The 72,089-nt window shown below is 40.9% G+C and overlaps 2 protein-coding genes across 2 annotated transcripts; one reads left to right on the top strand and one right to left on the bottom strand.

Moving 5' to 3' along the window:
* Positions 1 to 12,636: 12,636 nt before the first annotated feature.
* Positions 12,637 to 19,748, bottom strand: SMIM20 (small integral membrane protein 20). Its single transcript, XM_080631265.1, has 3 exons — positions 19,610 to 19,748; positions 16,765 to 16,821; positions 12,637 to 15,484 (listed from the first exon to the last, which is right to left on the bottom strand). The coding sequence occupies exons 1-3, from the start codon at positions 19,716 to 19,718 to the stop codon at positions 15,447 to 15,449; spliced, it is 204 nt and encodes a 67-aa protein (XP_080487391.1). The 5' UTR covers positions 19,719 to 19,748; the 3' UTR covers positions 12,637 to 15,446.
* A 4,323-nt stretch (positions 19,749 to 24,071) lies between these two features.
* Positions 24,072 to 57,246, top strand: SEL1L3 (SEL1L family member 3; the record flags this gene model as incomplete). The annotated part of the gene is made up of 23 exons (XM_080632106.1): positions 24,072 to 24,357; positions 25,837 to 25,963; positions 28,500 to 28,621; positions 29,984 to 30,099; positions 33,546 to 33,601; positions 34,624 to 34,756; positions 35,353 to 35,485; positions 36,240 to 36,386; positions 36,800 to 37,011; positions 39,135 to 39,314; positions 40,370 to 40,489; positions 41,299 to 41,439; positions 42,481 to 42,543; positions 44,753 to 44,929; positions 46,535 to 46,662; positions 47,295 to 47,378; positions 49,910 to 50,000; positions 50,101 to 50,185; positions 52,052 to 52,161; positions 53,564 to 53,691; positions 55,482 to 55,584; positions 55,679 to 55,751; positions 57,080 to 57,246. The coding sequence occupies exons 1-23, from the start codon at positions 24,087 to 24,089 to the stop codon at positions 57,244 to 57,246; spliced, it is 2,967 nt and encodes a 988-aa protein (XP_080488232.1). The 5' UTR covers positions 24,072 to 24,086.
* Between the last annotated feature and the right edge of the window lie 14,843 nt (positions 57,247 to 72,089).

Here is a 72,089-nt window from a genome sequence, read left to right as displayed (position 1 = left end):
GAAAACTAAGAGAAAAATCACTGGCTCTTGAGGGAAGGTCAGAAGTAGAGTATGAAAGTCACGGCATTGAGAGCTAGTAACACTGCTCAGCTTATTAGGATAACATCTTTTCAGGAACAGGGAAGGATATGAAGAAAACAAATAGGAAGACCATGAGGACAAGGGTGAACTCAGAGGATGCTGGATGGTGGACACGCAGAGTGAACAAAATGCAAATGCTGACTGAAAATGCACTGAGGAATTTAAATTTCATTCAAAACATAGTAAGCCGATGAAAACATTCAAAGGCAAAGGTAGATGTGGCAGAAGCCAAAGGAATTTTTGCTGTAGGACTGTCAATAGACTGAATGAAAAGTCATGAGAGCAGGATTGCAGCAGGCTGTAGGAATTTGGCTGTGAGAAGCTCAGTCTGAGTCAAACTGCTCACCTTGGAGGAGGTGGTGTTGCAGATGAGGTCCAAGGGCATTAACAAGGCTGCGAAAGAGGGAGAAACTGGGGCACTCTTTGAATGACATGAGGAAAAGGTAACACAAATTGCTCCTCCAAAGTATGGAATAGGTTAAGGTAGTGCCTATATTCTGTATACTGCACTTTAGGAGAAGGTGAGACAGAATCTAACCAGTTTAGACATCTGTGGAGTCTCGTTACTTTTGCTGTCTGCAAAGGACTTGCTGTCAGTTCACATCAGCTTAAACCTTGTCCCCCTCTACTCAGTATTACCCATCTTGGTTTTAACCACATAATGGCTTCAAGCAAAAGCACAAAGTCATGCTAATCCGGCAGGAATTCCTCCATGCTTCCTCCCACCCAGTGAAGTTTTGGATATCACAAACAGATAATGACAGATGGTGGCACATAAAGCCCTGTGCTAAACTAGTTAAAGCCCAGAAGCTGAGGCTCTCCCTATATATCTCAGAAGGTAGGATCACATTTCCACCTTTTGAAAGTTTGAGGAGGAAGAGTGGGGTTTGTTGGGTTGTTTTGTTGTTGCTTTGTTTTAATAATCTTTAGCCAAGCTGTTTTATTTTATATTAACAAGTGTTTGCCTCACCTATCCAATTTAATATAGACACAGTTTTCTTCATCCTTACACCCAACTATCTCGAAAAGCTTGCCCCACGCTAATATAATCAGGATAGATACATCATTACCTTTTCTTCAAGGCTGAACAGTGGGAGCTGCTTCAAAAAGGGCAAGACAGACCCAACTAGCCAATGATATTTCATCTACAGGACAAGCAGAAGGTCCCTACTGTCACTGGGGGCTGCAGCTGCAGAGGCTCCTACCTTACATAAGGACATCTTCACTGGTGTTTTTTGCTCAGTGTAAGGTGGCAAATGGCTCTTGTACCTGCACCATATTGCCTGCAAGAACACAACCAGCTCCAGGACTCACACTACCAAGCCGAGTTCCGAGGAATGAGGACAAAGCAGAGCACAGTCATGGAACATGTAGAAGAACATGCAGAGGTGTGATTGTGTCTAAAGGGTAACTACGTTCCTATGTGTTCAAGAAAAAGCTTTTACTCTTTATAACAGGCAGTATGCAGGGACTGACTTACTTTGAGAGTCAGCTTCTCTTTGAATAAGTATGTCACATAAAGTGTGAACAGGAAGCCTGAAACGTGGGCAGAAAGCAACTGTGGCCAGCAACTATGGTCACTCATGTGGTCTGTACAAGTCTGATGCATTGATAAATATATAAAAGTGACAACAGCTTTTGGAGGAGAGAACTGGAGAAGATGACCCAAAGGCAGGTAAGGTGATCTTGTTATTAGTACCCTCTACAGGCACATGGAAGACTACCAGAAACTAAAACTTGGATCATTTGCATCCCTTGAGTGTTGTAAACACCTAACTATTGGCTAGTTTTGGGGAGGGAACAGTCATTCCCACATCTTCACACAGCAAAACCTTCAAAAGATTTGTTTCCATTCCTGTGTAAAGAAAGGAACATAATTTTAAATCTCAGAATTTCAAGGAATAGAACAATTGTTTACGACACATGTTTGTAAAGAAAATAGTCCAATTGCGTCAAAGTACGGGATTTACCCTTACAGTACAAAGGTAAAGAGCCTTCAAACCAGACTGTTGAGCTGAGAGCCAACGAGGGCTACAGTTTAACCTTGCATTCAGAAAAATCTTGACCGTAACTATAAGGAGGCTCACTTTCCCCATCTACTGGTCAATGGGAAGATTGGACTACACTACAATTAAAAGCATTACCGCCGAAGCCCTGATTCAGTCGAATTCTCAAGTTTTCATTTCTAACTTTAAACAGATGTGTAAGTGCCATTGACAGTAGCATTTCAGTAAGCACATAAGTGCTTTGCCGAACTGGGGCCTGACGCTGATTGTTTAGCATGGCAGGAACAGGGTTATGACTTCTTTACGACCAAAGAGAAAAACACATTATTTTCAAGGACAATACTGGGACAGCCTGTTCAGCAACACTGTCTTGTTAACCATGAAAAATTAAATAAATATGCCTGCTTTTGTTCTGAAGTGGGCTAAGGTCATTAATACTATAAAATAGCAGCCTGCAGAACCCTTGCCACAAAGCAGCCATATGTACTGCAGCTCAGTAAGGTCATCATAAGGTTACCATGGCTTCTTAGGGATTTTTTTTAATAAGCATTTGTTTACTAAATAGAAAGTCAGATTCCCTATAGGCCTGTTGACCTTATATTTTCCATCACTGCATGCAGTGTATCCATCCTTCCAAAGTGGGTCTGTTCCTTAAAGGAGCAGGCTGAGTCTAGAGTAAAGATGTGAAGTTTGGGTTCACTTGAAGAGACATTTTACCCTACCCCAGGCAGGATGACTTGTTATATTTCTCACTTTGAGCACATGCCTCACTGTCATCCATTTTCATCAAGGGCAGCACCTGTGTTCGTACTGTAACATCTGTCTGCTCCACGGCCTCCCATGGTGGGTGCAGGTCTGATCAGATGTGCCTAGAGACAACCTGCAGCCAACAGAAAGGCCACAAAAAGCCTGGCAGCAAGCTGCCCACCGAGTAATCCAATATACCTGCAAGCTGATTCACCATGCAATCTGACACCTAGCCATGGTCTCTCCATGTGACCCCCAAGCCTATGACAGTTTGTGTAGGCACATACTCAATATGCAAGTAACTGCATTTCCCACAGGAGACACAAGTTTCCCGCTCAAAGGACTGCTGAGTCTTGAAAAGTCTAAGCAGAGACTGGACAGGTCTACCAAGGCCCAGGCATGAAAGTTCAGAGAGGAGTTGCTGTCACATCACAACAGAGATTGATGAATCATCACTCTCAACAAGGAGAACCCAACGCTGTCTTCAGGAAGCACAGGTGGCAAAGCACAAGTGTGATCATCTATCTTAATGAGCTACAACTCTAGTTACTCAGCAAAGTCTGTGAGAATAATCCAGCCACTGCAGAGAAGAGACTGCAGAGGAGAAACAACAGCATCACCGCTGAGGTTATTTCATCTCAGGTGATAAATCTGAGAAGCAACTGTAACTATGTTTAAACAGCAGGCAAGGAAAGAAATCATTGTCAGTAGGTCTAGACCTCCTGGTATACCAAGTGATGTGTTGTACATAAAGCACATCACTACTCTGAAGATCATCACAAAAGATTTGCTTAGCCTCCTCCCAGAAGTGTATTTTGGACCAAGCTATTTGTCCTGAGAGTATATTTAAATGTTTATGAAATCACTAGAGTCAAAGACTCCATAATGGACAAACAATGGACAGTAGCGTCTTGGAGCAAATGCTTGTGCAGCCTCATAACTACAGCGTAAACTAGGATCCAGCATTTCTAGCTGACACCCCTAGAGAGGTCACAAAACCAGCCAAGAGATTTCTCAGATGAAGCATGTGACAGCTAGTACCTCAGGTACCCCGCGACTGGGATAGAAGAAACACTGTCGGCGTCCTGAAGTGTCCGCAAGAAAAGACCCCAAGGGCCACCTCCCCAAGTTCTCCCAGCATCATAAGCCTGCTGGGAGATTCCCTGCAAGCACACCAGCACCTGGCATACACCACTAGGCAGCAGGGAAGCAAACAGCTGACAGCTAAGGTGTCACCCAGAACAGTGCAGAGATGTCAAAGCCAGGCTGTCCCCAGAACAGTTTGCAGTGTAAGCTGGATTCCTCAAGGGCAAGTATGCTGGGAGTCCTGTAGCTAAGCATAGGCTTCCTCAGTAATTCATCAGCTGCATGGGACCAGTAGCACAACCTAGGAGTATTTCAGTTCTCCAGCCTATAAAACACTGAGTGATGGAGGGGGGACAGCATTTACACCGAGAATACAGGTGCCAACTGTGCTGGGCTTGTGAATTCGTGCACAACAGCCCACACGTGAAGAGACACCTGGAGAAACACCCCTCACAACAGCTCAGGCTTCCTCCCTCCTGTGGGGATGCATGGTGCTTAGCCACCCAAGCAGCCACCCCCAGAACAAATGCTTCTAACCCATTGTGCTGGGGGGACCCACTGAGACCAGCTGATCAGGTGGAAGCTGCTGGAAAAGGAGCCATAACAGGTAGTTGTGAAAGAGGCGACCCTGCTGAAGACAGACGCTCAAAGGATGCCAGCCCTGTTTTACCAACCACTGAGTAGGACCGCTCTCAAAAGCGGCTTCCACAGACAGGAGTCAGACTTCATTAATCCTTTAGTCCCTCATGGCAGACACCTTTGACAGGCCAAGTTCCGGCTTGTCAGGATGGGAAAATTCACTCTTCCCTATACAAGGCCAAATTTAGGCATCTGACTTACACCACAGGCCCAAAACTTATTATATCAATCCGAGCTGATAAATAATCCAGAAACTGGCAAAAGCAAATGTTTGGCGAGAGCTCTGAATATAAACCAGACTTTAACTAAAAGCTATGACCATGACTGCAGATAAACCATTAGTCTTTGTTTCACTGTTGCCATCAGTGTACATGAGACAATCCTCCATATCCTCAGTCTCTGCTCCATTATCAGTGTTCAAAAACAATCTCCAATTGTTGGCACCCGACAGACTGAGGACCATTTTTCTTTCTGTGTAAAACAAGGTGAATCAAACATCCCTGTCCCCAGTTGTGAATAATTCTATAATTAACTATGTTAGTTATTTACAATACCTTTGAGGAGGAATATCTATCACTATTCCTCTCCAAAAGAATTTGTTTTCTTGGTTATATAACAGAACTGAATGCAATTTTTCTTCCCCTTAACCTTTTTCCTGGGAACAGTATGCATTCTTCAGCTGCAATCACTCAGGCTACTGTTTGAGATCTTCAGTTTTAAATAATAATGCATAAGAAGAATACAAAGACAGGGCTCCCCAGAGACCAAACCATGTATTTTATATCAAAAGGCAATTTGATTTCACTGGAAAATCAGCATCACAGAAAATACTAAACCAGAAGTTTCATTCTACATTCAGACACTTAGGAGTGGGCGATTATCCAGTTATTAGACTCTGATTTGCGGAGTGTTCTGGGATACAGGAGTAACTATTATCTTTAGTCACAGATATCCTAAAATTCAAAACAACAGAAATAGGCAAAGCAACTAGTATATCACTTCTTGCACCACCACATGCAGTAAGAATATTGTTAAACATGCCACTCACCAGGAAACAAACATCAGAAGGAGCTGGAAATCCCTGCTTTGCCACCACTCAGTTTTGACGCTGTCACTTTCCACCTCCTTGCAGAGTCCGGCAGTGCCTTTTCAAGCACCACCTGCGTCAGGGCACACTGTAGTGTCCCACAGGATCAGCCAGCTCACTCTGACAAAAGAACTAGGGTCAGGTGCTGGAATCGGCCCAAGGGCCAAGTCCCAGCTGGCAAATCTAAAATGACTTCCAGCCGGAGGGAAATGAGAGAGGAGTGTTTGGAAAGAGCTTGCGTAGAACACTTCCAAACAGTAGTAGCCCTCCTTTAGAGGAACACGAATACTGCCTAGGCTGAAGATCAGTAGATGATTGGACTGTTCGAGGTGTTTTGGAGGAATGGTCTTCTTGTTCTGGACTGGGGTAAGCTGCTGGGAAGCAGCCTCCATTCTTTTGCTGGTGAGCAAAAGGAGTTTGCACAAACATGACTGTGGCTCTTGCTTTGCTGGGTGAAGAGAGGTGTGATTATCACTCGTGCCCCACTGCATGCCTACCTCCCAGGTGCCAAAAACCTCTTGCCAGTGAGGCTTCAAAAGGGAGCATGGCTGGCCAGTTTGCCCAGAAATAGCTCCTCACCTTTCCTGGCATCTTTTCAAAATCCTGTTCTATCCATACTCTCACCAGGTAGTAACTGCTGGTTACCACTCCCTCATCTATGGTGGGAAAAGCAAATATAGCTTTTTAGCTTTTCTTTGCACTATGGACATATAATGAGAGTGTTCCTTGGACAGGTCCCTACTCAGGTAGACTGAGACTTCACCATGACCCTCTATTTCCCTAAAACTACTGTAGGCTGAATGGAGCCTCCTGGCCAGACAGACAGATCCAGTCAGCGGCACGTAGATCTCTGCATTTGTCTCCTCAAGACTGCACAGAATCTTATCTGGCATCCATTGATTATGCCATCTTACACACAGCAAAGGGACAAAGGTGAACTCTTTAATCACTGGAAAGATGTTTTTTCTCCAGAGCAGAGCTGTTAAGTCTGGAGACAATCAACATCATAGTCCCTGGTACAGTCTGACAAGCTTTGCACCAAAATGCACAATCATTTTGCAGTGTTCCCAGAGGTGATGATGTCCTGTGCTGACTTATCCTAGCTTGAGGGACTAGCTACAAGACAGCACATAATCCAAAAACAGAAATCCTTACCAACTTGATCAGATTCTGGAATTAGCCCCACTTTCAGAAGCGAATTGGACCAGATGACCTACAACAGTAATTTCCAGTCTAGAGTTTGTGATTTTGATACCACTGCTTTTGAGATAGCACATTTGTGAAGGAACAATACAAAGACTGCTTCTGCCTCACATCTGGGACTGGGGATTCAATTAGTTAACATTTTCCTGGCAAAGATTCTTTGTGACCCTTGTGATCAACAAAATACAAACACAGTGGAAACACACTGACGAGATCTCTAACATTCAGAGCAGACTTGAGGCATTAAGCTTTCACTTTCTTTAGAGCAACGGTATTCCTGCCCAAGGAATGTCTCAGGTCCTCTCCTACATGTAATTCCTCTTCAAAAACTCCCTGTCACTTACTACAATAGCAAATATATGGAGCACCATTGTACTAAATATAGTAATTCCACAGATGCCCAGCTTCTGCAAATTTAAGTGGATGTGGCTCTTCCTTCATGACTTTAAGAGTACCACTGTGAGGTATTCCAAGATGATACGAGAAGGTAAATCCATTAGAATTATAAGGAAGACTTGCAACATAACAGCTGGCATTCAACTCAGAAATACTCATATGAAGCTGACTATAAAGAATACACACTTAGAATACGCAGAAAATTTTTAAGGACTCTCCCCTGCCATGTTTCTGAGAGAGAAGTTTAACAGTAACAGGAGCCAACACATTAACTAACACAGCAGTACAGAGGGTACAACTTCCATTCCCATCCAGGTAACATCCACAAAGCAGATACAAATATTACCATATCGCTTGTATGCAGGAGATGTAACATTTCATAAGCTGTTTCATACACAAAGAAGGATATTCACCCACAACACAGTCTTGAAAATGTCAGAAGACATTTCCAGATAGTTAGGATCTGAAAATCCCGCTCAGGATCTGTTTCAGGACAGACAGACCATGAGTGACACAAGTCCCTATATCTTAAGGAGGAACTCAGTATTTCCCTTGATTTAGCTCAAAACCTGCAGAGGAGACAAAATTGCTGAATCCTGAGAGAATTAAGTGGTAAGAAGCCCCATACCTGTAGTAAATACTTGCTCCAAGAGCCAGGTTCCTAAGCAAGGTAATCCTAAATGCTTCCTCAAAATCAAACTCTATTTGTGACTAAGCATTTCTGTACTACCAGCACAACACCTAGTAGTTGGACACTTCAAGTATTGAAGCTGTCTGCCTGCAAATGTAGATAGGAAAAATAATCTAGAAGATAAGAAATCTTTCACAGATTTATGGCTAGAGCTAGAACCTTGTCTTGAAGATTCATGATAGTCTCAACAGAAAGGAGCATGCAAACTTATTTTATCTTGGAAGACAGAAAATACCAGGAACAAATTATGTTCTTCTCTTCAGAGACTTAGAGATGATACGAACTTTAGCCATCATGGGAAGACTTCTAGAAAAGGGTAGAACAAAGTGACTGGCTATACGTAGGGCATGAAATTGAATAAAGTGAGACATCTTTACAATTTCTAGGATCCAACACAGCATACAGATCCTAGTCCAGGTAGTTCCCAAAGGACGCAAGTTCTCAGATGAATCACAAAGGGCCATCAGTACATTTCCACTAAAACCATTGGTACAATTTAAACATCATATATTTACCTTTATCTGTATGTCTTCTATGATTCCAAAGGGAAACTTATCTTCTTCAAAGCAGTCATTGTCTGGACATTGCCTGCTTTGTCAGCAGCACCCAGTGACCTGTGGAAACCAGAACCAGGCATAAATTCCTTCACAACCTCCTGAATAAGTTTGCTAATGAATGCAGACGTGACAGTTCATTTCATCACATTTTGTCAATAAGGTTTGCTAACTGTCTTTCCTGTTCTGAGTTTCACGAGTGATGGTTTTTCTGACTAAATAAAACCAGGCTTGTGCTCTCAGACATAAGCCTGGTTACAGCAATTTTCTATTAGCTGGGCTTGATTCTCATAAGTCAATAATCAATGACACTGAAACAGGATGAATATAAACTTCTGGGCTTTTGAAAGTAACCAACAGCAGCAAACATCTCTCCTTTCTGCCTGAGCTGGAATGTCCTGGTTTTGGCTGGGATAGAGTTAATTTTCTTCCTAGTAGCTGGTACAGTGCTGTGTTTTGGCTTTAGTCTGAGAATAATGTTGAAGAGAGGCAGGTCACTCTCATGATGTTTAGGTACTTCTAACAGACCCAGTCTTTCATTTTATATGCATTCCAGTGCATCAGGAAAGAAAGACTGTGAGGATGTCTGGGTGCTTCTGGTACTTCTTTTGGAAAACATCTGCCTAGCTCTATTCTTTCCAGAGGAGCACACAAGAATCATGGCAAATTCTGCAGTAATGGAAAGTGGGGACACAAGTGAAAATTCCCAAAGTAGAACATGTCAGAGTATCAATCTTGCTACCTAATCGGACACACCAGATGTGTGTCAACACCACAGAAGTTCAGGGGATATATTCCATCTGTACTTCAGCAAAGCATTTGAAGGACGTCACGTAGGACACAATTAGTAGCTGTAGGAATTGTAAGCCAAGTATGGAAGTAGCTAAAGCGGAAATGACAAAAGGGAAGTCATTGGCCTGGAGGGATTTTACTGGTGGCTCTCCTCAAAGAACTGTCCTGGGACAAATGTAACAATTGTCTGGCACAAAAAATAGCAGTATACTAATGAAATATTCTGATTAAACTTGGGAGGCAATGTCAGTGCAAAAGAATATATGGAATGGTAGCTATAGGACAGCAGAGGCCACCAAATCACATAAACCATATTAAAAGCACATAGAAAATGCAGGGAGAAGTAATACCCCACAAATTTTTCATGTGGGACATGGGATTTTGGACTAAACTATGGGAAATTCTTTGTTATATGTGACATCCAGCATGCCTGTGTTACCCACTCACAGGATGACTTTAAAAAGGACAAGGGAATGGAGCTTATTTCAGAAGCTACAAGCAGACAGTGAAGATTCTGTTACTAGGATTACCTGCTTTCCAGGCTTCAGAGGACTCTTAAAGGTGCTGTTCAGCCAGTAATGGCACAAGAGTTCTTGTATGAACCTTCCTTGTATCTGTAGATGGGAGGAGATAAAGCTAGAGCTGCCCTGCCACAATCACTGGCACCCCAGAAGTCACAGGTAATAGACCAGGGAGCAAATGCTTCTGGTTAACATCCACAGTGGCTTCCTCTTCATCCAGGGTGGAAAAATAAATACATTCCTAAAATGTGCCTGAGCCATCCAGTTCTGGGAGTGAATGGGTGGCTGAAGAGGACTCCTCCTACAGGAGTTTCTGCTGAGGCAATGGGAGTACCTTCCTCCTCTACCCTGATTGGTATTGCTGATACTCACTGTACAAAATTACAGGAAGAAGTTGATAGCAAAGGAGGCACCTTTCCCTGTCACCTGAAAGACACTTTTCAGCATAAGGTCCCTTCCAACTCAAGGTATTCTCGTTTCTGATCTCTCAAGGTAGGCTAGAGTAACTACCACCTGACCTCCAAGGTATTCCTCCAGGGCTACAGGAGCAATACTCTCTTCCATGAAGTATCTTCAAATCTTCCTCATCTCTTTTAACTGCAACCCAGCTTCCCCTGCTCAGTACTTGCAGCAATCTTAGAAGACTTTTAGCTATTTTTCAGGCATCCAAAGGTCAGAAGGGGGGGACCCATTGTTACAGAACACAAGGGAAGTAGCAAGTCAAAACACTGAAAATTGCTGAATGTCAAAAAATTGCTGAGGCACCTGGGCCAGTAGCAGAAGCTGACCAATTTTCTGTGGTTTTGTGCAACTGTAATAACATTCATAGTGGGTTGCATTTCAACTTGCATGTAGAAGCTTATACTCCAACTTGGAGATCTTCTGAAAAACATCACTATTGTGAAAAGCAGGTGAGTTTTCTGTTTGACTCCCCAAAAAATAAAATTCCCATATTCACAGCATATATTTCAGCAGTGTAAAGTCCTGGGAAATTTCAGAAGTTGTTTCCTTTTAGGAAAGATTCTACAAAACATTTTAAATTATTGGAACGAAAATAAGATTCTCACACAAATCCAGGCCTATTTTTCCTAAACATGAAGAAAACTCCTCAGACAAGAACCAAATGTTTTCTGGAGCATAAACACTCCCCCACCCCACCCCCCAATATTTACCTTCATCATGCCTTGCAAGGAAGGGGAGTACTCTGATTGCCATTTTACATATGGAACTGAAGCTCAAAGGGTACATTACTTGCCTGCTGTCAGACAGAAGCATGGTGGAACAGGGAAGTGACTACAGTCCTATTCCCAAGACAGTCTTAAACACTGCACTATTTTTCTTGCAAGGCCCACAGAGTCTGTGATATTCACAAACATACCTCGGATCAGAGGCTAATATGTGAAAATGAGAGCTTTAATATGCTTTGACCTGTACTTTGGTTTTGCTCTCTCCCATTATACACTGTCCTCATAGAAACAGTGTCTATCTGCAGCACTTTCTCAGAAGCTAGAAAATAATTTCCTTCCACTATCAAACATACTATTTGGGATGTCTGGCATCACAGAAAAAGCCAGTACAGTGTTTCATTTACTGCTGTGTCTGCATGTTAACCTGAAGGTCAGTAGGACTGTACACAGTACTGAGAAAATGAGTAGTTAATGATTGCTAGACTGCAAGAGGGGAAAATACATTACTTATATTGGTTTAGAAGACTGCAAATCACGAGAACTGCTTCTTTTTCTTCACTGTATTTTGTGGAAGGCCATATGTACAATAACAATTATGAGGTTCATTGGAGTCTTTTCAATGTGCTTTGAGTAGGACAGAAAAAAATGTCCTCTCATCAGTGTGAACAATCTCAATAAAACATACACAACATTTAGTAGATGGGATTTTTCTTGCTATGTATAATCTGGCAGCTTGCAGTATCTTTTGCCATATTTACTCCTTCTGAAGAGTTTGTGCTTGAGGGTTTCATTGCATCATCAACAGTCTATAATGCTCTGAAACTAAGCTGTGTTTAGACCAAAATGCCAGACTTGCTCTTCATGGCACAAGTTTTAGTAATTTCATAACTTATCAGCATACAACTGCAGGCCTAAACTTAGTACAATGATGCCCTGTTGGGGCATCAAAGCACAGGTTAAAACTTTCCTCCAGTCCTCCAAAGGCTGAAGTTCTATTTGCTGTTCTTACTGCAACTAGCATAAATAAGCAAAAATGCATTTGTATTACAGAATAGTTACAAAAACTGTTTTAAAAAATCCTAAAAAGGCATTTTTATCAAATGTTTTGTCCCAACCTTTCTATCAGAACAATCAGGTGGACCCAGTGGGTTCCTCTGCAGAAGGCAGACTAGTCTCTCCCAAGTACTAATAATTATATAGATTTATGCATCATGGTAAACACATTTAACAACTTTGCATGATGGCATTGAAAAGGGACAGCTGTTGCAGGCTACAGAAGTAGCAAAACCTCTTACTTTCAGAGCAAGATAAGGAGAGTCCTGGGGGGCACAATTTGCTATACTTAACTTCATCTGTTACTGGGTAGCTAGGAGAAGGAGAGGCTTATCTCCAGTGTCCATGAGCAAAACAAAGCATTGTCACAGAAGCCCAGAAAGCCAGCTGCAGGATCAGGACTTCCCATCTGAGTCTTGTGCAAGTCTCCAGGCAGCTGGCAAACCCCAGAGCAATCACAGAAAATTTCAGTGTAAATAGTTCTGGAGAATTATTGCAGTATGTTCCTTGTTGACTTGACAGTTTTATCCAGACAGAATACCAAAGATCTGAAAAACACATTCACTGCTCTAACAGTTTAAAGACATGGGCAATCAGACCACTTTATTAGGTGGAACACAGCAAGTAAGAAATGATGATCATAAAAACCAATGCTTTCCAGAGTTCAGGTTCACTTCAGGATGTGATACACACTGTTGCAAATACTGTACAGGCAATCACAAAACTCAAAAAGATTTTTTGCCAATCAAGACCAACAAACACGTACAGTTCTATAAATGCTACACTACTGAGTTCACGTACTCAAATGTTTTGCAATGTTTAAGTAGTAAGAAGGCAGAAGGCTCAGCACCTGCCAGCAACAGCCAGTTCTGAAACCATCCAACATTTTTCTAGGCAAGATCCAGACTCGGCAAATTGCTCAACTTCACAAAGTAAATGACAGGCAGATTATCTTATCTCCTAACTCAGTAGTTTAATATCCTCTGTCACATCACTTATCCCGAAGAATAGTTTGTTTCACACTACCATGACGTATGTTTTTTAAGCATGCGTCACCAAGTGACAGAAGCAGCATTATTTAACAATTCCCAGTTTCTCCAGAAACTCCTTGTTTTGCAGCTAGTCAGTTATAGATGGAGAGCCCGAGTTTAAGCAATACTGTATGTCCACTGCAAACATACTTTAGACAACTTTGCTGAAACTGATGCATCTCTATAATGTTTTGTCCAAGAAAACAGAACCCAAGGCTCCCTCATTTCCATAGTTTCATTGAAGAATTAAGTGATTAAAAAACCAGTTTGTTCCTCAATTTAATTGCTTCTTCATTTCCTAGCAAACACTGAATTAGCTTTGTGACAGTGTTAGCAGTTGTAACTGTGGTATATAGTGAAACATCTGTCATTATCCCTACAGTGAATGTGTACACTTTCTCCAGCTTCAGCCATCGTGTGAAATCACCCGAGAACTCAAAGAAATCAAGTTTCATCTAATTTTTCCAGCAAGCAAACAAAAAAAATTGTAATGCTTATAGTGGTAACAGGAGACTAGGGGGAAAAAAATCAACTCAAAGAGGAAATGTGTGTTTGAGTGGGAGGGGAGCAGTAATGACAGGTAGAAAAAGAATAGCAAGTAGCAGAACAGCGAGCAGTTTGGGAAAGAACACTGTGAACATCCAGTCTTTCATCTGTCACCTTAATAAACATGTGATGTTCAAAAAAATAACAAACTACTGACTTCGTAAGTAACACTCACAAGGCATACATTCTTCATAACATATATGATCTTGCAGTGGTCCTTAAAATGTTGTGTACCATGATGAAGCAACAAAAACATCAAACAACATATTCAAATTAAATGTACATGCTACATCTGTACTTGAGTACAACACTGGTTAGGTTATAGACTGTAACTATAGATTATAGACTGTTTATTTACATTGAAATCTGAAAACACATAGTTTATTCAGAACTGGTTATTTAGAGAGACATGGAATTTAGGTAAGGATTTTCAGTAGGGGCAACCCTTTAGCCTGTTCTAAGTATCATTATGCTCACCATGGAAAAGTGCTTTCAAAAAGAGATTCTTTAAAGTATCTGTTCTTTTGTCCAAACGTCTGGTGTTAACCTCCTGGATTAGGTGTACCAGTTAGGGTTTTGGCAGCAAGGAAGGCAGGCTGCAGGAGTTGCCCCATGCTGGCCACAAACAGTTCCAGCTGGCTCTGCAAAGAACCCACTGCAAGACACAGCTCAGCCCAGCAGCCAAGCAGGTGGCACCTTTGTGAGAACACCAGACAAGCAGAGGAGTGAGAGGAAAAATGTGAGAAACGGCCATATGAACACCAAAGTCAGGAAAGAAGGTGAGGAAGGAGGTGCTCTATGCATCAAAACAGGTATTCCCTGAAGCTTGTGGAGAAGACCATGTTGGAGCAGATACTCACACCATGGCCTGAGGAGGAGCCCACACTGGAGCAGCTATTTCCTGAAGGAATTGCAGCTCATGAAGATCCCATGCAGGAGCAGGGGAAAAACATGAGGAGGAAAAAGCAACAAACTGTTGTGAACTGACTTAACCCCCCATCAACTGCTCAGGGGACCAGGAAGGGAAGAAACAGAGGAGTTAGGAGCGAAGCTGATCCTGGAAAAAGAGAGGCAAGGGGAAGGTGCTATTTTAAATTTTGTTTCTCATTATCCAAATCTATTTTAATTGCTATTAAAACTACATTAATTTACCCCAAGTTGAGTCTGTTTTGTCTGCAACAGTAACTGGTAAGCAACCTCCATGTGTTTATCTGGACCCACAAGCTTTTTCCTCCAATTTTCTCCCCTGTTCTGTTGAGGAGCCAGAGAGTGGCTGGGCAGCACTTGGCCAAGGTTAACCTGCATGCCTACTTGCGAAACAAATTTAAAAAGTACACACTGGTTTAAAAGGAAGAAATTTTAATGTACAAATTTACACTCACCTTGTTATATTTTCTGCACTGATCTCTCTCAGTATATACTTTTAGCATGTTTTCATAATAAATCCACAAAAAATAATTCTCAAACTAGGGAGGAAACTGCAGTGTCTGCATGATTTATTCCGGTCATAATTTATTCTACAAGTGTCTACATATTAACAAAAAAATCCTCTTCCCTTTTCTCAAAGAAACAAATATTTTACTTCTAATCTCAAGAATCATTCAGCTCTCTACAGTCCGTGCACTATGTCCCAGTATCCTCTCTCAAAACTAGCACGAGTTTATCTCTTAGGACTTCACGCAGTAGCCGTTGTTGCTTCTCACGTGCCCACACAGCATATTCAGAATTCTTCTCCAGGGACACCCAAAGACAGAGTTCAGTGAAAGAAGAAATGGCTGAAGATGTCCATCTTCAGTTTTGCCTTGCAATACACCCAGCCGCCAACATTACTTTCTTCCAAATGGATCAGACCACACTTTTAACCCTACAAATCAAATATGAGAATACCAGCAGTTCATAACTAGGCTGTTGGAGGAAAAAATAGGAGAAAATTGGTCTGCTACTGCAGCCTGGTGTACAAAACAATAAGGAACCACACAGTTTCTGCCCTGAACTCACAGCTCTGCTTAAGCTTGCAAAAATATTTTAAAAGGCAACTTCCTCTTGATCTTAAGCTTCAGATAATGGAAAAATCTATTACACTCATAGGTAAGGTGTTCTAATATTGCTGGAACCATCTAGAATTGCACCTCGTACTTGAACTTGTCTAGATTTCACTTTCATCTAGTGGATCTCATAAGTTCTCATCAGCAGCTAAATTTAGATGGAAAAGTTATAATGAGGAGAACCGGTCCTCAGGTACCAGCATCTTGGATAAGTGAGCCAGTCCAGTCCTCTTTTATGTTTAATAAAAAAAAAAGGCAGGTTTACCTGACTTCTATTTCACAATACCCTTCCTACTCCTCTTCAGCATTTCACCACTTTCCTGGAAAATAAGTCCTGAACCAATGATTTAACTGATATGTGTAGTAATGACACGGCATTAACCCTGTTTGGTTTTCCCCTGATGCTGATGGCAGGCTTTTCTAAAAACAGGAATACATTACCCTTTAACATACTCAGATATGAGCTATTTCATCAAGACAAGCACTCTCATGTCTTTAAACAAGATGTGCTAACCTTACATAAGTTCCATTAGCCATGAAACAATGAACTGCCAAGGACAGTATGCCATACTTTAATTTTATTCCCCTCATATGCCCTTCTACGGGCAACAGGGATCAAAAAATCAATTCCAAATTTTCTTTGTATGTAGTGGATTTCTGCCTCATCCCTCCAACCCATGAGGTCTGAAAGGTACTTCAAAGTGCTCATAAATTGTTTTTCAGCCGAGTTGTAAAGCAGTACTCCACAAACCAGGGTACAATAGTGTATTCTTTACAACTACAGCTCAGCTCACCCCTGGTTCTTGGTTGCTCCGGTTCAGAAGTTAATTTCTAGTATGGAAACTGGCATCTATTGAAGAAAGTGTGAAATTAACAGAATTACTGCAACTCATTTGGCTGGTTAAGCCAATTTAAAACAAGTTTCATTAATCTGCAATTTCAACTCAAGAATTAGCCTAAAAAAAAATTCATGGTGAGTTTATTATATATATTCTTTGAATATATTCTTTACTGTATTATTTAAATCCATGTAAGTATTCCAGTCTTACTTCAAGAAGGTCTTTAAAACAATCAATGCAAACACATGAATCAAGTATACCTGCAGGCTGAATATCCTCTTGAACAACCCCAGTTCGGTTTATTGATTGTTCTTTCTCTGGAAAACAGAACAGAAAGGACACTACTAAGAAGAAAGAATACCAGACATCTTGAGTGCACCCATTTTATTCATTCTACATGCTACACAGTAAAATTCTGTTGAGTATCCACCTACATGATGGAATGTAGTCTTAATACACTGATAAACTAACAGCTTGTCTGTTTTGAGAGATTACAAACAATAAAATCTTAAAGTAATGACTACTGTTCAACAAAATATGCCGAAACATGTCATATAAGGACTAGTATTTTTAGGAGCTCACAGGCTCAGCATAACTCTTTAGAAGATTTATTCTTTCCAAGATCAGTAACCCTGATTTTCAGGCCCTGAAAGATTTTGCATCTTACCACATGCAGATTTCATGACAGCATCTACAAAATTACTGTGTGTAAAAATTTAAGTATTGGAGGGATATTTTTCCCTACGATGCGCCTGTCTCAGGCTTTTCTTTTTTGTTTGAAAGATTCAACCACTTGAAAGACAAGACATGGCAAAAACTATGTTATTTCCCTTTACTAAAGGCACCTCCTTTCCCCCCCCACCAGTTAAGCACTTCACCCCTGTGGTACTTTGAAGCAGGAAGTCAAAGCTCTGAATTAGCCTTCTGCCCAGACCACTGGACTTTAAACAATTGTAGGGTGCACATTCTCAGAGTAAACTCAGAACTAAGCTCAACTTAAAACTGAAACCTTTCAGCATCCTATCCCACTGAGAATGGTCAGGCACCATGTGTTATTAGGCTGTCTAGGTACAAGCCTAATGCTACTGGAAACTAGCAGGCATATCACAGTAACTGATTCTACTTGCAAGGGGGGTAGGCACTGGAGGCAAATCCAGCTGTTGCTCCAGAGAACTAAAAATCCATTCTTGCATTTTGCAAGATTACTGTGTGATGTTAATGATGATGTCCAGCTTCAGACCCAGCATTCTAAAATGCAGAAATACTGAATATCCACCACAGCTCAAGGCAATGGAAGGCGTAAGCTTCTACAGAAGTCACCATACAGCTTACTATACTGCACTCTGAAAAATCAAATCCTTTGTACCCTAGAGGTTAAAATACTTCTGCTCAAGGACCACAGCTGTGAAATTCCACTGTGAAATTCTGTCTCAAGTATTATGAGAACTAATGCTTGTGCTTCTCTCACATGCAGTGGTAAGCATCAAAAAAGCACATAAGAAAAAAGTAAAGGCCAGATCAAAGAAGAATTTGAGCAGCAAGCAGTAAGTTTAGAATTACATATTAAATAGAAAATTTAAGCACTTGCTAACTGTGCATCACTTATGTGCTAAACCAAGACTAAAAAAATCCCTAACCTGCAAGGGAACACATGCTCACATAATACACAACTACAAAAGAGGATGTTGTCTACTAGTTGTCTCCTTTCCTTAACGCACTCTCACTTCTGATATTATATTCTTGGAAAGTGCATCATAAGCAAAAATTAAGAATAAGGTTTTTAAATGGGAACACAGAGTAGAAAACCTGTCTTTGTGGGCAGTTTCCAACTTCACAAGCATAGCTTCCTTAAATAAAAATCTGCTTGCAAGTTAAATTTTACATCAGCTTTGATGCAAGGCTAAAGTCTCTCCAAGATCAATAAGTTTGTTACCCTTTTCCTTTTTTTTTCTTCTTCCTAGAAATCGCTTCAGTTGTCTCAGGAGATTAACCACATATATCTTCAGGTTGTCGTCAACAGCTTGCTGATTTTTGTACAAGCTGAAGCAAGGGGATGAGGCAGAACTTTTACCCAGAACCTTTACCCTTCCGCGGTACTTAACACAACCTCAGGAGCCACGCGTGCTCCACCTACAGCTCCCGCGGCGCAGAGGGAGCCATCGCCGGCAGCAGCGGGGCTTCGCACCCGAACCTACAGGCGCCTACGAGAGCTCCCTGGTCCCAGCGTCCAGGGACGGGCTTCGGCGGGTTTTGTGTGGTCCTGGCAGGAAAGTGGGCTCTCCTCAACAGCCAGTTTCAGACCGAGAGCAGCTCTAGCAAACTATCGCAACCGGCACAGAATCTGTTAGCACTGTTTAAGATAAACATTTAAATTGCAGCTGGCAAACATAACTCCACTTAAAGAGTCACAGAATGGTTTGTCTGGGTTGGAAGGGGTCTTTAAAGAACATCTAGTCCATTCCCCCCAAAATAAGCAGGAACATCTTCAACTCGCTCACGTTGCTCAAACTCTTGAGTTTGCCCAATTGAGTTGCCCAATCTGACCTTGATTGTTTCCAGGAATAGGGCATCTACAACCTGCTCCAATGCCTCACCATACTCATTGTAAAAAAATGTATTCCTTGTATCTAGCTTGAATCTACCATCTTTAAATTTAGAATCATCATTCCGTGTTCTATAGCCCTGTCCCCATCCTTTTTATAAGCCCCCCAGAGGCACTGGGAACTTTGGGTTCTAAGGTCTCCCCTGAGCAGCCTCTTCTCCAGGCTGAACGAACCCAACTCCCTCAGTTTTAGCTCCCAGGAGAGATGCTCCAGCCCCCTGATCGAAACTTTTAACTGCATTTCCGTCCTCTTAACAACTTCATGAAGGGTGTCCCTGATCACGTACTGGCCTGTAACTTGAAACAAGAGTACTACGAGTTTTATTTGGGGTTTTTAAGTATCTCCCAGGCGAGCAGAAGCCTTTCGGCCGCTCTCACCCACCGGCAGCCCCAGCGCACCCTCAGGCGGGCCGGCCCGCGCTCCCTTCCCCTCCTGCCCCGCAGCGGGGCACAAACCGCTCACGGGGCCCGGACCACTTCCCTCCCGCTGCGCAGGCACTCACTGTACTCCTCCGGCATTAGCAGCGGCCGGAAGTAGATGGGGTAAAAAGCTGCCGCCACCACGACCACGAAACCGCCGAAGATACCGACCGTGCGGTACAGCCCCGCCATCGCAAGCGGGCACAACCCGGAACAGATGTGGCTCCTACTTCCGGGACGCACCGGAAGTTCCGTCCCGCCGGCCTGGCGCCGCAACAGCGGCGGGCAGCGCCCCCGTGCGGACCGGCGGGGCACAGCCCGGTGTTCGCGGACCTCGGCGAGGCGGGGACAGCGCCGAGACACACCTGCCGCGGTTCGTTGTGTCACGACAGGCCAGGCGACCGGCACACCGCCCAGTGCCCGCTGTACCGGCGTGCTCAGGCCTGTGCGCTGCCTCACGGTGCGGCCGCGGCGCTCGGCACCCACAAGGAGCTCGGCCCCCGGGTGTCGCCCGGCCCGGCCTCTCCACACCCTCGGCACCTGGCGGCGGTGGCCCCTCCTCCAGGAAGCCGGACCTGCCGCGTCCTTGTCGGCGGGGCCAGGCGCGCACTCCTGGCCGGGCTGGGCAGCGCAGCCACCGCAGCGGTATGGACCCGCCGGCTGAGCGCCCCGCCGTGCCCCGCTGCCGCTCCCCTCTGCTCCTCCTGCTGTTCTTCATGGTGAGTGGCGGCCGGCCCCGTACCTGCCCTGGCACGGCACGTCACGTCGCGGCCGAAGACCGTGGCTGCGGCGAGTGGCCGGGTCGGGTGGCGGCTGGCAGTGAGCGCCCAGCCCCGCGGGCGGGTACGCGGGTACTCCGCGGCGGAGCTCCGCGCTCGGGGGGCCGGTGCGGGACTGCACGTTGTGGTCGGTCGGGGCCGGAGCCGGTGTCCAGGGGTGCGCGGGGGCCGAGGCCGCCGCTCGGAGCCAGCCTCGCGGTTGTCCGGCCTGGCCTGGCCAGGCCCGGCTAATCCCCTCCAGCCCCTTGGTTATGCCGCGTTGTGGAGCTGGGGGACATGCGGTCATTAAATCGAAGTGTTAAAAAGCTTTCCCGAAGTGACGTGATATTAGGGGTTTGAAAGAAGGGGAGTGCCTTTGACATCTACTTACAGATACACGTGTCACTATGGGGCTGCGCTGGCTTACAGAAACAGATGCATTTTAGAATCATCTACTAAACTGCTTTTTCCTCTTAAAGCTGTTGAACACGAACTCGGTTAAACTCCCTATGCCTGTAGGGTATTAATGCTGATAGGCAGTTTTTTGGCATGTTTCCTTTTCAAGCATCTTAAGATCTAGTGTGGCATGATGGGTGTTCACAGGAAAAGGACTCCGGTTACCTGCAGTCTGTGCAAACAGGTGCAGTTTCAAGGGGCTGTGTGGGATTTCTGCAGGGGTGAACTCCGGGAGGATCCTGCTGAGATCTTATTTCCAGCAAGCAAAGGAACAGTTTCTCATCATTTCTGTATGTATTGCACTGCTGAAAAATTTCACTTCCCTATTGGTTGTTGTGATTGCCTCACACAGTGATTCTCATCCCAGCGTCTGATGGGGTGACTTGTGCTAACTCCTTCAGATTCAGCAGCTTTTAAGAAAAAGATCAAGAAAAAAAAAGAACTTTTACATTTTTTGTGGCTAAGTTGCCCTTCACAATGAAGCCTTTCTTGTTGAGCTCTGCCAGTTTATGGTCACGGTTTGAATCCAGCATACGTGGCCTCTTTACTGTGCTGGGAAACTTTCATATTTAAATCTCATAATCATGCTTATTTTGTAATCCTTTCATCTGCGCTCTCATGGTTGGAGATGATGCACAATTAACTCTGCCTTGTCTGAGATAATGGGGGGGGAAGGTACTATGCACATTATGCGGTGCTCTGGGGACCCTGTGTAGAGGCAACTGAGTGGTAATAGAGACACAGCTGTGGTCTGGAAGAGGTTACGGTCTGTGGTCTCTGCTGCATGCGTGTGGGATGGCTCAAGGGTCTTTGCACCATGCTCCTTGCAGTATGAGCCTCCAGAAGGGTAGGTTAAATGTGGTGTAATGGCAGACCCAAACATGCTTCTTACATTTTTGTAGCATGTGTCTCAACTAATACCCAAGACACAAAAGAAAATATGAAGAAAAGTTTCTTGAGTAACTCTATGGGAGTCATTTAGCAGAACAGGCACTAAGGGAAAGGCAGTAAGGCTAGCACAGCTGACGCTCACCTTGTGCATCGGCAGTCATGGTACATCACGCTTAAGTGCTCTATGAGCATCATGGAGTTGGTTCTACAAGGAGCTGGCTTTGGATTGCAGAGCTTTCTACCATGGGATCCCCACCACAAATTATCTGCCACTCACTGGAAGTCAGATGGCCACATTCATACACTGCTGTATCTTTGTTAACTGTGCCAGACCCAAGCTGTCATTGCTGGAGGCCAGCTCCCATATTGCTGTATTGGATAAACCCCTGAGAAAATTGGGAGCTGCCTGTGTGTATTTTGACAGTAAATATGTGTATGTGGTAGGCACACAGTGGTACCACGGTGCTTTGTAGTGTCTATCTGCTAGACTGCTACATTTTGTGCTAACCACATGGCATTACTTTCATAACATATTACCACCTTCCTCATGACACAGCCCCATATCACAGGGATTAAGCTGTTTACAAGTACTCTTTATTGTAAGATTAAAAAAAAAAAGTTAGAAATATGAATGCTAACCACCAAGTAGAAGAGATTTACAAGAATTTGTCTTTACTGCTATGCACTTTTGATGTTTTTAGAGGTATCTATTACCAAAGAAGAATTATGTAGGAAGCATAAAAGAATAGTATCTTTGTCAAGTCAAGCTCTGAAAGATAGTCAAATTAATATTAAAATTAGGATTCTCTTGTCAACTTTTATATGGGTATTTGTGCATGTGTGTTGTTACAGGATATGGTGGTAACTTTTCCAATGGACACCAGCCTCCAATTGTGGTCACTTTTTTAGCCCCTTCAGTAGGCATTGTTTTTCAGTATCCATATTTATACCTTCACAGGTTTTGCTGACTTTATGTTTTTAGAGTGTAGCTCTCAAGCAGTGTTAACATACCTTAAGAAATTAAAAGCAAAATAGTTTATCATTAAGGACTTTTACTGATTCCTATATTGGATCATGGTGAAGGTCTTGTCCTCCAGGTGCATGACACATAATGCTGGTAATTAGAAATGTACTAACAGCTTGGCCAAAGCTTTTAAGAATCACAGTGAAAAAGCCATCAATCCAAGATAAATTTCAGTTCAATTTGTTTAAGCTTAGCAAAGTTAAAAGTTACCCAAAACATATCTTCTCATTTTAAGCAATCTTAATGACCAGCTTCCCTGGTAATTCTTAGAGGCAATTCTGAATGTTTTAGATGGATCAGGGGACCTGGAAGAAGTGCGGTCCTAGTGGCTGCCCTCTGAGCTGAATGATCCTCAGTATCCTTGGCAGTGCATCAAGCCGGATGCTGATTGCAGAGCAAGAAGAAAAGTTGTTTGAAGCCGTAGATACAGGAACTTCAGCATGGAGGATGATCGTGGTGTATGTCCAAACACTCACTCAAAACTTTTATTATAATGTACATAGCTGCGGAGATTAGAAGCTGAGCAAATGCTGCCTGCTGGTCTTGCTGCTCAGATTTGTAAGTCTGTCTCCAGGCTAAGAACATTTTAATAATAACCTCCTTAACACTTCATGAACATTAATTCGTTCTCAGGAAGCCTTAGTCTTACAATGTCCTACAGGTATCTACATGAGAGGTGACAAAATTAGCTAACTTTTACAAAAGATACAGAAACTTCATGTAGCGGAAGTACTAGTGGACAACAATACAATGAATAAATGCCAGTACTTTTTAGTATATACTCTTTAGGGCTGATTCTGGGAGCATGTGTCAATAGCATGACGTGTAATTCAGTATCTTAGACCGGATTCCATTTGCGGAAGGGCGAAAGGATACACCCTGTAAATACAGTTTGTTTGTAGAAGCATGTGTAACTATGAGAACTTGATGTAGGGGAGTTGCTACCATTAAAACCTTGATGATAGCTTTCCAGTAATGCACATCTGCTTGCTGTGTGAAAGAAACCCAGTATTCTGGAGCTCGTGCATGGTATGTAAACCTCCTGCTTGCGCAGTGTTCTGTTATTGCTGCAGGTATATTAGTAATCATGTAAACTTAGATTCTCTGGTTAGCATGTTTTGTGTTTGTTTTTCTTTACAGAATTTTGTGCCATCCTTTGGAAAGGAGACATTGCGAACAACGGCAGTTCAGTTTGAACCAAACATGGGTTATGTGGACTTTATTCATTTAAACATTTTAGAAAGGAAGGTTCTTAACAATTCGGAAGTTTCAGTTCAGTATTTATGTTCTAAGCCTTGTATTATCAGCTTGGAAGCAGTAGCTTCTTCCGAGTTCAGGACTGGTGTACCAGTGTATAGAAGGAGATGGAAAGATGAGAAGAACCTTTATGTTAGCAGAACTCGACAAGTACATTTGAAATTTCCGAGCATCATGGTTTACAGAGATGACTATATCATCAGAAACTCAATAATAGTGCACAGTGTGATATTATATGCATGGATTAGTCACAAATCAGTTACCAGCTATGATACTGAGCAGAATGAAGACTACCAGGATGCAATTGCCAAGAACTACACTTTTTTAGAAGCAGTTCCACCTTTTGAGCGCCCATTTAAGGACCACAAAGTTTGCCTTCAGTGGGGTGCTGACTATTTGTGGATGCTCCAGGCAAACAGGATACCTCAGTGCCCTCATGAAAGTGGTAGGTATAATGTCACTTTTTTCCCCCAGGAAACTAATGGGACCCAAATAACATCCTTGGTAAGCTGTTAAAAGCACATACCAGTAGTAAATAAAAAAAAAATTATTTACTTGGCAAGCATTGAATATGTAAGTTTCATAACTGAGGGGTGAGAGTTGCAAATGACTGAAGCTGTCATGTCCCTCAGGACTGACTTGTTTCATCACCGCCAGCTTGGAGATTTGTAGCAGCATGGCCTTCTGTTTTCCAATGTATTCAAACAGCATTATTTAAAACCCAGTGATTGTCAGTGGACATCATTCCTTTGTCTTCAGAGAGCATTGTTCAGTCCTTACTGCTTTAGGTCAGTTCTTGCATATATAATTCTCACACAGGTAGTCTACTGCTGCTTCAGATGATGGCCATGCACTTAGAAACATATTTTTAAGACTTTATAATGCAATAAAATAATTACAGCTCTCATTTTTTTCCCCAAAACATTATGTGCAAGCAGTTTTGATTTTAAAATTTATAGTTTAAAATAAAAAATGTGACTTACCAGCTATAAATTACTGAAATTCACAACTCTGCTTTCTAGATTTTCTCTGAGTTCTGATTATTTTTCTCTCTGCCTGTCTCTGGCTTTACACCTGCTGACAATTCTTTAATTTTTCTTAAATATATATTGAAAGCAGAATCTAAAAGGAATTGAGTAATTTGCTTCTAATGGTGTCTTTCCTAGGAAATCCCATGATGGTATTTGTGTAATTTGTTTTCGCTACCTTAACATGTAAAATGCTCTTAAGACAAATAGGGAAGCAATGATGTTGCTTCTTGTTGGAAACAGCATGTGATCTCTGACAGCAGTGTGAAACATCTTCTCTGTTATCAAATTGTATTATAAATGAAAACAGTATAACAAGAAACAGGAGGAAATAACATCATACTTGGATTTGGTTTTTAAAGTAAGATAGGAAAGCTGATTATGTGTCATGGCCTTGAAAATCTTTTTCCTGTTTCTTAGCAGGGGCAGCTTTATCAGATTTATTACAGGATTATGCATATCAGTTAAGAACAGAATTGGTATCTATACATACATACAGTATAAACTGGAGAGCTGAAAATGGAGATAAAGTCCAAGAGCTGTGGAGTAATGTCACGAAGACGTAACCAAAGATAGGATGAGATTTAGGTGAATAACATAAATGAAGATTTCTTCATTACTAACTGGTTCTTTAAGTGTCTTAGATTTAAATGAGTCTCTTCTTTCCCTGCTCCTAATACCAACTGGAAATTGACTTCACTTTCTGTGAGTTGTTCAGTCCAAGACTGTACTGTATTTAATAGCAGTGAGTGAAGTTTTGTTTAAGGACTTACTGAAGTTTTATGTTCATTTTAGTCTGTTACATGATTCAAATATTTGACTGTATGAGTATGAGCTAATTAATTAGTTATCAATGCTTGTTGTCTGGCATATTTAAGAAGGATTGTATTTTGCAGATGGTGTCCAGATTCTCAACTTTATATACGCTTCCAGTGGAGAGAAAACAGGAATTGTGAAGAAATTTGACCAGTTCGAAAACAGAGAACTTGAGACAGTCAGACAACATCAGATTGATTATCCCATGTAAGTATAGGCAAATAATTGAAGCAGGCTGTAATTGATTATTGAAGGCTATAAAACGTACTTAAACTCTTAGGCTATACCACAAATTAAAGGAATACTGCCTACCAGTTTGAGAAAAGGCAGAAAAGGAAACTAGCTGACAGTTCCTTCTGTTCTCTGGTTTTGGTTTTGGAGAGGATCAAGCTGAACCTCAGGAATATACTTAGAGTATGTGTTAGTGCAGTGCTGTGTAAGGGGTCCCAATAGTAGGTGAAACTGAGCTGATTAGATACACTTAGAAGGGTAAGTTAGCTGTTCTGTCATAGTCAGATTGCTGTCTCATGACTAGCTACCCTGCGGTTTTCTGCATTACAGAGAGATCTGCATTTCAAACGTCCTTTTGAGGCCAAGTACAGAGCGTGGTTTCTTGCAAGGGCAAGCAGTGTGAAGCAGCTTTTTCCCTATAATTTTACACTCCAGTTTATGTTGCAGCTGACAAGCCCTTAGTGATAGAATCTTTCAGCTTGAGCTTACACTCTTTCGTTCCACTATCAGTGTGTGTTGGACAGGGGTAAAACCCCTTAGCTCCTGCACACTATTCAGTTACAGAGGAATCATTCTGTGAAGATTATTTTTCTACTCTTCTTCGTCTTCCCAGAGCTGTCACAACTCTTCAGTTATATTTTGCAACTTTAGAGGAAAAAGTATATATAGAGATATATAAATATATCTCCCCTTCCACCAGATCCTGTTACCCCGGCAACATTATTACAGAAATAGGAAATGATCACAGGAACTGGAACTTGCCTGCTGGTTTGTGTTTGGCCTGTGAGCACAAGAAGAGTGCCAAAGAAGACTTGCCAGATAGTGCAGGTTGCATACAAATTACTAGCCCTCAAACTGTAGCTCTGAAGTCATAAGTACAGAGCAATTTTTAGCTCCTTGGCTTCTTCAGGATAGGTGACAGCCTGGTTTGCACAGCCTGCTGCCCTTTGCTCACCAGTGCAGTTGCATTCTGCTCCTGAGGTGCTCAAGCTGTGGTTGAGAATATATGGCATGAATTTATGAGTGCCTTGACCTGCTCCTCATGGTTCCACCCTCTCTTGCCTTCGGGTGGTGTCTCCAGTGTTAACATACAGTATTGCCTGTATGTTGTGGTTGCATGTGTTTGTGACAGCCTGGGGTAGCTCTGGTAAGAAGAGGAAGAGAGTTTTCCCTCAGCTTTCTGTATGTGAGCGGTTGTTCCCTGTTGCACCAGAAGGCCAACAGAAGCAGATGGATCTAACTGAAGCTACTTGTTTGACTTCAGTCAGGGATTTGTAAAGAAAGAGGACTGGAGATAGACAGCTGTCATTTGAGGTAGCTACCAGTGGACAGCCTGCAGCAAAGATGGACTGGGACTGTAAGGGACTACTCGCACTGTAGTGCATTCTGCAGCAGTGGAGATGTGAAATGAGTCAGCATTGTCCCAAACCTGTCCCAGGAAATGTCCAGAATAATTTCGTGCTCAGATTGGCAATCTAGCAATTGAGGCCTAAATGTAGACTGCAGCATTTAAGTTTGCTATATTGCCAGAGGTGAAAGATGAAAAGAGCGGTATATAAGCATAAGCAGTATTTCTGGATAAACAGTGTTTGTCTGAGGTCACAACAATCAATATACAAGTCTTTGTGATCATATCTCCTTCTAAAAGTCACTAAGAGAACTATTTTTATCAGAAATTGTAATAGTCATATTGCTTCACTGGCTGTACACTGGGGGTATGGGTTTTATAGATGTTCAGCACTGGCCTAAGTGCTATGGAAAGGTTATGGAAATAAGTAGTCAAGTTTCTGTTAAAAGCACTGAAGCAGATTTAGTCTGGCACAGAGAAATTCCTTAAAATTAGATACTGCAGTATAAGTTCTGCTTTTAGTGCCTCAGCCAGCTTTGCACAGAAATTTCTAACTAGATATCATTGTTGGGTCTTCAGGTTTTTATTTTGCACTTCTCCATAGTTTGCACAGGTTACACCTTTATTTATCCTGTGATAACTTTGTGACAGCTATTCATACCTATCTGTACCACCCGGCCGCTGGATTCGTTTTCAGCTACTTCTTCCAAGCACATTTTCACTGTTTGCATTTAGCATAGAAGACACAGCTTAGTTTTTACTGCCTTTGACAATCAAGATTACACGACCATGCATTTGGGGATTTTCTACTGTAGCCTGCATGCAGGAGGTTGGCTCCAAGTTGTCTCAGTAGTGTTTCCAGTTTTTTATTGATGTGGGATCTGGCAGTAGCTCTGAACCAACATTCTGGAATTGATGCAGATAACATTCCCGTACTCTTCTCTCATGTTGTTACCACAAAAGTGTGTGGTTAAAAGGAGATCACAGATCCAAGAGCCTTAAGTACTGTTGCTCTGAAGGTTTTCACTGCAGAGGATATGTTCTGTCCTGAAGATTATGTGTGTGAAACAGGTTTGCTAAATTAAAGTGAAATGCATGCTTTTCAAATTATATAGGGAGATTTCTCATTAGAAGTGGATTTTTTGTTTATTTTTGCTCATGCAGGTTCACCGTTTCTATCTGGCTGTATTTACTCCACCACTGTGAAAAGGATCTGTGTGGTATACTCTATTTTATTGATCCAAAAGAAATGTACAGTACTCCTGCTGTATTTCTAAATGAGGAAGGTAAGGGATATTATTAACAGCCTTCAGAAAGGGTGTAATATAATCTTCATAGATTGGTGGCTAGAAATGACATTCATAAATGTGTTATCAGACCTATTTTGTGAAACTGATCCCTTGCAAAGTTCTTTTTGACTATACTGTGTCAGTAGGAAAGCAGCTACCAAATTAATAGGGTAAAACTGAGAAATAGCTGCATAGCATCTGGTCTTGGCAAACTACAGAAAATGTTTGCTTTGTCAGGAGAATAGACTGAATCCTGAATCCTGACCTGCAGGTCAGGAACATACAGTGGGATTAAACAGTCTTATATCAATGAACAACCTTTGCTATTATTATTGAAGTATTATTTTAATATTGTTCTCAAGTCTTATAAACATACTACCTGAAAATTTTTAAAAATCTGAAATAGCATCAGAAAAAGGCTTTGCCTGTACGGCAGTGTTCAAGAAGCACAGTCTATTTCCCTGATCCAATAAAAGTTAAGAGGTAGCACTGTCTTAGTCTAGCAACTCTTGCAGTAGAGGAGCATTCCTACCAGAAGACGGCTCTTTAACCTCCGATGGTGAATGAAATTCAGCAGCTGTGGGCTGCTGGCAGGCTCAGAGAGTAAGGAAGTATGCAGAGTTTTCAAATTGCATACCTGGCTTTTTATAAGACATTACATTTATTTTTTTCCATTCTTTGCAATTAATTTTTTCCTCTCTGTTATTTTTGCTATTTCCATTTTCACTGTCTTGTAACCAATCTGTATAATTAATTTATCCATGATAAACTGGGTGCTTTGAAGAACAAACAAAAATGGCAGTTCAACTGGAAGCTGTCCACTTGATATGAGGTTTTGGGGCAGTTTTATTCTCAGTGTTGGAGTAGATTACCATAATAGCTTGTTCTGGTCTTAGGAGCTCAGACCATGTCTAGGTTCTGCAGGTCCAAGTAGTGGAGACTAGAGTCATCTTCTACGTGATCATTGCATTCTCACATCCTAGCAGTTGAGTGCTGAGCAGGTACTATTATCTACTGTTCGCTTCTTCTGTTTGCTGCAAGTCATGTCTGCTTTCTGGTGATTGAGATCAACTATGACACCCTTATGTTTAGTGTGTTTAGCCCTCAGACAGTTGTTTTTGAGTCTGTGGTTTCATGTGGGAGCCTGGGCGCTAGCATCCAAGATGTGTGTAACTGACTCGTGGAGCACTGGGATTCTGTGAGAGCTGATGTATGGCTCGGCAAGTGCCCAGATCTCTGTTGGTGATGAAGAGGATGAAGAAGACAGAATCATTGTAAATAATAAATTAGGAACCTCATTCTTAATCTTCATGTTTCTGTAGTGTTTGTTTACTTTTTCTTCCTCTGTTGCTCTGTCAGGTTATGTGCATATTCAGATGCACCTCATGAGAGGAGATGACCTTGCAGTGAAAACTAGCTTCAGCCTTCCTCTGAAGCAGTGGTTTCGACTGGATCTCTCTTTTAAGGGTGGACAGGTATGCATGCTAGTGAATTACAGGATTAAGGCCGAGATTTGTCTAATTTGATTATGCTTCTGACAAACCCCTTAATAGCTGAGGCTGAAATACTGTAATTTGTACGTGCTTACATAGCAAAAGAATGAAAATTTATAACTAAAAGTTGCTGGAGGATGTTGGTTGAGACCATTCAACTTCAGGAAATCATTCAGATGCGTAAGAGCCAAGCCTAGAAATACTGAGTGTTACAATAGCTATCTTGGCTCATGGCTGCTCTCCAGAGACACTGTTAACTGTGCATGCAGCCAGGACTCCTGTCATAGGTATCTTATCTAGCTACTTTAAGTTACATGGTATGAATAGCTCTGAGGGACTTTGCACTTGGAGGCTTAGGCATTTCTACTATTCTGATGTGAAAATACAGGAGTCTGGGCTTCTGTACCATAGCATGCCTCTTGCCTAGATGTGTTAGCTAGCAGGAGGCATATGCAGTTTTGCATATTTCACAAAGTGGCATTGGATTGACTATCATTAAAAGGCAAAAAATATTGCAGTATACCTCTGTAGTAGACAAAATACATCATTTGCATTTTAACGAATCACAGTTGTTTTTTCACAAAACCTTCCAAAAGCAGCTGTGAAAATGCAGGATCCCTGACCAAGATCCCTTCTTGTCTGAACCTTCAGCTACTATAAGACAGTAGGATGTGAAAATAAGCAACCCCTTTGTCTTCTCTTTCTCAAATTCATTTCCTTGAAAATGGTTGAATAGATGACATTCTAAATTGAAAAAAAATGCCAATTAATGGCAAGAACAGCTAAGCAAATTTAAAGTATGAGGTAAATGACTGATAAAGCTGAAACAATGTTGCAGTGAGAGAGCAAGGTACAGGCTAAGCAACTGCTGTTCCTTTGCACCCCACCTTTAAGTACCCTTAAGTATGTAAATGATGAGCAATTGATTGTCTTGCAGGAAAATCAGGTAGAAATATGTGTTTACTTTTAATATAATATGCTTTAAAATATACTGTTAAAGGGAAAAGTGGGGGAAAAATTGTTTTTTTTTTCAGAATCAGAACTGTCTTTTTCTGCTTGTTTAAATTGTAGTTATAATTTAAGTTCATGGGAAAGGGAAGACCCTATGGATTCAGGTGCAAATATAAAAGTTACTGTCAATATTGATAGAGAGTATATTAGTCTTGAATTGTTAGAAATTTGGGGATTGCTTGTATGATTAGATTAAGAAAAAATATTCTTCCATCAGACAGCAGAGTGAATTTATTCAGGTGTGAGATAAAACAGATGGTCAAAAAATTCCACTTCTGGACAAAATAAGGGAGCCATGAAGAGTTTAATGACACTTTTGTGGAAAAAAGAGGAAATAGGACTAAACTTGAGAACATTTCAGTACTTAGAGCCATTCCTTGGAAGAGGTAAAGCTGTGGTTCAGTTCCATCTTAATGGCACATCTTCCTGGAATAAGTTTTTAAATGCTACATCCTCAAAAGGTCCTGAAGAATCTCCTTATTTAGGCACTTTGGGTCCGAAAGAGCGAGGAACCTGATGAAGGGTCTGGAGCACAAGTCTTGTGAGGAGTTGCTGAGGGAACTGGGGTTGTTTAGCCTGAAGAAAAGGAGGCTCAGAGGAGTCCTTATTGCTCTCTACAACTACCTGAAAGGAGGTTGTAGTGACGTGAGTGTTGGTCTCTTCTCCCAGGTAACAACTGATGGGACAGGAGGAAACACACTCAAGTCGCCCTGGGGGAAGTTTAGATTGAATATTAGGATAAAATTCTTCACTTGAAGGATTATCAAGCATGAATGCAGGCTGCCCAATGAAGTTGTTCAATCACCATATCTGGAGGTATTTAAGACGTGGATGTGACGCGTAGGGATGTGCTTTAGTGGTGGACTTAGCAGTGTTAGGTTTACAGTTGGACTCAGTGATCTTAAAGGTCTTTTCCAACCTAAATTGTCAGAGCAATCGCAGGCACAGCTACAGGTTGGGCAGAGAAGAGATTCAGAGCAGCCCTGTGGAGAAGGACTTGAGGATCTTGGTTGATGAGAAAATGAACATGAGCCGGCTTCGGTGTGCGCTCGCAGCCCAGAAAGCCAACTGTATCCTGGGCTGCATCAAAAGGAGCGTGACCAGCAGGTCGAAGGAGGTGATCCTGCCCCTCTACTCTGCTCTCGTGAGACCTCACTTGGAGTATTGTGTGCAGTTCTGGTGTCCTCAACATAAAAAGGACATGGAACTGTTGGAACAAGTCCAGAAGAGGCCACGAGGATGATCAGGGTGCTGGAGCACCAGGCTGAGAAAGTTGGGGCTGTTCAGCCTGGAGAAGAGAAGGCTGCGTGGAGACCTCATAGCAGCCTTCCAGTATCTGAAGGGAGCCTATAAGGATGCTGGGGATGGACTATTCATCAGGGACTGTAGTGACAGGACGAGGGGTAACGGGTTCAAACTTAAACAGGGGAAGTTTAGATTGGATCTAAGGAAGAAATTCTTTACTGAGGGTGGTGAGGCACTGGAATGGGTTGCCCAGGGAGGTTGTGAATGCTCCATCCTTGGCGGTGTTCAAGGCCAGGTTGGATGAGGCCTTGGGTGACATGGTTTAGTGTGAGGTGTCCCTGCCCATGGCAGGGGGGTTGGAACTAGATGATCTGAAGGTCCTTTCCAACCCTTACTATTCTATGATTCTATGATTCTAAATTATTCCATGAGTTTTTCACTTCTGTTGATTTAGATACATTTAGTCCAGCATGAGCTGAGACAAAATAGGTAAATTAGGGAAGGTTGAGAAATTGAGGCATCGAGAAATTAATGAGATTTTAGGAGCATCTGGAGATACAGATGGATCCCTAAAAATACCTAGTCATGTGAGACAATTTGCAGGATTGTTTTGTGAGTCCTTAGGCAACTTTTTACAATTCCAACATGTATAAAAATCTTACCTTCCTTCTCAAGCATCTGAATTCCTTTGCCCAGTCTGGCACTGAAAGTCTACTGAAAGTACATTTGTGGAAGTAGGAGTTGAACCCAGATTTTTTTAAATCGTGGTCTCTTACATTAGCTTTATGGCCATTCTTCTCCTGTAAGCTACAAGTTCTTGAGGAGAGATTTAGCATCTCTGCTATATCAAAGCACAACAGCATATCACACTTTGGAAGAATAAAAGTTTCAGCAAAGTACAGATGTCTTGTAATTGAACACAGGAATAAAATAGCTGAAGTAGGCACCATCTGTGCTATTTTTGATATTTTTCATTGCTCGCAGTTGTCCAGGACAGACCAGTGCCCATGCTTTCCATTAAACTCTTATGACATATATTGGGTATGTGACACCATCCTCTTTGGTGCAGAGGAGATGCAACAAACTGCAGCTGTGACCTTCTGAATTATGAGTTGAAATGGCTTAATAAATCTTGTACTATCTTGTTTAATTAATATTTTGTGTTCTTTTAGATAGAAGTAAGCAGTGTTGCGAAGAATTTGAAAAGACATAATCATCAGTCTTTTATGTAAGCAGCATTTTCCCCTTTGTTGAGTAATAGATTTGTGTGTGTGTGTGTGTGTGTTCAGATACAGAAAATGGGAGAAGGAGAGCACAAGTTTGTAGCTGAGCTTCCAGATGCTTTTCAAAATGTCTGTGGGGTTTTTTTCCACTCTGTGCTTTCAAAACAGTTTGCATTTTACTGCGATTATATTGAGCGTGACCTAAAATATTTTGTTAATGCCGTGAGCTAGTTGAGTTAATGTGCTGCATGATCTAGTACTCTAGTGTCTAATAACTCTCACTAAAGTCTGCTTGGAAGGTGAGTGGCATTAGAATCTATCTTCAAATGAAGTTTTGGCCTTACTGAAGTTAAGGGAAGTTTTGCTGTTGCTGTGAGGGAGCTTGGGTTTCAATGGTGAAATTGTTGCCTAACTTGCAAAATTTCTACCAAAGTTTCTACCAAAAATGTTCTTGCTCTATCCTTCATTCTAAGCAACTGAATATTTTTTTAATGGATCTTTAATTGCTTTATTTCACTGTAATTTAAGATTCACTCCTTTTTGTGCAAATAATAATGATAAAAAAACCTTATAATATAGAAAGTCAGTTACAGTAAATTGCATGGCAGACTTCAGTGTTGCTCATTCTCTGCTGTGGTTTCAAATCAGAAATTGTAGATTTGTAAATAGTAACTCTAGGAGACAGATAATTTAAATTTTCATATGCCAGTTTTAGAAATGTGCAAAGGAGAGGTGATACTGAAATCTCTGCGGTTGTGTAATGATATATAAAACACCAGAAGATACCTACAGGTCAGAAAAATGAAGCACCTTGCTGGTTTAATATGTTTGTATACAAGGGATTTGTTAAATTTACTCCATACCTTGCCACACTAAATTGCAGAGTAGATTTTGAGAGTAAACAGATGAGAAAAGAAGATACTGGCAATGAGCTTAAGGCTATCAGTTATGGAAATTTTGAGATACATATTTCTTTTTATCTTTCATCGTATTTCTTGATTGCCAACTTCTCTTTAATGTTTTCAAGTTTTAGGGAAGATTTCTATTATGATGACACTGCTGGATACTTTGTTCTTGGAGGTAGTGGATATGTAAATGGTATTGAAGCATTCTTTGGACCTGTGAAGTACTATCGTCTCAATGTGTTGGAAACAGAACAGGTAAATGAAAGCAGTATTTGGAAATGTTTAAATGTTAGCAGCCAGCTATGGCTGTGCTTTTTATTCTATTTTTTTCTTAACTGAAGCTCTTACTGAGTGATAAACTTGCTATGAATCATAATAGCTCTTGGGAATATATAACTAAAATTTGATAATTTTCTGTTGAAATCACAGAATGTTAGTTACCTCTTCAAATGCTAAAAGATATATACACATTTCGTGAAGTGTATAAAACAATGTTCATATATCTATATTTAAATAAGCAGAATTGCTTTGTTTCCCAGAGTTTTTGATGATACAATATTGAACACACTTGATAAATTAATGGTTTTATTGAAATTGGTGGTGAAGGTCACATAAACTTAGTCAATTTTGGAAGTTCATCCATGGTTTCTTGGATTACAGTTAATGTTTAAAGTCATAGCCTATTGTGGCCAGCATCAGGTTGCCTGGCATATTAATATGATTTGCTAGGTAAGCTGATTGGAGTAAACAATGTTTCCTTTTAGTTTTTGTGTGTAACACTCCTTTCTAGTTAAGTGTTGACAACAATAGATACTGTGGATGCTATTTATCCATAATTTGCCTTTTTATAGATTTCTAACCCTCTTCATGACAAAGAAACAGTGGAACAAATTGAACTTTACTACAAGAGATGCATGGACATTCAAGAAATAGTTTATGAGTACAGACATATTGTAAAGCAGGGTGAAAAAGCGCAAAGAAATCGTAAGTGTTGATCTATGACATGAATTTTAAACTGTCATCTTTGGAGACCTGTTTTCTTTCCTTTTACCAGAATCTAGATAACAATCATCAAAAGTAAACTTAAATTCAGCCATAACAAGAAAAAAGGCAATTTGAAGAGATTAGGCCTGCTACTGGTAGCTAAAGCTAAAGCTGTGGTTTTGTTCCCACAAAGACTTTCGTGCCATGGAATACAAGCTTAAATCATGTTCTTGATATTTCTTGTCTAACAAGACAGTTGCATAAAGGGACAAAGAAACAGTTTCAAGCTTTCATGTAAGCTGTTTGATTGCCCTTCTCCAGTTTCCATCCTAAACGACCCTAAAGGCACATGTATTTTAAGTCTTTTCCCCAGAATGGCTGGGTTTTGCTAGAATGTCTCTGCCACAGGTGCCTGATGTGTAGTAATTGACAGGTTTATATCAAAGCAGCCACTTCAGTGAAAGAAAAATAACGTAGCTTAAATGTGTGCTGAAAACTAACTTACATTTCCAATTAGAATTTGATTGCATACATTGTGACCAGAGTATGGAAGAAAGTAGAAGAAATAACATATTTGTAAGTGGCATGTGCCAGCTATATGAGTTTTTATCACTACATTATCTTAGTTTACGCTAGAAATTTTTAGTTAAATTTTTAGTTTACCCTAGAAACATCTTTTTTTATCTGCCAGAAGTTTGTTTTAAAGGCCAGCCAAGTCAGCTTTCATGTCTTAAGTATGTTATTTTCTCTTTAGGTTACTGTGAAAACTATTATTTGAAGCTGATTCATAAATATGGTGAAAAATCCAAATGTGATGCCTTCATGTGGGGAAAAGAGCTCAGGGAAAAATACCACACTTTGTTCAAACTATTAAAAGAGACAGATTTCAGTGCTCCAGATGGTAATCATATTTTATTTTATTGCCTTTAAAAAACTCACAATATATGTCATGTAAGTTAGTATGCTTTGACTTCATTTCATGTTTTATGCATTTTTTTGGTAGCAGCTGAGTAATGGAGTGTAATATGGCTTATATGTTGTGCTGCAAATGAAGTATGGCATTTTATATAGAAGGAAATAGAGATATCCTTAGGTTTTTAGTGGTTGGTTACTTGAGATGATCTTTTAGACTTTTATTCGCTCTTACTATTCAATAGTACCTTGTATCTCTAGGAATTTTGACTGTCTGCGTTGAGAATACCATTCAGCATAAGAAATAACAGAATCTGCCTCAGTCCCAAGAAATTAAGAAGGGGAAGTCAGTACCTGATTTTAACTCTTGCAGTAACTGTATGTCCTATGTTTTATTTTTAGTGTTAGAAGATGGAAGTGATACAGTTCTAGAAGTTGGTCGAAGGATATTTGAGAAGATTTCAAAGGGTCTGTCCAGCACGGATGGCCTCAGCAATATGGGCTCCTCTGTTCCTCTCTTGGTGGAGTCCAGTTGTTGTGGATACCATAAGGCTTCCTATTTCCTTGCAGTTATATTTGAAATAGGGCTTGGTGTGTCTGTGGATCGCATAAAGGTAGTATATTTAATATGTCTGGTTATGTCTGTGAAATTAATTACCTCTAAAAGCAATTTAGAAATGGGATGAATTTATGATCAGTTGAATTAAAAGCTGTGTAATGGCTTCCAGATCCAGGCTGCGATTGAAGGGATTCCCCAATACCACTACTTCTAAATAGCCCAATGACAGTGAAGTCTTTATGATGTCCTGATGGTGAGAATCCTTATCCTGCTCATGCAGAACAAGGAAATCGATGTTTTAGTAAGACCTAAAAATGGTGATAAAGTGAACAGCATGGAACATCTCGCTTTTCCCAGTTACTAAAGAGGTAGGATGAGGTATAACACTTGAGTCAGCCATATCTGCAGATGAATATGAAAATAGTCTCATGTCAGGCAAATCTCCTAAAGTGGAAAGGTTGCATAGTAGAGTCAGGAAAGCAGTCCCATTTTACAGTGTGCAAAACTGTGGCACTGATGGTCAAATATATATATAATGGTCAAATATATATGTAATGGTCAAATGATTAAAGGTAACCAAAGTAAAACACTTTGGAGAAAAACTGATTGTGCTTCAGCTTACCGACTGCAGAGCATGTGAACTCCCGACCTTTTAGGCAGATTGGAAAAAACTAGAATGCTTCCATGTGATTCCATTGCAAGGTCAAATAAAGGGAAGGTGTTTATATATCACTGGAAGAGGGCTACACTGAAACTGCCAACAGATATTCAATTGTGATATAATGGTATCATATAAAATGCTCATGAAGGAATAGCAGAGCTGCCTAATGTGGTTACAGGATACTAAATCAGAAGTACCCCTGAGAGGCCAATCTGAGACCAAGCTCACTGTATTTTCTCAAACACAAGAAGCCTTAGACAGGAGCCTGGTTTATACCCTAATTATGGATTATATCTAGTGCTAGTTTTGGAGGCTAAGTAATTCCATTATTGGATCTGCTTCAGATATTGTGGGAAATAATTTAATATCCAGCATAGATGGGACACCACTGTTTTTATTACTGTGCAGGTGAAAAATAATAGTAGCACTGAAAATGATTTTGGCAAATGTGCAGGTACCTAGACAATGTCTAGCACTAATTAACAGGTATCTCAAGGAAGCTTTGTTCTGAAACCTTGTCAGCCATAAGCCCCATCCTTCTATTCCTGTCAGATCCTTAGGGTAAGATTTTCAAGTGTTTTTTGTTAACTTCCAGATGTTTCCACTGAATTCAGTGCAAAAACTCTGGTTGACATCAGTGAGACTAGTTAAGGTACTGCTGAGTATAGAAAGTGCTGGAGTATAATTAACACTATCATAAGGTGGCTTTAAAAATTGCTGCAGACTTAGCGGTGGCAGAATAAGTGCAATACTTGAGAAGTATTTAGAATCTAGTTTTGCTGTCAGATCTTTCTATAGGTGTAGAAGATGTTTTAGCTACTTTAGGATTGTGCTTGATTCTGTAACTGTGTGTCCTGGGTTCAGCAGTAGCAGTCATTTTTCTCTATCTTAGTAGCTGGTGCAGTGCTGTGCTTTTGACTTTCAGCCTGGGAACAATGCTGATAACACCAATGTTTTTAGTTGTTGCTAAGTAATGTTTACTCTGACCAAGGACTTTGTGAGTCTCATGCTCTGCCAGGGAGGAGGGGAAGCCAGGAAGAAGCAGAGACAGGACACCTGACCCAAACTAGCCAAAGGGGTATTCCATACAACAGCACGTCATGCCTACTATATAAACTGGGGGGAGTTACCCGGAAGGGCTAGATCACTGCTCGGTCGGGCTGGGTATCAGTCGGCCGGTGGTGAGTGGTTGTGTTCTCTTCCCTTGTTATTTCCCTTATCATTATTATTGGTGGTAGCCGTAGTGGTTTTGTGTTATACCTTAGTTGCTGGACTGTTCTTATCTCAACCTGTGGGAGTTACATTCTTTCAACTCTCCTCCGCATCTGTCCAGGAGCGGGAGGAGGAAGAAGGAAGGGAGGGAGTGAGTGGCTTAAATCACGACACAGTGTTTACGTTGTATAGCTAGTCTATCAGCTACAGGTATGAACACTGTTCACTGTAAATCTCCACCAAAGTGCTAAATTTGTGAGATGTGCACTGAATTCACTCTTGTTTATGTCTATTGATTTTTCCAGGGACTGCTGTATGGTTTGGTTGGTGCTCAGGGGAACGAGAGACTTGCTGTGATGAATCTTGGCTATAAACATTACCAAGGCATTAATAACTATCCACTTGATTTGGAGCTGTCATATGCTTATTACAGTAATATTGCAATAAAGACATCATTGGATCAACACACTATAAAAGGGGAACAGGTAAAAGAGTGAAAAGTGTGTCTGAACTCATTTTCTGTGCTAATGACTTTGTATATTAGTTACATGGCCAGAACGTTTTTGCCTTGATTTACAAATATTAGCTCATCTGATTGATGTCCCTGCCCATGGCAGGGGTGTTGGACTAAATGATCTTTAAAGGTCCCTTCCAATCCAAACCGTTCTATGATTCTATGAGTGTTACAAAGTCCTCCAAATTGTAAGTAGGTATCATTACTCTGTTTCTTAGTAAGGAGAAAACAAATAGAAGTTAGGCTCAAATCCTCAGAATTGCCCACATGCCTGTCTTTCAGTAAAGTCTAAGTCTTGTTCTTGGGCTCTTAATTCCTTGCTCAGATTTTTAATTATTAATATAATTGGATGTGTTTACTAAGCAACTGATCTGCTGTTTCATTAGCCAAACATCATAAAGTTTGTGGAAAAGATGAAATTATCCTCTCCATACTTACACTTTTCTATAATCTAATGGAAAGATTTAACTGTTAAATAGCTATCTGATGAGATAAAATTACAGTAAAATGATTTTAGAATGCTAAACAGGAGGCAACACAACTTTATCAAAACTGGAGATATTTTGCTTACTGAAGAACTAAAAATCAGCAGACAGCACCTAGGTAAGAGTGCTGCAGGGCAGGTCTTCATCAAGCTTTCCGCTAGCCTCCTTTTTTATCTTTAAAGAGAGATTTCTATAGAAACTAAAAAGTCTTAAAAGGCTTAAAAGCATTTCTTTGCCATTATTAAGTGCATTTGAAACTACAAAGGTGTGGAGAAAGGGGGCTCAGTTGTTGATGCCTTGGCATATCTTTCCACTGTTGAGTGGACTTGCAAGTTTTCTGCTGTAACGAAGCAGTAAATGGTTTTACACTGGATGAAAGGATGGGGTTTAATGCACTGGCCAGTAGAGGGGTGGAGAGAATTTTAAAACCCAGAACTGATCTCAAATTTTCAGGGATAAACAGGAATAGATAACCTTTTTTAGTGGCAGATGTATGAATTCATTGTGTAATCATTTTTTTTCCTGTTCACCTGCTCTTCAGGCATTTGTTGAAACAATAAGGCTGATGGATGATGAACTGCTAAAAGCTCAAACAAAAGAAAATGGTGATGTCTTTATGTGGTTAAAACATGAAGCAACAAGAGGAAATGCAGCTGCACAGGTATGAAATAATACATTTCCCTTTCTTCATTTTATACACACGTGATGTAAGTATATAGACTATGTAGGAAAGTTGTGGAGGTGAGCGGGCAGACGTTTTCTCCTTCCACCCCAAATTGCTTCTTTTTATGAGCTTAAACTATTTCCCATGTTTCTCTCTGATAATATCCAGTGACCATGCAAAAAGCTGTAACAATCATAGAATAGTTAGGGTTGGAAAGGACCTTAAGATCATCCAGTTCCAACTCCGCTGCCATGGGCAGAGACACCTCACCCTAGACCATGTCACCCAAGGCTCTGCCCAGCCTGGCCTTGAACAACACCAGAGATGGAGCATTCACCATGTCTTTGGGCAACCTGTTCAAGTGCCTCACCACCAATGATGCTAGGCAAAAGGGAATTGTTGTGTCAAGACTTAGCAACCTCCTTCTCTGATTGTTTTCCCTGGCTTTGTATTTGACATGGTGCAGTTATTGCTGCTTAATCTGAGACCAGCAGCAATATGTTGTAATACCGAGCCATTGCATACATCAAGTCTGCCTCTGTCACTTACCTCTCTGCTTAAATCAAGCCAGACTTTCATGGTACTGACAGCTGTAAAAAAATAACCTTGATGTAGATTTACTATCAGTACATTTCACCACTGGGAAGCCCTCTAAATATTCCTGATTATCAATTGTTTTCAAACTGTTGAGGATGTATATACCTACTTTCTTCACACATTTGCAGGCTTAAATGGATTTTACAAGTCTGATCCTACAATTCTATACTAGCATTTATAACATAAGAGTTTATGTTGTTTTCTTCTAGCAACGATTGGCTCAGATGCTTTTTTGGGGCCAACAAGGAGTGGCAAAGAATCCTGAAGCTGCAATAGAATGGTATGCAAAGGGTGCAATAGAAACAGAAGATCCAGTGTTAATATATGATTATGCCATTGTTTTATTTAAGGTAAGTCATGTTTCATAGTTTCACTTTAAAAAAATCATTCCTATGAGATGGATGTTTGTAAGTTATCTGCAGTGATTCATTGTGAGAGTGTATACAGATGCTTTTAGATTTGCTCTGAAAATCAATGGTTATGAAACTAGTATTGATTTTTATCCTGTATGCACAACATTTTTAGAAATGGCAAGTTTGAGGCAGTTTTGTCACTTTGTTCCTACCCAGATGCAGGATCAAAATACCACCTAAATTGTGTATCCTAAGTTTTCCTAATGGCTTGTCACCTCAAAATTCTAACCTGCTAGTCGGCATAGACCTTGGGGTAGAAATGTAGGTGAAAGTTTGATCCTTTCTCAGAATGGCCTTTATTAGACCTCTGGGACTTTTGGTTGTTTTGGGTTTGGTTTTTTTTTTTTGAGTAGGCATTAAACAGTCTCTTCATGCAGTTAGTTGTTCCCTGCTAGAAGCAGTAGGCAGCAGAGGCTGAACTCATTACCCAAAACACATTCAACAGTACTGGAGGTTAGAGATATTAGTGAAGAACTGTTAGGTCTTCGTCTCAATCTTTGGCTGTAGAGGGCTGTTCTCTACCAAATACTTGCTAAAGTTTTGCTTGTGTTAATTTTGAGCTCTCATAGCTATTAATTCCATGTCTGGAATTAATTTTTATGGGTATCATCAGCATGACATCTATGTATTTCCTCTGGAGACACTCTGTCATCCTTTTTCAGGAAAGATGAGAGCTCTTACTCATTGCCAAATTGTGAACAATCTATGTACCTTGGAATGCTAATTATTCTGACTTAGTTGCTGAAAGTGAAAGATCTGTGATGTTATTTACCATGAAAATCAATTGGATCAACTGGTGAAATATTTTTTCCTGGACTGAATCATTGAGATTCTGAATAACACATCGTAAATAACAGTACCAATTTTAAAATGCAGTTTCAATGTGTATATGTGACTTTTCACTAGCCGGTATTCTGTATTCATAAATTTCTGTAAATTTTCTGTATTAATAAATTGTTTCACATATTCATTTCGTAGGGCCAAGGTGTGAAAAAAAATACAAAACTTGCTTTGGAATTAATGAAGAAGGCAGCAGCCAAGGTAAAATGTAATAAATATTTTATTGTAAAAGTCCTATACCAGATGCTAATAATAATGAACTCTGATTTATGTAAAATGCCTATTGCCATAACTGTGTGTAAGTACTGGTTGTTTCTCCCAATGTCTTCACCATAAATGGTGAAAGCCTTTATTTCCCCAAACTGGCAGACTAGACCACTCAAAATCAGCCAAAATCTCCATGGAAGAAAAAAAAATCTCTCTACTTACATCTGTGGAATTTGATGATAGTTAAGTGACTTATAGAGTGAATAGTTGATCCAGGAGTATGTTTTTGCCTCATGTTCCTAAGCACTTTTTTCCAGACCGTACTGGGTATGTTTTTCACAGGGGTGCCTACCAGGACTTAAAATTTTGACATGGTGATCTCTCCACAGCCAGGTAGAGAGAACTGCTGTCTTTGAATATCCATGCCAGCAGGCTTTGCTATAATTACAGTGTCTTTAAGTTTTAAAGTGGATGAAAAGGAGTGAAGACTGAGGTCTGGATTGTACTTTCACAGTCTGCACTAAGTGATTATGCATTCCTTCAGCACAAGAGCTGAATGCAGAAGAATGGTGGCTTCCTGTCCAACCACCCTGGAGCTGTGGTGTTTTACAGCTATATGGCCAGTTCTCTCTGCTTAGAGTTAGAACCCCTCCAGGGAATGCTGGTGACTGGAAACAGACTGTATGTGCTGTCCCTGACTGGCTCTTCACTACTTCAGGGAGAAGACCTGGATGTCTCAAAGCATTCTGTTTTTTTCCATAGCAGGGGCATCATGGAGGAGAGGAGTCTCAATCTGTTTAATGATCTAGTACAGTCTGATTACACAAGCCGTGATCTAGTCCTTAGTATAAAAATAAAAGAGCACCTAGACCTTGAATACCTTCCTAGCTCTTAGAAGCAGGACTAGTGAAATTACTGGCAATGACAATAGGGCTTCATTGCTGACCATCATCAGAAAAGAATTGTGCCTGGTTCTATCATTCCTTTGAAACAGGAGAGACTGCCTGTTCTACTGCCCATTTGGAAAAAGCTTGAGTAAATTCATTGGCTTTCACAGTGTGATCAAAATTCCCTTGTCTCAGGATCTGAGGAACAGATTCCAGCAAGCATCCTAGAGACAACAATTTCATTACTCTCCTTGAACCCAGTAACTTATGTTTTTATGCTCTGGTGCAAATTTTCTATACAAAAATAACATCATAATTATTGAAAAGTTTAACTGGTTTTGCATTTTTTTAATGGGTAAGTTAGTAACACGGTTTAAACCTGAAAGGAATAATTTTCCAGAGGGCCTTTGTAAGTGCCAGTAGTATGCAGTTCTTTCTATAGAGATTACAGAAGGCAACTAGTGTAGAAGCCAGCAGTAGCAAGCAAGTAACTTGCATTTGGGCACTGAGATTTTTTATGTAGTTTTTGCCTTATGTCACTGTTCTGGTTCTTGGTTGTTATTAAACATACATTATAAAATAGGAGTAAATAGCATGTTTGTGTTTATTGGTAGAGAGTAATTTGATCTGCTGGCAGACTTACAGCCACCATGTGACCCACCAGTTTACGCAATGAGATGGTGACTCATTGCAACCAAAACAAAATCTGTCCCAGGAAGACTTTCTCGTCTTGATCCGTAGTTATTGATGCAAAGATGCAACTTAGTAATAGCATGTAGCATTCTCTTAAGCGGACCTGGATGGTGTTGTTCAAATACATTTTGGAAACAACATCACAAAGTTATGTGTTCATTGCTTCCTAGTCATTCTCATGGAAATAGTCTAGTTTAAAAGCAGGTTTTTTTGATTGCTAATCCTGTCAGCCAGGTTCTAGGAGTTCACAAGAACAGATGTCCTGGTTTGGTTTTGTAGGGAAAACAGATTAAAAGTTCACAATTTTTTCTTGTCAACAAGTACAAATCTGACTGCAGACACAGCTGAGACTCTGTAGAATGAGACAACACTGGAGCGCTGGAGTCGTATTCCTTGCTCTTAGTATGAGGCCACAAGGAAGAATAAAGTGAAGAAAAGCCAGTGAACCTTTGTATCTCTTAATCCCAGATCAGTGTAATTTTGGCTGGATCCTTGTGCATCCAGGCATCTAGAATTTAGGCAAGGTCACAAGAGCACCCAAAGTTGAACAGCAGGTTGGAATTGCAAAATGACCCAAAGCAGAATCAAATGTGTGACTGAGACCACTCCTCTCCTTCCCTAAGGGCTTGCCCCAGGCAGTGAATGGATTGGGATGGTATTACCACAATTTTAAAAGAGACTACAGAAAAGCAGCTGAACACTGGTTAGTTGCTGAAGAACTGGGAAATCCAGATGCATCATACAACCTTGGAGTCCTTTATTTGGATGGGATTTACCCTGGAGTACCTGTTAGAAATCAAGTGAGTAAATATTTAATAGTACCATTACCATGTTAGGACCCAGTTTAGAATTTTTTGCTTTGTTCTTGAGACTGCTGTGTTCGCTCTGAATTGGATTTTGATACCTTTTATCGCAAACAAGGATGTTACTGGGGAATTCAGTCAGATTGCTTAGAGAGAGATGTGACACAAATATCTTGGTCATACTTAGGTGTGTGTTTGTGTTCCTAAATTTAGAAACAAAGCAGGTATAGGTTTAACTTTGGAGACTGCCTCTGCTTTCCTTCTTCCAGGGATAGCACTAGGATAGTGCGTGCTCTCACATTGTGTGATGTTTTCGTGTTCTCTCAGTTTTAGATTGGAAAGTGTATAGGCTGAAGTTGCTTTCCACAACAGATGAAAGCAGCAGAACCTTGTTCCTGAACTTGTGAACAGCTATGCTACGTTTGTATTGCTTCTGTGAACCTCAGAACTGCAGTGAAAGTCCTTCAAGCCAGACTTGCCAGATATAACTATTTAATACTGTCCTGGAAGACTGCAGTATTTTGGTTTGTCATTCTGTGACACAGCCCATTTATTAAATTTTCTCACTCATGTGCAAAATTAATTTTCCTCTAATAAGAAGGATCTACTTAGGTTGTATTTCTTTTAACTAACTAGGTAGTTTACAGCCAACAGCACAAACATAATGAGGAAGGCTGTAATAGGTGCAAGTAGACCTTGTACTTGGAACTAAAAGATGTTTCCAGTATGGCCTGTGAGTTCTGAGATCTGGATATACTCCAGACTGAGCATTTCTGCTGCCTGCCAACAGCAGCAGTGCTTGCCAGTGTGTGCATTTGGCAAACACATTTTCCTTCCCCAAGGATAAAAATACCCATTTCAGAGTTGGCTGATTGTAAGTGTACACCTAAAAGTGCCCTGGTTTCTTTATTCACCAAAGCCATAAGCAAGGAGAAGTACATTGTTATGGCTGTGATGGATACTCTGAAGTCCATGCTTACTCACAAAAAAGCCACATATCAATTGTTAAAAGTTTCCTGAAATAAATTATTTAAGGCTGTATGCTGCTTTGGTTTATATTACAGATTACTGTTTGTGAGGGTAAAACATGGAGAGTCACACAGCCCACCTGCTTCTGCAGCTCTGGCCCTGCCTACTCAGCTTGTGTTACCTTCTATGAACCAGTTTCAGAGGCTTGAGCACTGTGTGCACTGCTGGTCATACTGAGCATTGCTGCTGCCCCCCAGCCTTCACTTCAGCATGAGGTCCTTTTCTCCAGGATCCCTTATTAACCTCCTCACTAGTGAATAGCTAATTTTACTTTTGTCAGTGCACACAAGACTTGTATGCTGCCAGGTGTTAGTTAACGCATTTAGACACTTTTCTATTTGATATTCCGTATATTACCAGAATTTACAATTATAAAAATGTTCTTGAGCCTCAGCTGTTAAAACGCTAGAAAAAAGGGGTTCATTTCATCTAAGTATGTTAAAAGTAGTTAAACTGGCTTGCCCTCATTAGCCAATTGACTCTTGTAATTAATTTCATTAAATGAGTTCCAGGAAATGAAACTCATAAACATTAATAATGCAGAGTTGCTAATTGTGTCTTGTTCCTTCTCAGACAATTGCTGCACACTATTTCTATAAAGCTGCCCAAGGAGGACATATAGAAGGGACTTTACGATGCTCTCTGTATTACATCACAGGAAATATGGAAGACTTTCCTAGAGACCCAGAAAAAGCTGTAATGTAAGTAATGAAGCCATTTGTTAAATAAGAATATATTTCTGGTGGGATTATTTTGGTTATTGATGACTTTTAAGTCCATAGTCTAAATATCTTGTACTCCATGATGCTTACCCCCTCAACAAAAGGCTCTTCGACAGTAAAGTTTGATCCACATGAATATGTGTATTACTTAAATCACCAGTAGATTTTGTGAAATGCTGGGTACTTCCAGTACTACTAGAACAACTCTGGGAGGTTTTATCTAACAAAGGTGTGCTTATTTGATTTTCAAGAAATACCACGCTAATGATGTGATAGAACTGGCATTTTACATCAAGAAAAAGGCAGATAATTAGTTATAGCACTTACTGACTTAGGTTTTTTTTCTTAAAAAAAAAATAAATTAATATTGCCAAGGACAAAACCCATCAGATGTCTCTGATATCCTCATGGAGATGAATGGACAAAATGTTCTCAATTCTGTCAGCAGTTACAAGATTGATGGAGCAATTATTGTGAAATCCCATAGTTTGTCTTATGGAAGAAGTCAGAAAGTGATCCTATGTCCTTTTGTGTTCATTGAGTCAGTGTGAGTTGAAATAACATTACTGGAGCACAGCTGTTCATTTTTTGTTGTTTGTTCTTTTCTACAGATGGGCAAAACACATTGCAGAGAAGAATGGCTACTTAGGTCATGTCATCAGAAAAGCTCTCAATGCTTATCTGGAACTTTCATGGTATGTTTGCTGTTCCCTTCAAGTTCATTTTCTATTTTCACTTTATAGCATGATAAAATAATTGACATTGGGCCATTACCTCAAAGAAAAGCACAAATAGCAGCACCACTGAACTCAGTAGCGAAACACTCATTAACATAAAAGGAAGGAGGAGTGACCCAAAGGATAATTCAACAGTTCTTTCAGAAGCAAGTGAAAGAGGGAGTTTGTAGAGGGAAATAGTGTATCTGCTGCCTGTGATTTTCATCCCATAGTACTGTAGCTTGTAATGTGCACTGGATTAGCCAGAGGAGCATCTTTTTCTTTTAACATTCCCTCTGTTCCAAAAAACATATTTTGCTTTCTCTCTTCTGTCTAATACCATGTCATGAATACTCAGGCTGCTGGATTGTGTTTGTTCTTTTTTTGTATATGGTTATACTATCTTCTCTGTAAAGTATAGTAGGAGGCTGCAATATCCAGTGAGCCAACAAAGAGGTTTTAAAGTAGCTTCCAGGTTAATGCTCCCTGTAGGCATGAGTATCGCATACTGTATATGCAGGCATCAGACTGTTATACGTGTTTAAGACAACGGCTTGTTTAGTCCTGCAGCCTTCCCCTGCTAGTATCACAGTATCATAAGTATGCTAGAGATTGGAAGGGACCTCAAAAGATCATCTAGTCCAATCCCCCTGCCGGAGCAGGAACACCTAGATGAGTTTACACAAGAATGTGTCCAGGCGGGTTTTGAATGTCTCCAGAGAAGGAGACTCCACAACCCCCCTGGGCAGCCTGTTCCAGTGTTCTGTCACCCTCACTGAGGAGAAGTTTCTTCTCAAGTTTAAGTGGAACCTCTTGTGTTTCAGTTTGTACCCATTACCCCTTGTCCTATCATTGTTTGCCACAGAGAAGAGCCTGGCTCCATCCTCGTGACACTCCCCCTTTATATATTTATATACACTAATAAAGTCACCCCTCAGTCTCCTCTTCTCCAAACTATAGAGACCCAGCTCCCTCAGCCTTCCTCATAAGGGAGATGCTCCACTCCCTTAATCATCTTAGTTGCCCTAGTACTTAGTGCTTCAAGCTTAGGAGGTCTACAAGAAACTGTCAGTGGATTGTTCTGGAGTAACTGAGACTTGACCTCACTTTTTAACAGTGAACAACTCTCTTTTAATACTTTTGTAGCATGTTCTGATGTACTGCATACAGTCCCATCAAAGTCCTGTGCATGTGACAGGGCATTAAGATCTCAGAACATCTGGTCCCTACAGTTAGGAGGAAAAATCTGCTGGAGTCTCACTTGAGATCCCAGTGATCAGGAGTGTATGGGTACTTACTTACAGATACTGGTCCTAGTCATCTCTAGTTATAGGAGTATGTTCATGTTGAAAACTTTGGTCCTGAATATTTCTTCATATATCTTGCATACATGTAAATTGTTACACTGCCAAGCAGACCAAACAATGTATTCCTGGGTTGTTGGTGTCAGCAGCCATGTGTTCTACACGCCTGTTAGTCATGGTGGTTTGATTCTCAGTGGCTGATTTAAAGGCCTTAAATGTAGAAGTTTTTCTGAATTGCCCTTTGAGACTTACAGATCAGAAGAACTGACTTCTCAGCTTAGATATCCTGAATTTGTTCTGTGGTGCCAAGGTACAGGGCAAGTACAAGGAATAATGTGTAATCTTTCAGAAGCAGCTGGGGAGCAGGAGTTTACACCTGCTAGTTCTGCAAGGGTAGCTGCTTTTGCCATTTCATTTGAAATTTCTTTGCTTAAGCACCTACTCTTGAAGTCAAGTGTGTATTTAACCATATTTGCTTCCAGTTTGTGGAGAGAATCACTCGAAGCGTAACCCTTTAATAGGAAGTTTTAGGGGGAAAAAAGTTCACCAAGTGGGTGGGTTTTTTTTTCATCTTGTAATCTTAAAGACTTCGTCTTAATTTTGGATGTTTAATCTTCGTAATACTGAGTAGATACAGGACAGAATGTTAAAGAGATGCTCTCCTCTGGAGCACACGCGAGCAGTGGTGTACCACTGTACTGCAATAATGAATTGCTATACTGCAAATGCAAAATTACCTTTTATTACTTGCTTGACAGTCTTAGAAAGAAAAGGGAAAAGAATATCAAAGTAGTTGGATGCGTGATTGACATATATATGCAACTAAGTTAATTATGTATTTTTTTAGTGGAGGAGGTAAGAATCTTTTATGAATATTTTATCTAAATATTTAAATAGGTAATTGGCCTTTAATATCAATTCAACTTTACCATCAATCTTGCACTTAGAGTAAATGCCCACTGGAGCCAATCTAGCGTCAATGCAAGAGGGAAACCTGCAAATCCTTGAGATCCAGCATGGCTTGTTATACCAAGCATTGCCAGTAGGTGTAGCTGTTGCATGGGCTTGCCAGCGTCTTGTTTTGAAACCTTGTACCAAAATTTTGCTCTTAGGTGATTTTTATCAATTTATTTAGTGGGGGTTATTTAACTTTAACTAAAATTATTTTTGTTAAGTTTTTCAATAATTTATTTTATCTAACGTTAGGCATGAAGCTTTGCTGCATTATATTTTAGCAGCTGAAACTGGGATTGAAGTGTCACAGTCCAATTTAGCGCACATCTGTGAAGAAAGACCAGTAAGTAAATGTCTTCACAATTAAAAGGAACACTTCTCAATGATAATGTGATTCTAATCTCTTACCTGTGATATGAATGGATCAATTACTTTCTTTCCAGGACCTAGCAAGGAAATACCTAGCAACTGATTGTGTTTGGAGATATTACAATTTCTCTGTTTCTCAAGTCAATGCACCATCATTTGGTATGTATAAGGAATTCTTTCTGAATTTTAATTTTACCTTTTTTTGTTTGTTTGCTTGTTATCATTTCTGTGAGTGAGCAAGTTAAGGGAAGAGTAATCTCTACTTATCATACATTTCCTTTTTAGTGTTTTGATAGGAATATCAGGGGAAAAAAAATATTCCAAGCGTTGGGTTTCCACACAGGTTTTCTGAGAGTTTCCTTTATATGGCATAAAATTGATAAAATATGAATAAAATGACATAATAAAAAGCCAAGCCCTGAGAATGGGCTGGATATTGAGGATATTGAGCAATTGACTCAAGGTTTAAGAAAAAAAAGGTAGACTTTACAAGCTCATGCTGTCTAGTTTATCAGGCAAAATCCAAAAGCAAATATACTTCCATATCATAATTGAGTCATGGGAAACTAATGAAGGCTAAAGTACCCCTTATCTAATTTATTATTAGTTTTTCTGTTAAGGTACAGAGTTTATCAGCATTGGCACAGCTTGTTTTGGGGAACTGAAGGATTCTCTGGTTTAAAAAAAAAAAAAAAAAAAAGAAGGTTTAAGTGTTTTGTAAGAAAGCACATGAAAAATAGAGTGTTAAAATAATTCAGGCTGCTAATTTAAGTACACAGCAGTGCAGAGACTAAATATCACATTGATACAGCCTGAAACCACAGAAGCTGGCAAATCCTGTTAGTTTTTGTGAGGAGTTTGTAGATGCCTTGGCAAGGTGCATTTTGGCTGACCCTTTGGCAAATCCAGTGGTACAATATTAGAGAAGCTTCTGAAGTTCAGACTCATGGGGTGAGACTGATTCGAAGACTTGCTGGGTTCAACAAGGGTAGAATTTTATTACTTTATGTCTTCCTCACATGAGTAACATAAGGGGAATTTTATCTGTGACTCCTCTCTGTGGTAGCAGAGGATCAAATCCCCAGTGCAGGGCCTGGGATAGTCTAACCCTGGCAGAATTGCTTTCCAGGCCTACTTTATCAGTGCAGCTCTCCAGGCCAGGTCTGAAATGATGCAGTTGTTGGTATGGTGGAGGAGAGATCTCTTCTTGATGATTCACTGCAGTGTTCATGGCCTTCCATTCTGCCTCTGCTGTTGGGTTGGTGACCAGCTTGCTTCCTGGAAGAGCTCTGCTGTAGTCCACTGTAAAAACAAGTGGGATTTCTAAATGCACAAGGCAAGGTGTAAAAATGTTTCAAACCATTTAGGGAATGCTTAGGTCAGATAAGCACCCTCATGATCATGGGAGTTTTTAAACCCTTTAGCCTAGATTAGTGAAATGTCATGCTTTCTCTTGTCTGGCTCAATGCCCACCCTGTTGGAGCTTTAATTACTGTGCAATATCACAGAAAGATGTTTGTAAAATATTTGCTGGGCGCTGCTTCCTTCTAGACCAGGATAATTCTATACCTACTGCTGTCCTGAGTTGGGTTGGGTTTGAAACTAACAAAATCGTCATTAGCGAAGTTCCATAACTTTGGGGATGGCTTCAGCCACCATAGTGACAGGTACAGAACAAACACTCAAGACAGCATGTTTTTAAGTCTCATCAAGTTAGTAGGGCTAACCTGAATAATAAGGCTACAGGTTGCCCAAAGACAGATTCAGCAAGTGAAGAAGAAATGTAGTATAAAGTCTCTAAGTCTCAGTTTTTGTGAAAATAGCAATATCATTCATTTATTAAAGAGATCGTGAGAAGTTTCATCCAGGAATAAATATTTTTAGTGGGCAGGCTGATGTGAAGTAGCCACAGAGACAACTAGAGAAAAAGACTAGAATTACTATTACCTTCTCCATCACATTAATAGTTGGTTAATCCTATTTTCACAACTACTCTCAATGATCTGCTACTGGTTTCTTCAACAGCTTATTTGAAGATGGGTGATTTCTACTACTACGGTTACCAGAACCAGTCTAAAGATCTCGAGCTCTCAATGCGGATGTATGCACAAGCTGCACTAGAGGGAGATTCACAGGTGGGTCTGCAGTCATAATGTGCTTATAATACATCAGAGCTTAGAACAGTACGAGGATTTATCTGAGACTGCTTATTCTGCCTGGCTACATCTGCACTGAAGAAGCCTGCTAGAATAAGTTATTACTATTTCAGAATACTACGTGAATCAGTAATTGCTGTTTCATGATAACAGAAGGTAAACCTACATAGAGGGACAGTCACAGAATTCGGCTGGTTTGAAAGCTAGAAGTTAATGGCTCAATTGAGTGCTGTCTTACCTTGGCACAATTGATTCTGTTGTCACCTTGGTATTTTTGCTGCTGCAAAAAGGAACAATTAGTAGACTGCTGAGTTATGTTCCAGTCCTATCCTCTGCTATTTTAGGATGCAAACAAGAAGACTGGCCTCTTTCCCTTGGTATACTGTGTGAATCCTGGAGTGAATTTTGTTCGCTCCAGCAAGAAAAGCTTCATCTTAAAATGTTTTATAATTCAAAGATACACCATAGCGTGTTGGCAAACACATCCAGTGTTTCAACTGAATTTCCTGCCCTCAGATCTTCCTGAAGTGTCCTGGGTGCTATATTCTGTTCTCATTGTCCCTATGAAGATGTCGTCAGACAGTATCTTGTATGTTAATTTATTAGAGGTAGCATAGTTGGGTTCTGTTTTGAGGATACTGGCACAAAACATTACTGTTAAACTAGCAAAGGAAAGAAGAGATGCCTGAACTTTTAAAGTATGAAAACTAAAGTGATGGAGAATTTTGTAATCCTTCTCATGTACTCACCTTCATGGTTCTAAAAGACATAGAGGTGCCTAAGACTTGTCCAAGCAAGCAAAACTGCAAGATTAAGGACTTCGATTGTCTGGAGAAAATTTCTGCTCTCAGTTTCACTATTCAGCTTGCTGTTGATCTGTAGAGCTAGGTGGACCGGAATGAAACAGGAATCCATTTCTACTTTCAGTCTGTATTCCCCTAGTAGATAAAAGATTACAGTTTGATATGGTGGCTGCATTTAAAGAATAATTAAAATAAGAAAGCTCAGATCTTTTTCCAGATGACTTCTAAGAAAACAGTGTCACAACAAATAGAATGCTAATTATTTTGCATTTTCAATATTTACCTGGGTTATGGCTAGGAGAGAAGGCTTTCATAATTACTCATTGAAGATCACATTAGACTAAATGAGTTTATGGAATCATATGGCCCCCTTCAGATACATATACATATACAGAGATATGAGGTCTCCACGCAGCCTTCTCTTCTCCAGGCTGAACAGCCCCAACTTTCTCAGCCTATCTTCATATGGGAGAAGACAGTTATAGTTATTTAGATACTTGATGCTTACAGTAGGCCTTAAATATATATATATGAAAATTTTATGGTTAAGAAGTGTGTATGATTTTTTTTATTGTTAGGGTTTCTTTAATTTGGCCCTGGTCATAGAAGAGGGCAACTCCATACCTTCCTACATTCTGGATCACTTGGAAATTGATCAGGCATTGCATTCTAGTAGTATGTCACTTCTTCAAGAACTTTATTACAGGTGAGTCTTTTTTCCCTTTAATCAGCATCTTCTGTTTTTCCATGTGAGTAGCATTTACTATGGAGAACAGCAACTCCTGTAATTGTTAACTTTGTTCACTTGTATGATTTAAGGCAGGTTAAGGTCAACATGCTTGAAATGTTTAAATTACCGAAATATTTCAGTTTATACCTGTTAAAGAGACTGGATTATATGTGATTACCAGAAATAGCAAGGACTGGATTTAATGATCCAGGAGGTTTTTTCCAATGTATTTAATATATAATGTTACATATATATTTAAGTTCCTTAGTTAAGCACTGACAATTTGTATACAGTCCAAAATAATCTTGTAATGCTAAATAGAGTATAATTTAATACAGATCTTACAAATACATAACTGGGATAACAGCAGTCCTTTGTATTTATTCTGCAAGGATTTTCCAGCCTGCACAGATGATGTGGCACAGAATATTAGATAGGGAAGAAAGTTCCCATTCTGCTGGCTAAACTGCACTTTGCCAGCACTGTTCATGCACAAATCACCTAGAGACCTCTGGTTCCAGTACAGAACTTAACTTAGGATTCATTTACCTGGGTAGAGCAACATGTGTTGGAAAGAAAAGTGGGAATGAGACACTTACACAATACTTGGTGGATTTGTTTAGTTGCCTCTCAGATATTTAAAGAAGGAAAAGCTAAAGGTGAGGCTGTGAACCAGACATAAGTGGTTATCTTCCGCTTTGCTACTGAGTGTTGTGTGATCTGAAAAAGAGTGGAGAGGATATCAACATCAGAATGTCATTTGTTGATTTTCCACCAACCCACTGAAATTGTTCTTCATTGCAGTTAGCCTGAACTTGTACCCTAAATGACCTCCACTCCACATGAAATTACTAGTCTGATAATTAGGGCTTCTGGACCAGCTGGCCCATCTGGGATTGTAAGCTTGAGCCTCAGTTCTGCCTTTACTTGGGCTAAATCCATCTGCTTTGCAGTGAGAGTAATTCCAGAGTGGACAATGCTGCGGGCTTTTCCCATCCTCATACCCTTTTGCCCAGAAGGGCACATACTTTTAAAAAAAATATATATATATATACAAAATACGTAACACAGAATTTTACATTAAAAATATATAAATTTGATATGTATTTTATATACAATTTTTTATATGAAAAAATTTATGTGTCTATATGGACACCTCACCCCTCCCTCCTCAGCTTGGTTGAAAAGATTCAGTTGTAGCTTAAAATAGGTGCCTGTGATTTAGCTGTCTGAACACCCTTAGTAGGCAAAGTCATAATTGATAGAACTGAGAAAGCTGCTCACTCAGCTCACCCCACAACAGACACCTTGTAGCTGGTCAGCTGAAGTGCTCCTTGAGCTCTGACTGCATTGTGTAGCACTCCATTGTCTCTAAAGGGGGTTTAGACACCACGATCCTGCATAGGTAACTAAATTTTGTACATCTAATCCTAAATTAAGTCCTACTGCTGTTGACTCATGTTAGTTAGAAGCAAGTGTCTTTGGTACAGCCTTGCACTGTGGCTGCTTGACAAGGGTAGCCTGGATGCTTAGACCCATTGTAGACTAACAAAAAAATAGAAAATACACTCCTAGGATAAGGTATTCTGTGCTCAATGACGTTCTGGTGTATCTATGAATTTTTACTTCACCATCTGTGAGATAGTGATGATAAGATCTGCTTGTTTTCCTGGGTTACTCAGGTTTGCTGCAAACCCACTGAGGATTCCCAGATGACTAGCGCCATTGTAAAGGACTAATTAGTTGTTTCAATCTTCTTCTTGTAGGTGCTGGAATAATAGTAACCAAGAATCAATTAGTCCATGCTCGTTAGCATTGCTTTATTTTTACATGAGAGTTTTCTGGAACAGTATTTTACAATCTACTCTGGTATGTATTGCTCCTTTGGTACATGCAGAGTTCAGTTGAAGCAGTACCTTGGCTTTGCACTGCTGTAATCATTTTTTTACTCTTGCTGGCACAGATCTACTTCATGGGAACCTTTCTTTTATCAATTCTGGTTGCATTTGCTGTGCAGTATTTTCAGTCTTTATCTGGTAAGTATTTGAAGTTTATGTCATAGTAAAACTGAAGAAAGAGGAGTTATCTTTGTATTGCAGTAAAATCTTTCAAATAAAAGGAGGTGTTCTAGATTTGGTAGAGGTACCTCTGAACAGCAACTTTTGACGCACAAATCATCTTTTGATTATTGAAAAGGGGTGGATGAAGCGAGACATAGGTTTAAAGCTGTTGCTTTCTGGAGAATGACCCTTGGTAAAGGAGACTTAATAAAAGCATTAACTGCAAGAGATTGTGACTGTAAATAAGAGATTATTTCCCATGTCCCAGGATGTGGTATCATTAGTGTAATTACATGACTGATTTCATGTATGGTCTCTGCAATATGCAATGAGACTGTGTGCCTTATTTCATATAAACTCTATCCATTCAGATACAAGGTGGGAGGAAAAAGTGAGGTACTGAGAGCTGATAAATTTGAATAACTTAGGAGGAGGCAGTTCAGCCTCTTCAGATCAGTAGCAGAATCAGTAAATACGTTCAGTCAGCTCTTGCAGACTCCTCCTGTCCTAAAACAGAAAGTTTTGCTGTATGCTGTTTCTTCTGATAGGACAAAGAATATTAAGGGACAGAAAGCCAAATGCCAGGCTTCAGTCTATTAAAACTCCAATTATTTTTTTTTACCATATTGAAGGAGATATCAGAAACAAAACTACATTGCTCAGGAAAGGGGAAAAAACCTCTACTATCCCATACAAAAATAACGAGTCATCATTTAAAAAGCACTACCAGTTTCAACCAGGTGTTTCACTTCAGATTGCAAGACAGGACCTTGACAGGGATGTCGTGAAAAGAGTACTTCCAGTTATGGAAGTAATTTCTTCCACTAAATGCATTTTCTTAGGTCCAGTAGGCAGTTTAAGGTTATTCAGAAAATACTACTTTCTGACATATTTCTGTAATACAATACAGAAAAAGTTACTTCCACGTTGACAACCTACACCTGTAGGGAATAGCATTTAAAATAACCCCCAAAACAAAAAAACATTAAATGTAAAAAGATTATTTGAATTCTGTAATTCCTAGATAGCACATAAGATATTTAGCTGTGAATAATACGTTGACTAATTATGAAACCCTGCTTTCTTTTCTTACCAGCTATAATTTATAGAAGTTGGGAATCATACTACATATATACAAAGTATACAGTTAAAGTTACAGTTAGTCTTCCTTCAATATTTCCTAACCATTGCGTATTATCCTTATATGTGATTTTTATATACACATAATATTTAAATATTTATAAGTATACTTCCTAGATGCAGTGGGGTCTTTTTTAATAATTTCTTTCGATGTTTTTCCAAAGCCCATAATTCTCCTGGAGCAAGAGCAGAACCATCGTCAGATGAACTTTCTTCCTCAGGGAGTAGCAGTGAGGATGCTACCAGACTCATACAGCAAGATGAATCCACATTTTCAAATGATTTAGCACAGCAGGAGTCAAACCCTCAGAATCCTCTTGTTACAAGCTGAAGTGTAGTTTTCTTAAGGTTGATGTCCCATTGGGAAGGTGGGATATGAACAACTACAAATCTAAAAACTGGCGACCAACTCTATTAGAGGCATTAATAATGCAGTCCAACAGCTAAAATTGTGAGGAAATTCACTGATATGATTTCTCCACTATAGAGGAAAACCATCCCTATAATTTAACACTCCAAACAGATAACGCAATTATTTCTGTCCCCAATACATGATCATATTGTGTTTCGTTGAAGGACTTGAAGAAAGCTTGCAACGTCTTTGTCTAATTGAAGAATGAGCAAACCTCCCACCAGTTTTGATGATGAAGCATTTTTACTCACATATCTAATGTCTTATGAAATTGGCTTTTTTAAGTGTATTATACTAGTGAAGTTAAAGATTTTTCTAAGTTGGAAGCATGAAAATCACATAAAAGTGAAACCTGGCCACCAACACTTTCAAAGTGCTGTGGCACACCAGCCAAGACTTCAGTACATGCAGTGATAACAATTCGGATTTTGGGATTTTATATTCCATCTCAACTCTTAGATGGGAAATAATGTTTTATTTTGAAAGAAAAACACCAGGGAGATTTGCAATATGATCATAACACTGGAGTTTTGCTGGCTGAACCTTAGGCAAAGTTTCACGAGTTTCAGCACTTCCCTGGTCAACAAAACACTTTCTGGCCCTGCCAAGAGCCCTGATCAGACAAAGTAACTTCCCTAATGAATAAACAGAAGAATATTTAAGTGTGAAAAGGTGACACCTCTCAAAATGAGTAAACAATTTATTTTTGGATTCTTCCATAGATAACATTGGCAACTATTTATTTCATGTTCTGCAGTAATTCTTAAAAACACCTATTTAAGTTGACAGTTTATTTGGTAAAGTTTAGATGGGATATATAGGTAACAAGTACAGAGTGCAAATGCCTTCTGTCTCATTTAAAATTGTCTATTAAGTGGCTGTAGGAAAGGCCTGACCTTTAAAGCAGGTATGCCTGCACCTCTGCAAAATTATGTAGATCACAGGTTATAAATTGCACCAATCTATGCATTATTGAGGGTTAAATCCACTCTTCTTGCACTACATTATTTACTCTTGTAAATAAAAATATTTTTCTAATTCAGCTTGTATGTGGAGGATTTTTTTGAAGCACCTCTCAGATGAGATAGCATGTTGCTGTTGCAGATTCTCAAGAACATCAACTCTTGCTTTTTTTGAAGAGTACAGCATTCTTACAGACCTGGAAGAGTTTTTGTTGGTTTTCAAGCAAAACATAGGAGTTTTCAATAAGAAAGGAACGGATTAAAAGGAAAAAACCTCCAAACAGCACAAGAGATTAATATATGCATATACACATACACACATCAAGGTATGTTTCATTTCCAGAAAAGTGGAAATGCAGGTGTGTGCTTTTCATGTATAACCGAGGAAGTGTTACAAAGGAGTTTCACATGTACATGCTTAACTGTTGTTCGCTTTCAGAGGTTATATGTTGTGCTTTTGATATCTACTGCAAATGGCTGACCATCATTTTTGAGTCTGAGTTGCAAAACCTGTGCAGCTAAACTTGATTCAAAATTCCTTAACACAAATGTATGGGTATTTCATACTTTTCTCACCTGATAAAGGACAACTGTGCATTTGTGTGAAAATACGCAGGTTTAGATGGTGGGCCCAGATGTTTTGAAGAAAGTCAGGTGTAGGCTTTGCAGGCAAATAGACAATTGTCACAGCATCAGCATGATGCTGGCAGTTAGATGGTCACAAAAGAACTATTTGGACATTCAAATTGCAAATATTGCTTGTAGTAAGCTACATGTACAAGCTGTATTTTACTACATGTGTTGTATGTAGGTAGCAAAATTGAAGCTTCTAGTGAAATATTAATCCCATGGGAGTTTATCAGTGGTGGTATGATCACAACCCATGTGTTGAAATCCTAAAGCAACAGTGGTTTAGGTTGAGCACATATGGGTCAGAATTAAGCGTTAACAGTCAGGCTGACTGCATTTTCCTCTCCAAAGTAAGCCCACATTCTCAACTTTGGTAATTAACTAATTTGAGGAGGTTTGCCAGAAATAAGATTTCACATCTGTATTCCAGAAGACAATTGCTGAAGCTGCAATGCATTTCTTGATGCCAGCAGTTAATAGTTAGGTCTTTGTTTATTGTTATCTATTGCATCAGAAGTTCTGCCAAAGTATACTTAAAGTATGTTAAGATAAGCAACTCTTCACAATAAAATGGCAATACTTAAGGCTGAAGTAATAATAGTTACATTATTATCCTTCACTTCTTACAAGATCTAGGGGGCTATTATTTGACAGCCTAGAGAATCAAACAGTTCCCAGAAAGAGGATGGTTAGTTAAGCAAAGCAGCTACATAATTCTACTACAAGGAAGGAGAAATAAGAAGGGGACAATATGGGGGGGGGGGGGGCAGGGAGAGGGGAAGTTTATCAATAATTATTTTTGTAAATTGAAACAAGGCCACTGAAGCTCATAGTTTCTGCAGCCCATGCTGAGGGGTCAGGACAGGAGTGAGGAAACAATAAATCACAAGTAGAAAGCTAAAATGCTGCTTGTTCATACACATTTCATAGAAGTTCAGCTGTCTGAACAACACAGGCAGTACTTAAAGTAATGTAAGTGATGGCCATTTTTCTCTTTCTCCCTTGTTTCAGCTCAGAATCATCTTCAGCAAATAAATTAGAGACAGCAAAGAATTTCTGAGTGGTTGTTTACACAATAGGCACCCAATTACCTAAAATTAGAATCATAGAATTATCAGGGTTGAAAGGACCTCAAGATCATCTACTTCCAACCTCCTGTCATGGGCAAGGACACCTCACACCAGACCATGTCGCCCAAGGCCCTGTCCAGCCTGGCCTTGAACACTGCGAGGGATGGAGCATTGACCATGTCTTTGGGCAACCCATTCCAGTGCCTCACCACCCTCACAGTAAAGAACTTATTCATTATATCTAACCTCAACTTCACCTGTTTAAGCCCATTACACCTTGTCCTATTGCTACAGTCCCTGATGAAGAGTCCCTCTCCAGCATCCTAGTTGTTAACTCCAACCCAGTAAGTGGATGTGTGTTACAGGAAGTGACGAGGGAGTGAAGTTATTACATACAGTGTAATGTATGCACTGAATGAGTGAGAATTAGATACCAACTACAGATTGGGAAGGGGAGGTAGGTGAAGGTAAGCTTAAAGAAAGGCAGTGTTGAGTAGTCCTGGGTGGTTAAAGACTTTACGGTTACGCAGTAGGAGATTCAAACCGGTTTCGCAGAATTTGCTGCTATGCCAAAAAGTTTGTTCAGCTTTGAATTATATAGCAGGGTGACAGCAGGACAGACCAGAACATGGCCATCCTTACATGGGTGACTTTGTGACCACTGTCCAGTGCTGCTTTCCAGTACATATAGTGATGAACATTACATCCCAATATACCAGCATGAGTGTGTCCTTAGAAATTGTATATTAATACCTTGAAATAGGAATTTTATTCAGTGATAAAGGGACAAATACATGGAAATTAGTCCTGGCATACTGATTATGTAAGTATACCCTCTGTTGGGACTTCTGTATTCCCATTTGAGCTACTAGGAAAGCATAGATGGTCTTCAAAAGCATGTGGGAAACACGGATTATCTGTGACGAGATTTGTTTTATAGCAGATTCTTGTCTGTGTAAGCTATCCCCATTGACTAATGGACTCTGACATTGAACACTGGTTGACTGTTGACCCTTATCCTAGATGAAATGAAGCACAAAGGTGCGAAACAGGTCGAATAAGCTTTGGCTGAGGAATTCCACCCACACACCCTCTCCTCCCTCCCATAGATGCACCAAGTGCTTTAAAAGACTGGGATGTACAAAGAGAACAGAGTTGAATGAAAGAGCTGGATTTTTTAAAAAAGAAGGCCAAGTGTAAGGAAGGACAAGGGGAGCCTGAGCATGGGGCAATTTCCTACGCTGTGTTCTGAGCTCTAGGTGACGGGAGCAATTCCTGAATAACCAACAGAACATTGTAAGTGAAGATAAAGCAACTGCTGGGATATAGATGTGCTGGAAACACATCACAGCTTGGGTGTTTATGGAAACACCTGATTCCAATGCCAGACAGCCAAATAATTTATTTACAGTAAAAGTAGACGGTGAGTCTATACTTAAATAGAAGGCACCTCTGTTACAGCTGTTGTGTACAGGTAAGTTAGCATCAAAACCAGAAAAGATAGGGAGTAATGAGTAACTAAAATGGAAATTAAAAGATCAGTTGCAAAATTGCAGTATATGCTTATGTTACAGCAAGCATTAGATGTGTGTGCACAAAAGAAAAGCACCAGCAAAACCCAAGCAAACAACTAAACAAAACCCACCAAAACACCCCAAACAAAAACCCCAACCACTTGCAGTAGATTATATATTGTGAAGCACTGAGGTTCCAAACGTAAATTGCACCAGTGCTATGTGCCCATTGGCTTAAGGGACTTGGGTTGTTTGGTAGGTGCTATGAGATATCCATCCACCTTTGGGCATCCTAATGACCCCTTAGAAGAAAACTGGTTGCAACAGGTTGGTTTATAACTCTGTGTTTGGTGACCTTTCCTCTCTGCTAACATATTCCTTAACCTTGCTTCCCTTCCTCGGTTCACATTTTCCAGTTCCTGTTGTTCTCCTTTGTTTGTCCACATTGACCTCTCCTTAATCACTCATTAGCCTTCTAGATAGCTCCTAACACTCAGCATTGCTATTTGCTCTTATCAGTTCTGTCAGGTGAACAGGAGAAAGCACAAATTCCATCAGCAGAGCCTAGCACTGTTTTATGACAGTCTGCCAAAGCAGGAACAGAGATACACGCACAGCATTTTCAATCTGTTCATTAATGGCTTGGCCTGGCTTACACAACCGGTATCTTTGTGCAAGTTAGAAGCAACTCTTCCTGGCTGGATTTGTATTAATAAACTAATGAAGGCCAGGCTCTGCTGTCTGTCTTGGAGTAGTTTTTTTCCTGGGAATCTGGTTGCCTCATGTACTACTTGTTTTGATCAGTGCTGGTGTGTAAAACGGTACTCCCAAATGGTGCCCAGCTGTTGTCTAAGAGGATTCTACTCAAGTTAGGACAGGAAGCACATCACCAGGAGCTGAGATAACAACCCAGTGCCCAAGCATATCCTTCAGACCTTGTTTAGATTAATTGTGCAGATGAGCTGAGACTACTGGCCTCTCTTACAGGCTCTGAGCCTCCATTCCACCTCCAAGCAGCTACTGTAAGATTAGTCTCTCTGATTTCACTGGCCAGTTTATCAGTGTGTGCCATCCAGCAGTGCAAACATGGTCAGAGCTGTTTCATGGCTTGCTTTCTTGAGAGCAGCGTGCTTAGCAGGTTTTTGCAGACCACAGGACAGCCTTTCCAGAACGTACCAGTACTGACTGACTGGAATGATAAATCGAGGTCTCCACTAATGCATCAGGAAGACTGAGGCACAATGTTCCCCTTCTGCTCTGCAGAGTTGCTTAGTGGAGGCTGCCCCTGTCTCCTTGTCCTCTACTAACTCCGTCTGCTGTCCTACACAGCTGACAAGGCTTAGAAGCTTACAGTTGTAGGTGAACAGCTCCTCTGGTTTCATTTGAATCAACCACACCATGCAAGTCGCAGAAAAAAGTTAACCATTTTAATTCAGTCAATTACAATACCAACTGGTAAAGCCCGGATACATCTACTCTAATGAAAGTAGCCTGGTTTTCTACCTTAAACAAATATGAGAAGTTGTGGAGGAACAGAAATCTTTCCTCTAATTATTTTTAAGTCTTACTGCTCAGCTGCAAAGGAGGCTCAAAGGGGACCTTATTCCTCTCTACACCTGCATGCAAGGAGGATGGAGCAAGGATGTGGCCAGTCTCTTCTCCCAGGTAAGTGATAGGACAAGAGATAACAGCCTGAAGCTGCAACAGAGGAGGTTTAGATTGGATATTAGGAAAAATTTCTTCACTGAAAGGGTGATCAGGCATTGGAACAGGCTGCCCAGCGCAGTGGTGAAATCACTGTCCCTGGAAGTGTTCAGAAACCATGTAGATGAGTCCCTCAGTGACACGGTTTAGTCCTGGACTTTGCAGCCCTGGGGCACTGGTTGTACTTGATCTTAAAGGTCTTTTCCAACCTCGTTGATTCTATGTAGATGTCGTTAGAGAGGCTGAAATCCACAACTGAAGTGACACCCATGCAGGGATAACCATGGTGAAGTCAATGTGTCCTTTTAGAGACAGGATGCAGAAGCAATTTGGCAGTGGTGTTGCTGCCCAGCCTGTTTCTTTGGCCCTCACAGGGCTAACTCTTGTCCTGCATGGCACCTCCTTAGTGCACTCTGCGAACACACCCTCTGTGCCTCTCCTGAAGAGAGATAAAATCTTCATTTTCATATCTTCCGTATCCGGTGAGAATACACAGGAGATCATTGGCACTTGGATACTATCAGCCCCACACAGGCTTGTGCAAAGGAACACTACATGACAGAGTCAGTTACGCTGATGCTGATATCAGGGATAAGCAACACCTTGTTCAGCATTTTGAGTAATAAAATACTTGTGCACCTTTCCAACAGAGCCTCATTACCCCATGTGCTAATTCAGGTAGCAAGAGGGAAGAAATAAATAAAAAACAGGCTACTGTCCAAACCCCTGCCTTATGCCTATTTGTACCTTGTGCCCCAATACCATATCCTGGGAGCATTTAAATTCCCTTGTGATGCATTACATGCTTATTAATGGTGTGTGCATAAAGTAAAATCTCTTTTTCAGTTGGAATTATTTTTATGGTCATAAGCCTGCCTGTAAAACCGTAACAGGAAAATTCCTCAGGCACCCACCTACCCCACCACCGCTTGCAGATGATCCCATTTTGTGTGCCTGCCTCATATAAATACAGAATTATTTCAAGGGCTGAAGATGGAAGTTTGGCTTTAATAAAGGCCCCTTCTGCAAATATGTAAAGATACACACAATCGATTCTTTCACTGAATCAAATAAAAGGATTTTCTTTGTAACATTTGAAAGATAGTGCTAGTGTTAAGAACTGCATACCTAGGACAAAGAGAAGTTCAGCCTGTAAAACATGACTTTTAAAGATACATTATATCAGTGCTACTTAACTGAAGAATAATTAATCTGAAAACTCTTAGATATTTGTCTCGCCCTTGATCTCCTTCACACTTGTGGTTTAACCCAGCCAGCAACTCAGCCCCACACAGCCACTCGCTCGCTGCCCCTCCCAGTGGGATAGGAGAGAGAATCAGAAGAGTCAGTGAGAAAACCCGTGGGTTGATATAAAGACAGTTTAACAGGTAAAGCAAAAGTCGTGGACACAAGCAAAACAACACAAGGAATTCATTCACCACTTCCCATCAGCAGCCAGGTGTTCAGCCATCCCCAGGGAAACAGGGCTTCATCACGTCTAATGGTTGCTTCTGAAGACAAACACCATCAAACCCTTCTTTCTTCCCCCAGCTTTCTATGCTGAGCATGACACCATATGCTCTGAGATATCCCTTGGGTCAGTTGGGGTCAGCTGTCCCAGCTGTGTCCCCTCCCAACTCCTTGTGCACCCACAGCCAACTCACTGGTGGGGTGGTGCGAGGAGCAGAAAATGCCTTGACTGTGTAGGTGCTGCTCAGCAACAACTAAAACATCCCTGGATTATACTGTTTCCAGCACAAATCCAAAACATGGCCCCATACCAGCAAATATGAAGAAAATTAACTCTACTCTTTACTGGCCAAAGCCAGCAAAACACACAAAACCATCATTCCAGAGTGTGCTGCTTTACTTAGAACCATAGAATAGTTAGGGTTGGAAAGGACCTTAAGATCATCTAGTTCCAACCCCCCTGCCATGGGCAGGGACACCTCACACTAAACCATGTCACCCAAGGCCTCATCCAACCTGGCCTTGAACACCGCCAAGGATGGAGCATTCACAACCTCCCTGGGCAACCCATTCCAGTGCCTCACCACCCTCTCAGTAAAGAATTTCTTCCTTAGATCCAATCTAAACTTCCCCTGTTTAAGTTTGAACCCGTTACCCCACTACAGTCCCTAATGAATAGTCCATCCCCAGCATCCTTGTAGGCCCCCTTCAGATACTGGAAGGCTGCTATGAGGTCTCCGCGCAGCCTTCTCTTCTCCAAATTTGCCCTTTAGCTCCTGAATACTCACACTTGCAAAGGCCTATGGGCTTTCTCCTGTGATCTTTGAACAGGAAATTTTCCTGTAAAGGCTTGTATTTACAGTCAGGTCTAGCAGAGTAATTCAGCCTTCTGTTATAAAACATAAGGACAGTTGTGATATTTATTCCTATGGTGAAGGGAACTGCTCTGGAGCAGTGTTTTATTTACACAGTGTACTTTACATAAAGTCCAGTCTTTCTGCAACAGTAACCCATTTCAATCAGAAACTGTCATGTTGAATGCATACAGTATCTCATCTGTAAGTCAAATGTCCAAGGGAACTGTTTAATTTATTACTTTTTTTTATTGGTAAGACACAGATCCTGAGGACATGCTCCTATATTTACTTCTAATGAGCAGAAGCCTTGATGGAAGACACTGTGAGAGTGACTCAATGTTTCTAATCTGATGGAAGTAAATTTGTCTTGTAATGTAGATTATGCACCTCATGAATATACTTCATGTTGGTGTGGACCAGCCTTGAGTGGCTGGGTTGTATGCTGGGGCTGGTGGAACATAAACTATTCCAAGGCCAACTTGCAGGGTTCAAGCTCCGGCTCACATTCCAGCCATGCCCTGAGCCAATTATGGGTGTTCAAACTCTGCGCTGCTCCCTGTTGCACTGTCACTCAACAGCAGCGATCCAGCATAGCTTAGAAACTCACGCAGGGTTCAAGTACGATCCTGTCTAGACCTTTGTCCAGTACTGCTGGCTGAAAAGGGAGAGTTATCACTACACTGAAGAGCAAGTATAGGTTAACTTGCTGATAGCCCATCCAAGGAACTACTGCAATGAGCCATCCTTGAACTACTGTCTTGACTTGTGCTATACATAGACTTCCAGGAAAATATTCTAAGCCCTTCTGGGCTGTTGCAAACAACATCACTGTATTTATCAGACAACTGCAGTAAAGATCCAGATAGCTGCTCTTTTTTTTTTTTTTTTTCCCCTAGATAAAAGGGTGATGGAGACTGTAAAAGACTTTGGAAGACTTTCAGGACCCCAGTGACTGTAGGTTTAGGGTTTTTTTGTGTGTGTTCTTCTCCCTTCTTTTTCTCTTACTTCAATTTATTCACAGCCGAACAAAAATGGCTTTCTTTTCCAGCTAGCCCATAAGACCTCACTTGGAGTATTGTGTGCAGTTTTGGTGTCCTCAACATAAAAAGGACATGGAACTGCTGGAACAAGTCCATAGGAGGGCCACGAGGATGATCAGGGGACTGGAGCACCTCCCGTATGAAGACAGGCTGAGAAAGTTGGGGCTGTTCAGCCTGGAGAAGAGAAGGCTGCGTGGAGACCTCATAGCAGCCTTCCAGTATCTGAAGGGGGCCTACAAGGATGCTGGGGAGGGACTCTTCATCAGGGACTGTAGTGACAGGACAAGGGGTAACGGGTTCAAACTTAAACAGGGGAAGTTTAGATTGGATCAAAGGAAGAAATTCTTTACTGAGAGGGTGGTGAGGCACTGGAATGGGTTGCCCAGGGAGGTTGTGAATGCTCCATCCTTGGCGGTGTTCAAGGCCAGGTTGGATGAGGCCTTGGGTGACATGGTTTAGTGTGAGGTGTCCCTGCCCATGGCAGGGGGGTTGGAACTAGATGATCTTAAGGTCCTTTCCAACCCTAACTATTCTATGGTTCTAAGTAAAGCAGCACACTCTGGAATGATGGTTTTGTGTGTTTTGCTGGCTTTGGCCAGTAAAGAGTAGAGTTAATTTTCTTCATATTTGCTGGTATGGGGCCATGTTTTGGATTTGTGCTGGAAACAGTATAATCCAGGGATGTTTTAGTTGTTGCTGAGCAGCACCTACACAGTCAAGGCATTTTCTGCTCCTCGCACCACCCCACCAGTGAGTTGGCTGTGGGTGCACAAGGAGTTGGGAGGGGACACAGCTGGGACAGCTGACCCCAACTGACCCAAGGGATATCTCAGAGCATATGGTGTCATGCTCAGCATAGAAAGCTGGGGGAAGAAAGAAGGGTTTGATGGTGTTTGTCTTCAGAAGCAACCATTAGACGTGATGAAGCCCTGTTTCCCTGGGGATGGCTGAACACCTGGCTGCTGATGGGAAGTGGTGAATGAATTCCTTGTGTTGTTTTGCTTGTGTCCACGACTTTTGCTTTACCTGTTAAACTGTCTTTATATCAACCCACGGGTTTTCTCACTGACTCTTCTGATTCTCTCTCCTATCCCACTGGGAGGGGCAGCGAGCGAGTGGCTGTGTGGGGCTGAGTTGCTGGCTGGGTTAAACCACAAGTGTGAAGGAGATCAAGGGCGAGACAAATATCTAAGAGTTTTCAGATTAATTATTCTTCAGTTAAGTAGCACTGATATAATGTATCTTTAAAAGTCATGTTTTACAGGCTGAACTTCTCTTTGTCCTAGGTATGCAGTTCTTAACACTAGCACTATCTTTCAAATGTTACAAAGAAAATCCTTTTATTTGATTCAGTGAAAGAATCGATTGTGTGTATCTTTACATATTTGCAGAAGGGGCCTTTATTAAAGCCAAACTTCCATCTTCAGCCCTTGAAATAATTCTGTATTTATATGAGGCAGGCACACAAAATGGGATCATCTGCAAGCGGTGGTGGGGTAGGTGGGTGCCTGAGGAATTTTCCTGTTACGGTTTTACAGGCAGGCTTATGACCATAAAAATAATTCCAACTGAAAAAGAGATTTTACTTTATGCACACACCATTAATAAGCATGTAATGCATCACAAGGGAATTTAAATGCTCCCAGGATATGGTATTGGGGCACAAGGTACAAATAGGCATAAGGCAGGGGTTTGGACAGTAGCCTGTTTTTTATTTATTTCTTCCCTCTTGCTACCTGAATTAGCACATGGGGTAATGAGGCTCTGTTGGAAAGGTGCACAAGTATTTTATTACTCAAAATGCTGAACAAGGTGTTGCTTATCCCTGATATCAGCATCAGCGTAACTGACTCTGTCATGTAGTGTTCCTTTGCACAAGCCTGTGTGGGGCTGATAGTATCCAAGTGCCAATGATCTCCTGTGTATTCTCACCGGATACGGAAGATATGAAAATGAAGATTTTATCTCTCTTCAGGAGAGGCACAGAGGGTGTGTTCGCAGAGTGCACTAAGGAGGTGCCATGCAGGACAAGAGTTAGCCCTGTGAGGGCCAAAGAAACAGGCTGGGCAGCAACACCACTGCCAAATTGCTTCTGCATCCTGTCTCTAAAAGGACACATTGACTTCACCATGGTTATCCCTGCATGGGTGTCACTTCAGTTGTGGATTTCAGCCTCTCTAACGACATCTACATAGAATCAACGAGGTTGGAAAAGACCTTTAAGATCAAGTACAACCAGTGCCCCAGGGCTGCAAAGTCCAGGACTAAACCGTGTCACTGAGGGACTCATCTACATGGTTTCTGAACACTTCCAGGGACAGTGATTTCACCACTGCGCTGGGCAGCCTGTTCCAATGCCTGATCACCCTTTCAGTGAAGAAATTTTTCCTAATATCCAATCTAAACCTCCTCTGTTGCAGCTTCAGGCTGTTATCTCTTGTCCTATCACTTACCTGGGAGAAGAGACTGGCCACATCCTTGCTCCATCCTCCTTGCATGCAGGTGTAGAGAGGAATAAGGTCCCCTTTGAGCCTCCTTTGCAGCTGAGCAGTAAGACTTAAAAATAATTAGAGGAAAGATTTCTGTTCCTCCACAACTTCTCATATTTGTTTAAGGTAGAAAACCAGGCTACTTTCATTAGAGTAGATGTATCCGGGCTTTACCAGTTGGTATTGTAATTGACTGAATTAAAATGGTTAACTTTTTTCTGCGACTTGCATGGTGTGGTTGATTCAAATGAAACCAGAGGAGCTGTTCACCTACAACTGTAAGCTTCTAAGCCTTGTCAGCTGTGTAGGACAGCAGACGGAGTTAGTAGAGGACAAGGAGACAGGGGCAGCCTCCACTAAGCAACTCTGCAGAGCAGAAGGGGAACATTGTGCCTCAGTCTTCCTGATGCATTAGTGGAGACCTCGATTTATCATTCCAGTCAGTCAGTACTGGTACGTTCTGGAAAGGCTGTCCTGTGGTCTGCAAAAACCTGCTAAGCACGCTGCTCTCAAGAAAGCAAGCCATGAAACAGCTCTGACCATGTTTGCACTGCTGGATGGCACACACTGATAAACTGGCCAGTGAAATCAGAGAGACTAATCTTACAGTAGCTGCTTGGAGGTGGAATGGAGGCTCAGAGCCTGTAAGAGAGGCCAGTAGTCTCAGCTCATCTGCACAATTAATCTAAACAAGGTCTGAAGGATATGCTTGGGCACTGGGTTGTTATCTCAGCTCCTGGTGATGTGCTTCCTGTCCTAACTTGAGTAGAATCCTCTTAGACAACAGCTGGGCACCATTTGGGAGTACCGTTTTACACACCAGCACTGATCAAAACAAGTAGTACATGAGGCAACCAGATTCCCAGGAAAAAAACTACTCCAAGACAGACAGCAGAGCCTGGCCTTCATTAGTTTATTAATACAAATCCAGCCAGGAAGAGTTGCTTCTAACTTGCACAAAGATACCGGTTGTGTAAGCCAGGCCAAGCCATTAATGAACAGATTGAAAATGCTGTGCGTGTATCTCTGTTCCTGCTTTGGCAGACTGTCATAAAACAGTGCTAGGCTCTGCTGATGGAATTTGTGCTTTCTCCTGTTCACCTGACAGAACTGATAAGAGCAAATAGCAATGCTGAGTGTTAGGAGCTATCTAGAAGGCTAATGAGTGATTAAGGAGAGGTCAATGTGGACAAACAAAGGAGAACAACAGGAACTGGAAAATGTGAACCGAGGAAGGGAAGCAAGGTTAAGGAATATGTTAGCAGAGAGGAAAGGTCACCAAACACAGAGTTATAAACCAACCTGTTGCAACCAGTTTTCTTCTAAGGGGTCATTAGGATGCCCAAAGGTGGATGGATATCTCATAGCACCTACCAAACAACCCAAGTTGTTTACCAAAAAACCCAAGAAATTCTTTACTGAGAGGGTGGTGAGGCACTGGAATGGGTTGCCCAGGGAGGTTGTGAATGCTCCATCCTTGGCGGTGTTCAAGGCCAGGTTGGATGAGGCCTTGGGTGACATGGTTTAGTGTGAGGTGTCCCTGCCCATGGCAGGGGGGTTGGAACTTGATGATCTTAAGGTCCTTTCCAACCCTAACTATTCTATGAATCTATGAAATTTGATATCAGGTAGCTAATTTCTTCAAACTCAGAATAGTTAGATTCTCAGTTGAAGCCTTTTTCCGCATTACAAGCTGGGATTTCAATACCCAATTTTTGTTAACATCTGCAGTAATAAGCCCCCAAATCCATTTGAAATACCTGTCCTTATTTTTGCTTGATTTGCTCCAGAACTCTTTCAGACCCAGAGAAATAGCAACAAGAAACTTGGAACTCTGATATTTGTGAACATCATTCTAACTATCTTTCGTTACAGCTTCTGGTTACTGTAAATGCCAAAAAACTGTGTGAAGGTGCCCCAGTGCCAAGCATGTCCAAGAACCTGCTACTCTGCCGCTGTCTTACATACAATACACTGATGGGGCTCTGCAATTATACTGTCTTTGTATAAAAAGTCAGCTTTTTTATCATTAAAGTCAGCTTTTTGACTCGAGAGCCTACCCGGGATGAAGCAGCACTCAACAGCCTCTTAGGAGGTTCATATCTATGTCTCTCACTCCACTGAAAATTGCCCTGCCCCTACAAATTATTGATACCCCAAAGATGACGGAAGTCCCATCAATACCACTTGTATTTGTGCCCCAGCAGATATGAATGGGAGCTTGGCTTCATACTGTGGCTAGTCCATAAGCATTCTCAGGAGTTGTTTTACACTCCAGCGCTATTCTAACCCAGAGTCAGCATTTCAGGTACTGCTGTTACTCGCGAGTGCTTTCCTGGTTGCTACGTGGTCCTGTGGAAACTAAGACAGGGCTAAGATTTCTACAATATATAGTATATGGATTACGCAATTTCTAGATAGCACCAGAGCTGCCTGTCACTAGGCTGGAGGATCTCAGTGTCACATTGCACTAACACTCACCTCATTCTCTTCCCCAATGGATGGCTTCCCAAGATACGTGGTGGTTCCTCTCGACTGCCTAACTTTCCTTCCTTTGCACAAAGGTATTCAAATGCCTGAAGCTAGGCAGCGCAATGCCAAAACTTGTGGTGCTTCAGCTTTCTTTCCAGGACAAGAATTCCGCTGCTTGACACAAAGCAAACCAGGTGGGATTTTTGCTATATTAAACACTGTATTGCCTCAAACTTGAGTTAACCCTAATGTAGCATTTGTTAACCCCATTTTGTTTCTGTAATGCCATATACCATATACATTTCTACTGAAAAGACTTTCGGGTAATAAATAACAGGTTATGATCCTCCAGCATGTTAAGACCTTTGCTATAGTAATATTTTCTGCACGTCTATCTTGATGTGCAATTTGTTTAGAACAGTAGTGTCACTAAGCAACTATCTGATCCTAAAATGTCTTGGTCAGGACCTGGCCTAACCTCCTGTCAACTGTTATTCAGCAGTGTTCCCAGTCTGCTTGTAGGCTCTCTTACCAGCTGTCAGCCTGAGTGGCAC

Source organism: Psittacula echo (assembly GCF_963264785.1).
Source record: "Psittacula echo genome assembly, chromosome: 1".
Classification (NCBI taxonomy): domain Eukaryota; kingdom Metazoa; phylum Chordata; class Aves; order Psittaciformes; family Psittacidae; genus Psittacula; species Psittacula echo.
Note: the sequence above shows the minus strand (reverse complement) of the source record. Positions and strands in the feature narration are given on the sequence as shown.

What these genes read in the sequence shown, in the direction of transcription:
- SMIM20 (XM_080631265.1), bottom strand. Translation starts at nt 19,718, where the DNA reads ATGGCGGGGCTGTACCGCACGGTCGGTATCTTCGGCGGTTTCGTGGTC. An exon ending in GCTAATGCCGGAGGAGTACA is followed by an intron (nt 16,822 to 19,609) that starts GTGAGTGCCTGC and finishes TCTGTTTTCCAG; the next exon opens with AGAAAGAACAATCAATAAAC. An exon ending in AGAGGATATTCAGCCTGCAG is followed by an intron (nt 15,485 to 16,764) that starts GTATACTTGATT and finishes TTTGATTTGTAG; the next exon opens with GGTTAAAAGTGTGGTCTGAT.